The 72,089-nt window shown below is 35.4% G+C and overlaps 2 protein-coding genes across 5 annotated transcripts; both read right to left on the reverse strand.

Annotated features, from left to right (window-relative positions):
• Nucleotides 1–24,260: 24,260 nt before the first annotated feature.
• Nucleotides 24,261–42,482, reverse strand: LOC135154479 (uncharacterized). Of its 4 annotated transcripts, XM_064100662.1 has the most exons (5): nt 42,220–42,451; nt 34,392–34,492; nt 30,738–30,792; nt 27,814–27,884; nt 24,261–27,428 (listed from the first exon to the last, which is right to left on the reverse strand). In XM_064100662.1, exon 5 carries the CDS (start codon nt 27,403–27,405, stop codon nt 25,585–25,587), a length of 1,821 nt encoding a protein of 606 aa, XP_063956732.1. In that variant the 5' UTR covers nt 27,406–27,428; nt 27,814–27,884; nt 30,738–30,792; nt 34,392–34,492; nt 42,220–42,451; the 3' UTR covers nt 24,261–25,584. The 4 variants fall into 4 exon arrangements, with proteins under 4 accessions (XP_063956732.1, XP_063956731.1, XP_063956729.1 ...); XM_064100661.1 differs by lacking the exon at nt 30,738–30,792 and having other exon boundaries at nt 42,220–42,482; XM_064100659.1 differs by lacking the exons at nt 27,814–27,884; nt 30,738–30,792 and having other exon boundaries at nt 42,220–42,346.
• Nucleotides 42,483–63,672: 21,190 nt separating this feature from the next.
• LOC135154480 (uncharacterized) lies at nt 63,673–69,866 on the reverse strand. The gene has a single exon (XM_064100664.1). It carries the CDS (start codon nt 69,846–69,848, stop codon nt 68,037–68,039), a length of 1,812 nt encoding a protein of 603 aa, XP_063956734.1. The 5' UTR covers nt 69,849–69,866; the 3' UTR covers nt 63,673–68,036.
• Nucleotides 69,867–72,089: the final 2,223 nt, after the last annotated feature.

The following is a 72,089-nucleotide window of genomic DNA, read 5'->3' on the forward strand; positions in this document are numbered from 1 at the left end:
CTATTAATTCGGTCTTGGTTTTTCTTTACTCAATGAGCAATCCCCGCCTGTCAAAATAATGTTTTGTCCTTCAGGTCTTGAGAACATATTCTAGATTGGTTCTAGGTGAAGGTAATATACTGAACGATATGCATGTTATCACATACAACATTGATTTCATTGGCCATTGTAGTTTATTTATTGATTGCATGTCTATGTGATAGTATTATGAATCTTAGGCATTAGCGTACCTAAGGGGGGGGGGTAACCCCCTCCTTTGTACTTTTTTGTGCTTGTCAATTTTGTTCCTGGTGCGAAATGTCCTTGTGGTTGAAGATCTTTTTATTATTTTCTGTATTTTTTTGGTCTAATATTAGGGCGGACGAATTTGCCCCCCCCCCCCCTTTGGAAAATCCTAGGTACGCCACTGATCTGTATTACGATACATGGATAATTGAATATTAGTAATTTATCTATTGAGAACTGTATGTGGAATATCAAGGAAACAATTTTATTTAACTTAGTTACAATTTCAGCTGTTTAAACAAGATCAAAGTACTTAGTTCTTATTTATACTTCAATGTAAAAAATGAAACTTCCATGATGATAAATGCCTGTTTGCCGTTTTTTTTACGTTTTATGTATGATTGGCAAACTGAAGCGTTATCCTTATTGGTCTGATTAATTTCTTTTTGTCATTCAGAAATGGTAATAAAAAACAATTCAAGTTTGATTCTATGGTTGAGATCTGTCTGATTGTTCAACGGGCTATCATAGGTGAGATTTTAATTTTCATAAAAATGCCCCGTGGTTTATGCTGAATACCCTTATTTTAATTGTATTATTGTCATTATTCTTGTTATCGTTAAATTTTGCCCGAAGTGCCATACCTCTCATCAGTTTTTTTTTCTCATAACGCCATTGACTGTATTCATTATTATGAACATGATTATTAGGAATACTTTGCTAATTCGTATTAGCAATATTCATTTTTAAGACCTTGTATTTTTGTCCCATCATGGTCTAGTAATTTCATACCATCCTAAAATGCCCCCTGAGATTTGGTGTGCCCCCCCCCCCCCTGAAAAAAATTGGCAGAGCAAAAAAAAAAAAAAAAAGGGAGTAAGAAGAAAAGAAAGAAGGAATAGAAGAAAAAAGAAAAAAAGAGGAAAATAAGAAGAGGAAGACAAGTGAATGAAAAAGATGTGAGGGGAAGACTTGAAAAAAAAAACAAATCTTTCATCATGTGTTCACAGTACTATATAACATTTTTGCTTGCGCTTCGTGCCAGAATTGCCTGTTCGATGAGATTCATATCTTACTCAATAGGCTGATATGGAGCAAGTTTTGAAGTCAATATACAAAACATATATTAGCTCGGATATCGACCTTTCAATTTTTTTTTTCATTTACAAATTTAAGTGCTCTGTAAAATGTCCGTTTTATGGTGTACACATCAGCATTTTGAAGCTCACGCTGCGTGGTCAAAATGTTTGATTTTCCAAGTACCTATTGTTTACGTGTATTCCATAATAATGTTCCATGAAACAAATGTATTCAGAATGCCCAGATTCTAGGTCTAAATCTAAAACATGCGCACTAGCCTGCATGTTCTTTATTCAAAATGTACATTATACTTTTAAAATACTTTTATTATACTAAATTATCCAGTTTCACATCTGTCACGTGGGAAGTGACTTTTTTATAATTATTTACTTACTGCTGCTTGACACCAAATAAAGAATACGAAGAACTGATGAATACAGTTATTAAAAAGATTTAATCATATCTCTTCAATCTTTCTGATGTTCTCTTTTGATGGTTTTACAATAATTTGTACATGAAAATATACACAGATATAACAAAATACAACTTAACTTTAACGGTAATCGTTGACTCTAGCCCCCATCATCTCATCTGGCCTGACATGACCCACTCGGCCCTGGTGGTCGGTCCAGTTCCTGGCCTCCGCAGCTAGCGATGTCTCTTCCACTCGGCCTCGGCCTCCGCAGACTGTGTTGCCCCTCGATGAGTAGCCCTCAGATCAAAGATGTGGCTTCAACGAATTAGTGGACGAGATCGAGCCCCCAATGATGACATGATTTGTGTCGAATCATGTCGGTGGAGAACCGGTGGCAGCTGGGGTCGTTATCTCGTCACCGACGTAGTCCCTCAGTTTTAACTTAGACTGCCTATACGAACATCTGTAGTCTATTCTAGCTTAGGTGGTTCTCCCTGAATTACTGAAACTAACCTCCTAATATACCCTACCGTTACTAGGAATAACTGTAAAATTTCTATCACGTAATTCAAAGAATTTCAATAGCACATGAGTGCATAAAGCAACACATTCTTAATAACAAAAGACTTCCTGTGCATCTGTACATCTACATTCTTCAATGCTAAAGCACAGTATTAACTATTTATGACACCTGTATGAAGATGCTTAGCTAGTACGAAATATTTTTAACACTTGAACAAAATATGGCATCCACCTGATACTCTAGGGGGGGTATCAAACGTTTCCAACGCTTGCTTTTGAAACATTCAAAACATATGTACATATGTGATCGATCATACCGAAATGAGAGACAAGTCGCAAATCAAAATTCCTTGGAATTCGACACACAAATAAAAAAGTCAAAATTGTGAAAAAAATTTTTTTTCATTTTCTGATTCTTCCATGTTTCATAATTACTCTGTGAAAAAGATGAGTGAAATTGATGACGGGAATATGATAAAAAAGCAGTTTTTCTGCGAGTGTTTTTTTCGGTCAATTCGAAAATTTCTGATACTTGGCACGTTCGACTTGATCGAATTTCGCTTCATAATAAGCTCCGCCCCTAGCAACGTATGCCATTGTTGATTGGCTATTCATTTAAACTCGTGTACAGCTGGCGGCGGCCGCTCGCTCGATCGATCGATCGGTTCAATGATTCAGCTTCAAAAGAAAGATCAAAAGCATCGATTTCAATACGTATTCTGAAATTCAAAAGGGGGGCTTCTTGACAATAGTTAACAAACGGGATACAACTTCTAAAGGGTTATTTTTTGGTGATAATAGTACCAGGCGGGGGTATTAGCGATATATTGATACCGGATTTAGAGTATTAGCCTGGCTATAATCGCGAAATAAGAGACGCAAAGTATTCAGAACACGGTTTGTTTGCGAGGATTAATTTCATTAAACATAACATGGACATGTTGAAGATTCTCTCCATCATTTGCAAGTGATCGGGATGTTTTCAAGAGAGAACATTTTCAAAAGAAAGGGTTTACAATACTTAAAAGTATTGTTTGTTCGTGAATGTGAGTTAATTGATCTGCAGTATCTTTAACAAAAGAAACAAAATTTATGTAGAAAGCTTGGTGGGCTTAATTATTTCCAATTATTTATAATCAAGACATTGTTGCCCTCAATTTTTATCATGTTTGAATGAACGATAGATAAAGCGAAAGACATAACTGTACAAACAGAAAGTCTGAGACAGCTAACGTCGACCAATGAAAAATGGCCGAAACGACCATGCAGAAGGTTTAGTGCATTTTTTTGGATAAAGACATTGATTGAAAATATCAGTCATTTAAAATACACATATTGAAATAAACATTCCATAAAAGTCATTGTCATGTTGTTCCATTCGACTGTGTCCAGATCTATTCTCTCTTTCCCTCTTTCTTATTCTCTTACCTACTTCTTTCGTCTTTCTTGTGTTTTATTTCTTCCTTTCTTCCCCTCTCCCCCTTTTCGTTCGCTCTTCTTATTCAGGTCATTCGGTCTCCTCTCTCCAACCCCCTCCCCTATTCTATCTCATCCCCTTTCTCTTTTTTAATTCTTTCGTCCCTCTTAATCTGTTTTTCTTTCTTCCCTTTCGATCTTTTTTTTTCTCTGCCGATTTTCCCCCTCCTTTCCTTCTTCTCTCTTGCCTTTTTTTCACCCTCCACTTTTTTTTTCAATTTTTCCCCTTTTCTTCTTGTTTTCGTTTCTATTTACATAATTCTGTTTTTCGTTCTTCTCACCCTTCGATCTTCTCTCTTTTTGCCGGTTTTCTTTCTTTTTTCCTTCTTTGTTTTCTCCCTCCCTCACCCACCGCCTTATTCCTCTTTTTTTCTTTCGTTCCTTTTTATATATTTATGTTTTCCTTCTTCCTCTCCCCTGCCCATTCCCACCATCTTATTCCTCTCCCCCCTCCATTTCTTTTTATTCTCCCCCGTCGATCTGCTCTCAATATTTTTTAACCTCATTTTCCCCCTTTTTTCCTTCTTATTCCTCTCTCTTGCTCACCCCACCGTCTTATTCCTCATCCTTTTTCCTCTTATTTCTTTTGTTGTTCTGTATTATTCGTTCTTCTCCCCATTCGATCTTCTATTTTTTTTTTCACAGCCGTTCTTTCTTCTTCCTCTTTCCTGCCCACGCCCACCGTATTTTTCCTCCATTCTTCGTCTTATTTTTTAAAATCCTCTTTATATTTTTGAGAGTGAACACATGCGAAAAAATATCGAACAGCTTTTATTGTTCTTTCTTTAATCATTCAATCTTACAAAGACATCATTGTTGCACAAGGCATTTGCAACAATCTTTTGATTCTTTATCTGTATTACTGCGTTAGAATATATATATTTTTTTTAAACAAGTGCACACCAAGCTACCAATAATGCCTATAGAATTTCCATTTATTTGAAAGCTGGATAAAATAGCATTGCACATCAAATGCCTTGCTCACAGGCATAGGTGCCGCGGCCGGGGATCGAACCCCGGACTTTTTATGTATAGCCAGGCGCCTTAGACCACTCGGCCACGGCACAACCAAAATATTGTTTGTGCTTGATATCGATCCGAAAATCAGCATTCGTGGAGGTTTCGTGGCCGAGTGGTCCAAGGTGCCTGACTATACATAGGAAGCCCGGGGTTTATCCTGCATTCAAATAAGTGGAATGTTGTATGCATTCTTGGTAACTACTGTAGGTGTGCACTTGTTAGTTTAAAAAAAATCTTAACTCCCCTAACCTATCCTTTGTTGGAAATAATTGTGGCGGGATTTTACTCAGGGTACCTCCTCGCTCTTTTTGTTGTAGAGTTAAGACGTTTATGCCAGGTTTTTTTTTCCCGGAATCAGTTTTAGAATCACTATAACTTTTTTTTCATTAATATATCTTTTTTTTTTTTCACACTAATTTTGAATCATTCCAATGCTGTAAATAATTATACCCCCCCCCCAAAAAAAAAAGATCGATAATAGACGATATTGAGCAAATTATTCACGTTTTTTGTTCTCACTGCCTCAATCTAACATAAGCATTCATAAAACATGATCACACAAGCCTTTCGTATAAAGATAAGGTTCAAATTGAAATATTTTGAAGGCTTATCTTACCTTTTTACAACGGATAGTTCTTTTTATTAGAACATGCGGTTAAAGTTTAGGTCATAATGACTCGCTTGATAGATTACATGTGAGAGTAAACGCGATCGACATTCAAACAACCGCATAGAGGCAATTTGCGGTATATGAAATTGTTATTATTATTTAATAAACAAGACGATGATACAATGAAAATCATTGGTATACTCCCTCCTCACTGGTTTTAGGTCCGACCTTTTCTCCCTGCCTTTTATTTCATTAAAAAGGGAGATCATGACAATTATTTCTTTCACGAATATAATTATAAAACCCCAGTATAACTATGGAGCTATTACACTGATCTGTATAGAAGATCAGTGGATTGACATATCGAACCAGAACATTAACTTAGTTTCGTCTTGCAGTCGCGCGTGACCTGCAAGTTCACTATTGTTCCAAATGCAGCCTCATCATTGGTCAATCGTTTCGCCTTCTTTGGCAAGTGGTTGCTAGGACATTTCGGTTAGCTCGGCGGTGGCAAAATAGATTTTTTCATGGAGCGGATTCAAAACGGAAGTTAAACTTCGAAGGCGTTTTTCTCTTGATTTTTATTTTCAAAAGCCCAATTCTTCTTGCATTCTAAGGCTAATATCTCCACTATTATTTACTCTTAAGGGTCGAGTGATATATCAAATTAAAGGTAAAGAAACGGAGAACAATAATCACTACAAAACTTGGATTTGAAAAATTCCGAGTTGTCTCTCATTTCGGTATGACGAGTCACATATACAATTGTCTATAGGCCTACCATAACCTGGACCAAGTAAATATTTTAAACACATGTTTGAGCTCTAACTGAAACACATTTATAATTAAATTTCTTTCCTGACAATATCCCCCACCTTAAGATAAAATTAAGGGAACCTGAATTATATCCATTAAAGAAATTTATAACAGAGTCTCCTTTAACAAGATATTACTCAAATCTCTATCATTGTTTCATGAAAACGTTAATTATCCATATCATAAAACGAATAATCCATTAAGTATATACAGTGGTATATGTATAGATGTAGCATGCAAAGACATATACAAGAGCTTATTTCCAATAAGCCATCTTTGTTTAAACAATATTGTTGAAACAAGATACTATTATTTTTAAGATAATGTAACCTTTACTGTCCAAATATCAATGTGTTTTGCAAAAATATTTTGAACTAATTTCTACAATCTATGAAAATCTACTCGTTTTGTTTAAGATCAATAAAGAGAATTATCAAATTAAGCAAACTTCTTAAATACGATTTGTTTTTTAAGTACAGTGAATCAAAACTGCATTGCTTTTAAACAATAACAAAAAACTGTCTTAAAAATTGTATTTTCTTAACAAAGTAGAATGATTCTTACCATTGGTACTATGGCTTAAAAATCATACATCCTATTCTCAATAAAGATATTAACTTTAAACACTGCTACCTTAATTGAAAATCAATTAACTTTTTAGAAGTGAGTAATATTTTTTTTAAGATTGAAATTACATTTCATATATATATAAAAACAAGATGTCTCATAATAAACAGACAATATCCACGATACTATGATATAGGAATATGTATGGGTTTATCTTTCAATTAAATCCTGACTGGTTACAGTTACAATTTTTTTTTCTAAATGTAATGTTAAAATGCAGTGTATAATTTAGAACACTTCTGAATCTGCAAGAAAGCAATGTATAATTTCGCAAACTGTCAAAATTTTAACTATACATCCAACATCATTTTAAAATTGACAATGAATAAGCTGTTCTTCTAAATAGATTTTATTTTTTTTAAGTGACTTACATACAGTCAAACAATTTAATATAGTGTCATTAAAATGACAAGAGTTTTTTCTTTAAGAGCAATTAAAAAAATGGCTCATTATTTCAATTTTACAAAATAAACAATATTCTTTTTTTCTTAAAACTACAATTACAATTTTAAATCAATTTAACTAAAACCTATCGGTCCTAAACTAACATATACTATGTATAACTAAGCCCTACCAAACACAGTTTCCTAAACCTAAAATTACAGAACAGCGAAGAGCCCGTTGAAATGTGAACGCTGTTTGCTGGTTCCAGGGTTCCTGAAAGAAATGAGAAAACCTTCATGAAGTAGCTGTCATATGTACAGAATAAGTGAAATGATCATGTTTATATCATTAAAATGTAATTCGAAATGTTTTTGAATCTTTGCTACGTGTTTAATTCATTAAATCCTATGATGATGTTTTCTAAGCGCCTTGAGCATGTGACCAAAAATGTAAAAGACGCTGTAAAAATCCTAAATATTATTATTATTATTATAGTAGTTTGTGTTAAATTCGAACTATTGGATATGTACCAATATAAATGGGTCGTGTGGTCCAGTGGTTAGAGCATTGGACTCATAATCGCAAGGTTGTGAGTTCGAATCCCAACTCTGCCATTGTCTCCACTTTGATAAAAAGGCCCGAGAGTGATATCTGTCGTCTATAACGTCAGCTACTATGACTGATTAACCTAGACGTAAAGTGTTTCCTAGGTAATTGGTTATATACCAGCTTGGCGTTTACCAGCAAAAATGCTGTCCTGCCGAGTTCCTACGGGAGTTACCATAAACAGAAACAGAAACAGAAACAGAAGAAATTCTTTATTACATATATATGTTTTTATTTGGAATTTGCGCTCTCTCGCATTTTGTCACCTGACATAGCCAGTGAGACAAACTAAGTAAATTCCATCTACTAAAGCCCATTTCTTCACCAAAAGTTGATAAACCTTTAACCTGCTTCAATGAACTATATACTGAGTAAACATTAAAATCTGACAAGATTTAAATATTCTCTTGGCTTTCAGTTTTCACATAAACCTGGCAACCAATACCTGAACCCCTAGTGTCTTCCAGTAAGCACACTAAAACGTACCTTCCAATGAGCGTACAAAATTCAACCATGCGAAACACCTATCCACCATACGCAATATCTAAAGCCTATCAAATGCAATATCGCCTCTCAAAAAAGAAAATTTCCTCTTTATCTGTTATTTTAAACTTCTGATTGCAATAAACATTGGCAAAATCCTTTCCACATGTCCTCCAACGCCCATGATCATATACCCTAGACCATGTGGACGGTTTCTCGCGCTAAGCTGAGAGCCATATCCAAACATGCGGAACACCACCAATTTAATGCAATATAATTTAGTATCCATAAACCGCTTAATTATAAGCCTCCACATAAAACCTGACATCCTATGTCAAACCTAGAGCCTCCCATTGAGCACTCTAACGTGTATCTCTTAGCGAGCATACACAAACCATGTGAACAACTTCTCCAATCAAAGCACATGCGATACAAATATTTGATCAGAAATCCAAAGTTCCAAATATGAGAACAATAATCTGTATTATCTTTCATCCAAGCAAATTTAAGTCTAAAAAGCAATAGGCTACCAAAGACATTAAACCAAGGGGTTTTATTATATATTTTCAGCGGGGCGAAACAATTAACCATCAAAATGCGTTCATCGATCTCCATTCTACTTGCCTCAAACAAGGCCCATTTCCCTACCTAACGTGGAAAATTTAACACCTGGCAACAAATGCCTTTTAGCAAGCACACTAGAATGTATCTCCCAATGAGCATACAATTTAACCATGCGGAACCACACCAATCCACTTCATACAAGAGGATTCAAAGCCTAGTCAAATTCAACACCGGAATCTATTCAAGCACGTAAACTTGCATCAACAATCACAATTGCCTAAATACCAGGCATTACCAAGGACGTAACCTTGGGGAGAAACCACTAAACTATTATATCAATATCAATAGACCATAGCAGTAATTAATTCCTTTCCAGAATAATTTCAAAAAATTCAAGCAGCAGTGTCTCGGTGGGACCTCCAAATTGTCACGTGGGAAGTGACTTTTTTTTAAATTATTTACTTACTGCTGCTTGACACCAAATAAAGAATACGTAGAACTGATGAATACAGTTAATCATATCTCTTCAATCTTTCTGATGTTCTCTTTTGATGGTTTTACAATAATTTGTACATGAAAATATACACAGATATAACAAAATACAACTTAACTTAACGGTAATCGTTGACTCTAGCCCCCATCATCTCATCTGGCCTGACATGCCCCACTCGGCCCTGGTGGTCGGTCCAGTTCCTGGCCTCCGCAGCTAGCGATGTCTCTTTCACTCGGCCTCGGCCTCCGCAGACTGTGTTGCCCCTCGATGAGTAGCCCTCAGATCAAAGATGTGGCTTCAACGAATTAGTGGACGAGATCGAGCCCCCAATGATGACATGAATTGTGTCGAATCATGTCGGTGGAGAACCGGTGGCAGCTGGGGTCGTTATCTCGTCACCGAGGTAGTCCCTCAGTTTTAACTTAGACTGCCTATACGAACATCTGTAGTCTATTCTAGCTTAGGTGGTTCTCCCTGAATTACTGAAACTAACCTCCTAATATACCCTACCGTTACTAGGAATAACTGTAAAATTTCTATAACGTAATTCAAAGAATTTCAATAGCAGATGAGTGCATAAAGCAACACATTCTTAATAACAGAAGACTTCCTGTGCATCTGTACATCTACATTCTTCAATGCTAAAGCACAGTATTAACTATTTATGACACCTGTATGAAGATGCTTAGCTAGTACGAAATATTTTTAACACTTGAACAAAATATGGCATCCACCTGATACTCTAGGGGGGGGGGGGTATCAAACGTTTCCAACGCTTGCTTTTGAAACATTCAAAACATATGTACATATACAATTGTCTATAGGCCTACCATAACCTGGACCAAGTAAATATTTTAAACACATGTTTGAGCTCTAACTGAAACACATTTATAATTAAATTTCTTTCCTGACAACATCATAATATCAATAATTTTCTGCTCACGCTTCACGATCGCATTATTAATGATGAATAGAGTGTCCCGCTTGTGGGTGTAAAATCTCAATTTTCTTCCTCTCGCACTTCGCGCTCGAATCATTTGTTTAGTTACATACCTATCCCATTTATTAATACAAAATGTGCTTAGAATGACCATTTCTTAGGTCGGAATGTCAAAAAATTTGCTCGCGCTTCGTGCTCGCATTATTGAAATATATACAGTCTTCGTAGGTAAGCAGTCCTTAACAGGTCCCTTTTCGATAATGCTAGAACAGTTAATAAAAATTTCTGCTCGCGCTTGGCGTTCGCAGTAACCACCTAGTTACTTACGAATCTTGTTCAGGATCACACATAACATTGCCTAGAATATAAAATTTTCAGGACAAAATACGTGAAAGTAAAAAAGAAAATAGAAAATAGCTTGCGCTTCGCGCTCGCACTTTTTATAAGGCTTATGAGATTATTTCATGTTTATGCTGTTTTATAAGAATAAAACTAAGAAGTGACTGATCGGGGAAAATATAGGTGAAGATGATTTCGGGCCTCGTCCCCTATTGGCGAAAGTCGGATCCGCTCTTATGACACATACACACACACCGGGAAAAAATGGAGCCCCCCCCCCTGAAAAAGCAAGGACCCCCCCAGTGCCCCCCAGGAAAAAAAACTTAGCCACGCCACTTTGCTAATGTGATTGTAATCTTGATTATGAATTATGATCATTAGGAATACTTTGCACATTCGTATTATCAATATACATTTTTTAAGAACTTGTATTTTTGTCCCATCATGGTCGAGTAATTTCATACCACCCTAAAATTGCTTAGGAGATCTCAGGAGAACATATTTGTTTCATTCTTTCATTTTCCAAGGAGGTAATAATACCCTTATCACATGGCCTTGGAAAGGATTTTTTGACTAGAGGTGCTGATGAGATTTGGAATTTTTGAAAATTTTCAATCCAAAATGAAGTTTATTTTGATCCAGAAAAAAATGACAAGCAAAATATAAAAAGAATAAATAAATAAATGACTGAATGGAAGAAAGAAAGATAGATAGATGGATAGATAGACAGACAGACAGATAGATAGATAGAAAGATAGATATATAAATATATAGATAGATAGATAGATAGATAGATAGATAGATAGATAGATAGATAGATAGAAAGAAGAGTTTCTTTTCAAATATAGTTAATTTTTGTTACATTTCTTCAATTTATCACAACACATTAAAGTCCTGGGAATGCTTTCTATGATGGAGATTAATACAAGCAGCACTCCTCCCCCGAGTAAAATACCTCCACCCCACGCTTCCCAGGACCATGCCTTATCATGTTTTTAGAACTAAAGCGGCTACCCTGGATACATTATTTATATTACCTTTCATTCTTATTCATTTATTTTTAGGTGATATCGAATCTGTATGCGGCCTGTGTAAACACACCCATACTATCACGTGTATTGAACCTGTACACACATATGAAATGGAAATGCGCAGCTTTCACAAGCTCGTCATGCGCAGACATCCCCAAACTGTAAAGATGATCAGAGCAATGGTGACTTTCAAGATACAAAATATATGGGAACGCATTAGGAATGAAAAGGTATGAAACTGAATGAAACTGATTACATTCATATAAAATGATCCAAATCCGTGATAGCTCATTTCAAGTGAAAATCAAGAAAAAAAAAATTATTATTGCTCTGCTTCTGATAAGAATTTGGTCAGTTTATCATTTATTTTTAGCACAGCGTTTGGATGGAATTCCAGGATATTTAATGACACAGACAATGGACCCATGTATAACCACGTTAAATCAAATTTGGCCATCAAAAGATGGTTCTATCGATATTAATAAAGGTATGGATTAACAATTGCTAAAATACACCGAGGTTTCGATTTAGGAAGTAATGACCACGTACTTGCATTGATTTGCTTTTCTTGTATTTTATTTAATAAAACTTGAACATTAAAAAAGAGGATGAAAACAATGTAAGAGCAATATTAGATGGTCTGCTAGTTTTTAAGACTATTCCATAGTCTCTTTATCTGTATATATTATTACAAACAGCCGTTAAAATCATGTAGGTTTGTAGTATTTACTTTCTATTATCCTTACTTTGAGAGCATGTAAGAACTTAACGTAAAAATAAGATTGCCAAAAAGCTCTTTGTGGAATTTTTGTTGGCTGAGCAAATTCTTTTCAATAAAAAAAAATAACCATTAGCCAATTCAAAGTGCAGTGGCAGTGAATCATCCTCAATAATTTTACACCATTTTGGATAGATTTCTGTTTATTCATAAACCAATTATATGTCTTTGCAGGTACCTATCTATCGGACAATACTTGAGAAGTTACTGCTCAACGATCTTCAGCAAAATGACGTCAAGGTCACTCCTGGAAGTAGAGCGCCACTTTCGGTAGCACAAAAAAGACTAGCGATCAACTCACAAGGACCCGGTTCTCTTTACCGTAAACTCAAAGAAAAACGAGAAAGACATCTTGTTTTGTCGCGTCGGCATTCACAGCTGCAACTTCCCGGGCTTGGGGATGCGCATAGAAGTGGAGCAGTCATGTCATCGAGATCCTCGACACGCAGGGGTGATCGGGGCCATTCCGCTAAATATACATCTCACAAACAACCGGACTCTGGTGCATTGCCAAGCCTCTCTGTAGAACATAATCATCATGGTGGACACACGATGGTAAACATCACTAGGCAAGGGAAAGAGAACTCTAAGACCGTCGAAGAAAATGACAGTAATAGTAAGATAAAGTGGATCTTACCAGATGATGGATCCATACATATCAAAGATAACATGGATAAAGAGGGTTCCTCAAGGTTAGGTTCTAGGTCCAATCTTACAATGACTGAAATGGAGCAAGGTGCAGATGGTATATTGATGTCAGGATCGAGTCGGATGTCACCTGAAAGAGAGGGTGTAAAGTTACCTGCACTGGAACATGGTAAAGAAGGAACAGAGAGTGACAGAAATGTGTTTGTTACAGAGCGGATCCACAATGCAAAAGAGATAGCAACTTCTTCTCAACAAAGTGTCGAACAAGAGTCAGAACTAGCTTGGGATAATGCTTCTTCTCGTATACCACAATCTGACAACGATAATAACGAAAAGGAACGCGATTATCATTCAGAACTGTCTGACAACGAGAACGCAAGGGATGTATTTGAGGAGAGTGGATTGGAAAGTACTGACAACGACCATATCGGTGACGTCACGGAGGAAGGCGCAGTTCAGTTGAGGAATGATGTCAGAACCTCTTCACCAAAGACCAAAAGGTGTTCGAGTACCCGGATGTCTTCAGATTTCTGCAGCGCTCTGGACCAAGAGGAGTTACTTCAAATTGCTTATGAAACCTATGTTTCAGTGAGCAGCGAAATCAAAAAGTTTCTTGTTAAGGTATGAAATTCATTAAGAAATTAATCATGATATGCCACAATGATAACCCACATACTTTCTGTAAATGTTCTTGATATATCAAATTTAAATGACCATATGAAGAACATTACGTTGGTAAGAAATGGTCAACTTTGGTCAATAGGTATTATTGGTATGTTTAGTAACATGATAGGGTTTGCATTCAAGATCGTCTAGTAGGCATGGTTTGATACTGTGGAAAATTGAATCTAAAAAGATTTACAATGTTTGCCTTTTATAGGGCGATTTTAATATTGTTTAGAATGATGATGGTGTACATTCGAAGCCATTTTTTTTTCAGATTTACTATTTGTTTCTAAACTGTTTCAAACTGTATTTTGTCAGGATGTAAACATTCCTTTTGCAATTGTTTCTAGGATAGTAAGACAACCTACAGACAACCTACAGATGATGTCATTTTTTATCAAATGAATTCTCTGTAGGCCTATATTATATAGTTATACGTTCTAGGCTTCTCCATACCGCTTCTCCATTTTCAGTAATTAAAAATGTATGGTGGCTGCAACACCCCAATCCCAAAGGAATCTCTGATATTTTTCTTCCCTCAAAGTACACATTATAAGTTTTTACATTAATATTTTTTGTTTTATTCAGGTCATTGCGGATGCCAAGAGATTTGAAAGTAGTCACCCAGCGGGTGTAGAATCTCGACTAAGGCCTATTAATTCAAAGCTGCCACGATTTTTAGATGAACAACGAGAACGTATCGGTCGAGATGACACGTCAGTATCACCAGCTAAAGGCCGTAGAGACATTCAATCCTCTTCAAGTCAACGGAAGAGTTCAAAGGAACGACATAAGCGACATCATGAAGCAACAACAAAGACTATCAGAGGACAAGGGAGACAACGATCAAAGAGTGAAGGTGATACTGAGCTGAGGTATAAATACAGTTAATAGATTCATTTGTCTTTAAGTATGAAACAAATGTTTGCGGCGGGAACGATATCCAGCATTTCATGGAAGTGAATCAGCTGTCTGATTAACATATTATTTTATCTTATATAAAGGACTGATTACCGGAGCAGTCAAGATGTATAAAGATGGACCTTCTTGTCTTTCGCCTCTTGAATTGTCAGGTTTCACACTTCATAACCTCGTTTAGTGTTGTTTCTTCTTTGCCGTTATCTCATATTCTTAATTTATTGTAATGTATTTTTGTCCTCTCTTGCGGCATCTCCGATTGCGTATTTTGGTGGATCTACCTTTCCTTGATATATTTTTCAATGACAATAGTGCTCTTACTATTTCAGTGTTATTTTTGACGAGTCGGTTAAGTCGGTTTGCATAAAGAAAATAATTCAATTACTTTCATATTATACATGCCGAGTCTGGTACTGATTTTAATGCTTCGTATTTTTTGCAGATCCTCGGAACTCACTAAGCTTCCTTCTATCAAACAAAAAAGTTCAACAAAACCCAAGACGTTCTATGAGATAGCTAAAGAGGAGCAAAATGTCAGAAAAACAGCGCCCTCTGCGTTGGATCTTATATATCGTCAGTTTGGTGCAGTCAAAAAGGTAAGGTTGATAACCTCTTTCTCAAATTAGGTCGTATTTTCCCCCTCCCTCATACCAAGGTGACAACCCTGATCAACGGATAATTCATCGAAACAGATAAAAATGCTGGTTTAGAAATGTTTACGTCTTTCGACCTCGGACTGCGAGAGATTTCTGTTTACCTATTTCAGGAACTGAAAAAAACAACAACAAATAATGCGCTAGTCACACACAAACTTTCTGAATCTACGTGAAAATAGCCGTTAACACCGTAATTAATATAAACATAAATGGAATTTTTGACAATGTTCATAAATTTGTAAAAGTATAACATTTGAAATTTTATATAGTGTATTTTAATTTTCATTCTGAACAACTTATTAAAGTTGGTGATGATATCTAATGTAATCGTAAACTTGTTAATGTTTTTTTTTTCACAGATGAAGGCCGGACGGCAATATAGTGAAGACGATTATAAGAAACTCAAAGACATGCTTAGAGCTCAACAAAAACGATACATCAGATATCAGATAAACCTTTAGATAGAGTTTTATAGACCATGGCCCTGGGAAGCAAACTGAAAAAGAAAATAATTGGTTAGTCATACATATACATTCTGAATCTACATGAGAATGGCCTTTTGAATGTCGTTTTAAAGGGATGTAACAGGCTGAAAGTATTTATATCTTAAATAAATGGAGTAAAATTAAAAGAGCATAATGATGAAAATTTTATCAAATCGGATAACAAATATCAAAGTTATTGAATTTCAAAGATTTGCATTATTCCGGCGAAACAGTTCTAGGCATGTCTTTATGAATATTCATTAGGTGGGCTGTTGATGTCATATCCACACTTTCTTTCTTTTCTTATGTTATTACATTATATCATAATTATTTCATTTTTTTTCACAAATGTATAAATGATGCGTCTCCATTTTAATGAAATAAGTTGCAGCAATAGATAATTAATGGACTTAATGACTCGTCAATCAGATTATTTTATTTTTTGGTAGAACAATTTTGAAAAAACCTAATTTCATACAGTGAAATACAAAAGAACATGTGGTAATATATGTAATCAACAGCCCATCTAATGAATAGTCATGAAGACATGCCTAGAACTGTTTCAGAAAATCTTTAAAATTCAATAACTTCGTTATTTGCTATCCGATATTGATCATATTTTCAGCATTTTGCTCTGTGAATTTTATAATCAGACTATAATGAGATATAAATATCTTTAGCCCGAAACATTTCTTTAAACACTGAAAATGCTGATTATCCATTTGTTTAAATTCGTCAGGAAATATAATGAATATCGACATAAACGGACTTTTTGAAAATGTTTATAATTTTTTTTAAGTCTGGAGTATATTTTTCATTTTGAAAAGCTTAGATATGTTGGTGATGATATATACATTATATTATCATTAACGTTTTTATGTGTTTATTCTCAGATGAAGGCCGAACGTCAGTATAGTGATAACGATTATAAAGAACTACCTTTAAATTGATTTCTAAAGCCCCCATTACATTGTGTGATTTGCCGTGACCCTATTTTATTTGTATAGATATAAATCACACGAATCTTACATGTACTGATGTAAGTATTATTTTCACTTACACGCGATTCAGATTGCTCCTGTGACAATTTCTCTTGGCTTTATTTTGTATTATAGGGTTAGTGTTGCAATAGGTTTTATGTTAGGTTTAGACGAAGGTTTATGATAGGGTACAGTGTTAAATCCAGGGTTGAAGTTGGCAATTCCATAAGTGTGTATCATTCACAGCGGAGAAATTGTCGCCGGAGTAAATGTCATGGAGCCGGTCAAAATAACCCGTTGATGAACATGTATCCAACTGATTAAATCGATCAGTATCAAGCAACTGACTACTGTTTCTTCAAAAAGATATTTCCATTCCAAATAACCATTCAATCTGCAAGACAAAATATTAACACAACAAAAACTCAGAATAGCATATCCAGTCACGACACTACATGATTGTTTGTCAAATCATATCGTACTTCAAGTCTTATGAAGTCAAAATATGAAGAGTTTACTTGCAAAAATGAACTAAACCCACTTTTGCTAATTTTTCACAAATCAAATAAATTGCAAACATCCTTTCCAACGGCAAGTGAACTTCAAATTCCAGATTTCAAGAAGCTAGCGAGGCTTATTTGGTCTGTGTATTTAAAGACAACGATTTTATTAACAAAGAAATTGTTTCCACTTACGAGGTTCTAGAGTTATGACTCTAGGTACCAGAAATCACAATAAAAATTTCCTCTTGATATATTCAATTTTATACGAGCTTTTGATATTCATTAATATCATTTTCATTTAATCCCTTTTGTAAGAAAATTGATTTAAAGTTGTTGCTCTATCAGGCAAATTTTTCTAAATATAACTACGTAAGGGAAGAGAGAAGTACCATCATGTTTACGTTATACCTGGTATTTATTTGTTACCAATCGGGACTTTTCATGTAAAACATCGGACTGAATTCAATATACTTATAAAAACCTATAAAATATATTGCATTTTCAGGATCTTTTTTACTGTAATTTTTGTTACCTAAGATTCTTAAACATCGTAGAAGAACTTCCAATCTTTGGAAACATAGATTTGTGAAGGTATGAAGAATAAGCAAAAGACGATTTAGTCCCTTTCGCGTGAAAACGTAAATTTCATTTCCATTTTTAATGGAATTCTTGAAATAGTTTGGTACTTGGACTTCGATGTATCTTATGCTTATCGTAAAAGTCTATTAAAAAAAAAACGCACATGAGACCTTTACTTTAAGTTGTCAATAAAAATGTCATAAGCACAAACGAACCTGTATTGTGTCGTCTTGTCTTTTTGTCTTTTTTACAACATTCTTGTCTGATAGCAATTAACGCTTCAAAATAGGCGACATGTAGTTCAAATCGTACAAGCTTTATGGTATTATTTGTCACAACAACTTGCATGTTCACACTGGTAGTATTGATAATTCTCGTAGACACACCATTACATGAAGAAATATGAAAATGTGCTTACACCATAAATCATATACAGCAATCTTTACAGTTGTAACATGATTAAATACAATACAATGTCGGGAATTTTTTCAATTTGTTTTTCTTAATTTAACGCTGAAAACTATCTTCTTCGATCACCATTACGATTTCAAGGCAAACTAAAGATGCTGCCCTCTTTGAAAACAATCTAAACATTCTCTTAATTAGTTTTTGCCTATGACGTCAGGCACATCACTATAATAACCAAACTTCATTTCTAACACATACATAGGCATTTACTTCGATTAAAACAGTTAACTAGATAAATTGAAGTTATTAATCTGGCATCCAGAGCAAGCGTAAGTAAGAACCCTAAATCATAACAGAGGTTATGGCAAAATATTGGTCGCCATACTGTGGTGTACAGGCGGGATGGTTACCATACTATCACATTCTAAGCTGTAAGTAATAAGTTTTCCTAAATACAATGTGACTTGCCACCTCCAAACCAACAATAAATAACAAAAGGTTTGATTATTAAAGCTTGCTAAAGCACATCATGAACTTTGGAAATGATATGTAACTTGTCGAAATTCATCAACAAGAAGTACTTGTTTAAAATGTAGAAGAAATTCAACGGGAGGTTTAAAGAATAAGTATTTTAGAGTAGAAATAAGGTTTAAAGTTCGGGAGTCACTCTCTCTCTCTCTCTCTCTCTTTCTCCCCCTCAAATCAATCGTCTTTCTCTTCTTCATTTTCTCTCTCTCTTTCCCTCTGTATAAAATGTAATATAAATGATCATTAAACAGTGCACTCCCTCGCTCCTCTCACACCCTCTCATTAATAACCAATAGTAGTGTCTTGTAACATAATGAAATAAAATAAATCTTACGATCAGTCATATCACATTGCAGTAAATGTGGCTCGCAAAATTTATTGCTTTCATGTACATACCATATATCACATATACCTCAGTCACAATGTTAATATGAAACCGAGCAGTGTAGTTTTATTTTTCACAAGCGTTCACAAGTCTTCATATATTATTGAACAAATCAAACGATATTTAATGTATGTCTGCATTCAGCAATAAAGAAGTGATTTAACAATAGAGTCAAATGTACAACATCTACGATCATTGCCCCGTAACACACAAATTTACGATCAATTGCTCATTATAAATAATGATTCTGATTAGTTCATTGTGATTATTCTGAACAATTATGTGCATTCAACCATGATCTTGATTTGCCATTGCCACTTACGATTGATCGCATATTTAATTTGTGAAATGGTGACCAAATTTTGTTTCCAAATACAATTCTCGTGCTCAAAGTGTGTGAACAATTGCTCCCAATAAGCCAGTTCTTAGTTCCTTTCTGCGCATGATCAAAAGATTCTGCGCATGATCAGAGGAAGGTCATTTGTACTAAAATGACATGGTGGTTTAAAATCTAATGAGATAAGCACCAACTTTGATGTCTTGATTATTCATATATTCTTTTGAATTGTGTTTTTCATTTACATCCAAAAACAAGAACAATGCGTCCACGAACGACTGGTATTTCACAGTTTGCCAAGTACATTGTGCAACATGCTATGATATGCATTCAAAGTAGGAATGCAACAAATACCCTCATAAAGTGTTCATTGGTGTGCTATTCTAGTCACCTGGTCTATTCAATTTCTTCATCCTGCTATGTAAGGCATGCTTACGTAATATCTTGCTTTGAAATCTGCCTATCACAATGAAAGAAATGAAAGGTCAAATGACCAAAATTGTCCCTGAAGTAACTACGAGCTGGTCTATCATTGTTCGAAATCAGCTTGCTCAAAATACACATTGAAAAAAAGGCAAAAGACTGTGATTTAAAGCCAACCATTCCCAAAGGCAATAGATTACGCGTTAACGAATCAAAGTGAGAAAGAAAATAAAAGAAGTTCTTGAAGTTAAAATTCTTTTGAAGCCATGTAGGTTCTCCGAAAGGCTAGAAATAAACGAGAAATATATCATGTTAGGCGGAAATACATTGAATAAAAAAATTTTCATAGTTTGTAGCTTAAATGGCCAGCTACTAAAAAACCTGCCTCATAAATAAACTGAAATGAATTTTCTAATTTACGATACATGTCGATTGAATATTCAGTGGTGCTTAAAAGTGAGTATACCACACCAGAAAGTGCACTGGTGCATATGGATTATTAACCAAACTATATTACGTTATATTTTGTCACCTGACTGCACAATAAAATATCTAAAAGATGGTAGAATTTGACAACTTTCAAATATTTGTTCATTTTCTGGTGGGTTCACTAACTTTATAGCTCCACTGTACTTCCTTTTATCAGATAATATATCACATTAAGGAATAGTAATATTTACACCATGCGCTTATCATAGAAATGATACATTATAGGCTTTACATAAAACGTTGGACATAACATTAACACATTATATAATCATTTGATATATCACATCAAAATTACATTGATAATTCTTTCTCTTACATACGGTATGATGGTTTTAAAGCAGTTTTCTATATGGGCAGCATTACTGTCGTTTGTATGCCTATTTCATCAAATATATAACGTAACAAAATTAATTCCAACCTACTGCAGATACAGTTGCTGAATATCTTGTCACTTGACGATATTTTTGAAGCACTAACAGAGGTACCAATATAAACAAAAACATTAATGTCATTATTTTAAAAGCTAAAGTTAATATCCTGGAGAGCAACACATAAAACCGATATTTAAGAAATCAATTTTGGCTAAAAACCATATATATTTTTATCATTTTTTCAGTACTTTTCTGCACGACGCTTTACTGACCAATTTGGTAACGGTTCGACGTAATTTTTACCACGTGATCTCAGCACTATGGTGAAGATGAAAGAGCTTCAAATTTGCGAAAGATAAGAACGTTATCCTTATTATTGAATTCATTTTCAATTAAACTCACAATAAAAAAACAAGCATTGTGATTTGTAACAAATTGATAGATTATGAGGTCATGTAACATGATTTTCATATCATATCATTAAATACGTACAAACTAAAACCACTTGCGAATAATGATAATCTCACTGACCAATATTATTAACAGAATCGAGAATGAATTAATTCAACATTTCTACGCGCATATTGTTTGTTACCGTTCACCCAAAGTTAATAAAATGCAATCGATAACAGCATTCTTTGTACAATTATATGTTATCTTTTAATAACATATTATGAATTTTATAATAGTCATTGTATTCTGGGCCATCATCTACACCATTATCATAAATATCATCACCATCGTCATCATAATCATCATCATAATCATCATCATCATCATAATTGTCACCATCATGAGCAGTATGGCATCATGAATATAAATAATAAGGTAAATATATATGCCTTATGTTAAAAAGAAACATTCACTTAAATAAGTTCCATGTATCAGAGAAATACACATAATTTCCCAAAATATATGTTTATATTGTGCATTAAAGATTGAACCAATTTGCAGTTTGATTTTGCTATGGAACCATCAATCAAAGACGAATTCTTATTACATAATGATAGTTTCATTACTATTTAGCACCCAGGTGCTGAATGGGGCCAACAAACATTATTTTTACATGATTATATACATGCACAAACACTGAAATTTCAAAAGCATATTCAAAAGCAAACTGTTATTTCAAAATTCACCATTTTCAGTAATATTCTATAGTGGGTATGCCTTTCATAAAGGTTATTTAAAAATGGCTAAATATATTTTGTGTAAATAATATGATTTTCTCATAACTTTATCAAGTGTCAGTGCACTGGTTTCTCAGTATATAAATATGTCAAAATATAGAATACATCCTATTGAAATAACATTGTACATTCTTTTAATCCTCTTTGTAACTGGTTTTACAAACTACAGTGCGTATCAATAAAAACGGGACAGTTTTGAAAAGTCTATCAAAATTTTGTTTGAAACTATGATGTCTATCTTTTTATGTTAATAGATGCTCTTAAGTCTTATCTTTCAAATGCCTTTAGAAGAACAAGTTTCGTTCATGCTTGAGCGAACACGAAACGTTTTTGTCAGGGGTTCAAAAAAAGGCTTGCGCCAAAATGGCAGATGAGAATATATTGATGATCAGACTTCTAGCTAATCAGCAGCCTCTTCTTAACATTTGCATTATCTTTGCCATGATTTTTTAATTATTCTGTCAAAATTCATTTACAAAGCAACATGTTGATTTACTTGAATCAGGGAAGCAATACATTTTTATTCTAAGGGGCTACTTTTGCCACATTGGAGCGATGGCTGAGTTTTGGGAGTATTTCTTTAATTACTTTTTTCCCAATGAGTAATAATGCTCGGAAAGCATATCTCATTATTCTGATATAATGTAGAATATTGATTTTCTTGAATTTTGATAGGGCAGATATTGCAGCAACTTTAGAAAGGATGGTCGCCCTAAAGCATTCAATTTTGCACATTTAAGGGCTATTTCAGCTGTCATGAGGGCGAAATCCCACGTCGCCCTCATGTTTTCCCTACACTGAATTGAATTGTTCAAATTTGTGTTTTCATTTAAATAGGTCATCTTTTAGCATTGAATATTCCTTCAGAAGTAAGAAAAAAAAACCTTTTGTCATCCAAAGCTGGGAGATATGAATTGTTAATGGGGAGATCTTGTAAATTATTTAAAAAAATCATTTTATTATGTGCAACAAAGATAATGATGCTTTTGAAAGACATGAATTATATTGTCAAGGGGATATTGATTCCTTGAACAAGTTAAATTGTGTGCTTGACAGGACAATATTTATTAACTGGAAAGGATTCATGTTTTTCAAAGGCACCATAACCTTTTTAGCACAAAATGAAACGATTTTAAGAAATTCCAAGCTCTCTCATTAACAAAGCAAATCCTCTTATCTGGGTTAACAATTTTATGAAGGAATATTCAGTGCTAAAAGACATCCCAACAAATAATTCAAATACATCAATAGTTTTGTCAAGGATATTTGACAGAATAATTAAAAAATCATGGCAAAGATAATGCAAATGTTAAGAAGAGGCTGCTGATTAGCTAGAAGTCTGATCATCACATCAATATATTCTCATCTGCCATTTTGGCGCAAGCCATTTTTGAACCCCTGACAAAAACGTTTCGTGTTTGCTCAAGCATGAACAAAACTTGTTTTTCTAAGGGCATTTGAAAGATAAGACTTAAGAGCATCTATTATACATAAAAATATAGACATTATAATTTCAAACAAAATTTTGATAGACTTTTCAAAACTGTCCCGTTTTTATTGATACACACTGTATATTTACCTACTGCACATCAACATGGCTATAGGGTATAAGGGATTAAAGGAGAATGAAACCCTTGAAACCAGCTGAATCCATATCAAAGAGAAAAATCAAAGAAACATATTGTTGAAAGTTTGAGGAAGATTGAATGAATAATAAGAAAGTTATGAGCATTTGAATATTGAGATCACTAGTGCCATGTAGATCCTCCCATCGGCAATGCGACCAAGATCTGTGATATCACACACGTACAACTCCCTCATTACTTTAGTACTTATTTCACGTATATTCTCACTTTTATAGAGTCTATCACAAGGTGAGGTGTTCTCTTTATGAGATGACATAAAGTACAGAGGTTTCACAACATTATATCATTGATGAATCGTTTGTCATATGATTAGAATGAGCAAAAAGATATGTTTTGGGGTATATTTTCAGTGTCCAAATGGGAGAGTTGTACGTGTGTGACATCACAGATCTTGGTCGCATTGCCGATGGGAGGATCTCCATAGCATTAGTGATCTCGACATTCAAATGCTCATAACTCTTTTATTGCTAGTCCTATTTTACTCAAAATTTTGTTGATCTTATTCTTTGATTTTTCTGCTTTCACAAAAGCTAACTTGCTCCAAGAGTTTCATTCTCCTTTAATGTCTATTGTTGAAACAGATTCTCCTTATCAACCCTGGGCAACGATCTTATCCGTTTTCTTCCTTTCTCTCGCTCCTTCCTTTCTGTCCAATCTTCTTCCCTTTACCTTCCTACCCCCCCCCCCCCCCGCTCTCTCTCTCTCTCTCTCTCTCTCTCTCTCCATGCCAGTCAACCATGCAACATAAGCATGTGTAATATCCATATGTCACCCTTTAATATGTATCGCGTATATTCATGTTCCATATCTGTATTTGCAATTAGCAGTCGACTTGGCACGCCAAGTTTCCTTCATCTTACTACGTTATTATATTTACTTTATATACACCGTTGAATTCATTAAATCCTGTAGTACATTTTTTCCTTTCATTGAATATAGAATGATACCAACGGAAAATATTTTAAGGAAAACGCACTCGGCCGGTATCTAGGCTAAAAATGAAATACTTCATGCGACGGCCTCCCTTATGTTTGCTCTTAAAAGATCAAAATTAATAAATCCACATTGAATCGTATTCCAATAAATCTTGTCAGTGTTTTGCTCTTAGTTTGTTCGCTGATAGAAACCTAATTGCTATTAGGATGGTAAGCGAAACAAATGAGATTGAAACAGAAATGTGACACAATGTTTAAATTAGAATTCTGGCAGGATAATGGCATATTGTTAAGGAAGTAAGTTAAACATTGTCCATGAAAAGAATGCATATTTCATTCGCTCCGTGAGGATTGCCAGAACAATTGAGGGAAAATGATTCCAATCTGTTTTGATATATATCTCTTTGTTCAATTTTACGATAAATCTCTGGATTATTGTAAATTCTCGAATTAATTTATTCAGCCACTGCACTCAGTAGAATCTGATCAATGTCTGCACCTTCAAATCGTGAGTGTGTTTGATTATCTTTCTTTCAAATACCGGGAAATATGGAAATATAAAGTATGACATTATTGGTTTTGTGTTCTTTTTTTTTCTCTCTTCACATCGGTATCAGAATGAAAAATATACGAAGATATTATATAACAAAACTGTAGTATTAGTTGTAATATAAGCAGTGTAAATGAATGTTAACAAGATGTATTATACATTTTACAAAACAATAATTTTTAAAGGAAATCCATCGTGGGCCTCGTCATATTATATGCAATATGACCTCGCCAATAATATTTTCAACCAGTGATATAGAAACCTAATTCCACGTGCATGATACATGTTCTTGGATGCGGGAGTTTTTTTAATATCTATATATAAATGCCTATTGTTAACCGTGATGTTTAAAATGGGTCAGAGTTATTAGGTCTTATTGGGCCTCACTGCTACAGATATTTCAATAATCCAAAGATGGTATTGTTCTGATCAGTGTGTCTCATATTCATCATAGTGAATGATCCCGACATATCATCGTTTAGAATGTGAGTCGCTTTTCGAAGACGAGAATACTATCTCCATCACAAGCAATTATCTTGCCTGATGATGAGATCATTACACGGGAAAATAAAAGGTGAAATCGCCTGAGCTCCACAGTCCATTGATCAGTCATTCTAGTTGATAGAGGGAATGACGTCACTCTTCTCTTCTTCACTTCATTGCCACTCATCACCTGATCAATCATACACGTCTTGCGCTCATCATCTGATGTCACAACGTAGAGGTCGTCTGTTATAGGATCAACACAGACATTCAAGATGACATCACTGTGGGGGATTTCCCTTTGACCACCCTGTCTGTCTATTATTAGTACTCTCTTATCACCAGGGCAAGGTCGAGCGATGATGTTACTTGATGATAGCACACCTCGCATTATTACTTTCTGTTTACATGTGATGGTATTCACGATCTTACTATCAGCTGGGTTGATGACGTATATCTTAGACTGACCCCACTCAGCAGCGATGATCATCCCATCACGGTCAACAGCTACATCCACCCATGAGGTATCGCGCGTTGTGTTTCTTGGTATTGTGACGTCATTGATGCGCATACATTGTCTGTCATTCACACTAATGCATCCAGTCAAACTGTCCCCTGTACAACCTTTATAGAGTCTACCGCACACTATCTTGTCATCATTCAGTAATGCACAGGAGAAAACCCATGATGTATCAGTACCTGTTATCACTCTCTGGATGTGTTTAGTGTTCATATCTAACATGTATGTATGCCTGCTACCTGAGACTATGTCAGTGATGATCACATTACATTCATCTATGCAACCAACAATCCGTGGGTATGTGATTTTATCTTTGACACTGATTGTATCACTAAGCATCCACTCGCCATCATACCCACCAATCCTACCATCATACTTCTCTCTCCCAACACCCTTCATAAACCTTACACCTAATATTCTATCAGTTATTTGTTTCACATCATTCTTATAAAGTGGTTTCTTTAGTTTATCACTCACTGACATGTTCACACTATGACCGTCTTTAACAATGTTTTTATCGTCTTCTAGTACTGTATCTATGGTCTGTATTGCATTCTCAATTGTTTTTGTGTCATCCTGCAATGATTTCCTCAACTCTCTGATCTTCCTCTCCTTCTCTTTAACAATGTTATCAATGTCTCTATGAAGACCAGTCTTCTTATTATCCATGTGTCCTTGTCTAATCTGTGCATTTGTATGGATTAATTCAAGTTGTTTTTCTCTCTCTTCATTGTTCTTTCGAATCTTCTCATTAATCTTCAGAATCTCTTCTTGAAGTATTTGATTCTGATCATCAAATTCTTGGTTGATTTTGTCAGCCTCCATCTTCTCCTTTGCTTTATCTATGTTGATCCCCTCCTTTATTGTCGAATTAACTTCATCTTTCAAAGCTTGTAGATGGGTGTCTGTGTCTTTCGTGCATTGGTCAATTTTATCTGAACACACACGACTTTTTTTAGATTTGCCCGTAGCCTTTTCTCTTAGAACAGTTAGCCTGGCCCTACTTTCGTTTATTGTACTATTTATATCTTGTCTCTCGCAAGGCTGTTGATGTTTGATCATAGCGCATAAATAACACAATGGTACACCATGAGTTTTACAATATAATTTTACCTTTTCACCATGTTCTTCACAATCAATATTTGTTTCACCTCTTTTAACTCTTTTGATGCATCTTTCCTCAGAGGCACATTCATCACAGAGTCTCTTCTTCTCCTCCACGTAGTACGTCACATCTGTGATTGATTGACAATCCTTTCCTTCACATTGTTGGTCTGTGGAGAAATTAGCTGCCATGGTGATTGAAGTAGTGATCTGATCTGAAAAAAAAAATCAAAGGAAAGGGACGAAAGATAGATAGTTATATATATAGCGGTCAAAGAAAGAACAAAAATAAGGAAGCAGAAGAATCAATGACAATGAGAGTAAGAATAAAAAGAGATTAGAGAGAAAGATAGCGAAAAAATAGACAGAGATGGAGCAACATTATATCTACCGACTTAAAAAAAAATAAGTCAGAGAAACGAATTCTCTCCTTACGTTGGAATATATCCTACTATCCAATTGTGTTTCTTAATCTTAATTTTTTTTTCAAATTGACGATGACATGAATCACAAAGTAATCTGATTGTTGTGATAAAATGAGTCAACCTTTGCTTTTCACAATTTGACATATTATCTGTTGTTGTAAGCTCTCCAAGATACCTTATTCATCAAATATTTGCCGAAGATGGCGTGGTTGCTGATGCAGCAGAAAGTTGATGGTGTACTCCAGGCTGGAAATAATATGAATTGAAGAATAGAAAGAATAATGTCAGACAATTATTGAAATGAAAATAGGGAATTATAAAGTTAGGATTTTTTTTTTGCTATTTCTATGGAACCCATCTATGCATGGCTTCTGAATTATGAATCTCCTCATCGTCTGGCTGTTATTAATTTACCAAATGAATCGTAAGTTATTTACCCAAGTTTTTTTCCCCCACAAAGATGAGAAAATAGGATTGGCTTTAGATTTAATATGTAAGATCATCTTTGCTTATTTTGCTACTGGGAGAAATGTTGCACACGCATCAACTGCATTTATATATAGGCCTACCAGTTTTCACAAAATATTGTCAAATTATAAAATTCAAAAACTTAGTTACTTTTTAGATCTATGTATGTTGATATAGTTTTTTTATACTGTGCTCTTTGAAGTTTTCTTGGTTTATATACAATCATATTCTTTACCCATTCGAGTAGGCATTACAACATTAAAATTTGGCGTTACGTCAGCCTCGATGTGGAATGTTTCATACCCCCTCCAAGAACATTGTTCTCACGAACTGAAGTTTGGTAGCTCCGTTTTTTAACGGATACTATATTCTCTCGCTTATACAGTGTGTATCAACAAAAAGTTTACACTTTGATTAAGTCCTGGAAATTAAGAAATAAACAACTTCGGGATAATCTGTTACATATTTTCTTGGGTTTGAGTGTCATCTTTCGAATTATAGGAACAATTTTGACAGAATGCTTCGCTTGAGTGAGCACTGTCCATTTTGGTAAAGCTCATAGAAATAGTTTTTAAGCAGAAATGCTCATTTTCTCTATGTCAATGAAAAACGGCGAAAACACTCTGACGTGTTTGTTTTCTCTTTTTTTTTTTTGCATGTTCAGTCAATTGAATAAAAAGATACTTCTGAACATTTTGGAACAATTATGCCACCCAAATTAATATTTAACCCGAGGTAAGCATAGCCATTACCCTTTTTGTGCCAACTTGATCTGAGGACATAGCTAAATCTAAACAAAAGTTTATTTAAGAAATTTCAAGCATTTTTTACGAAGCTATCATTTTTAGTGTATGAGTTTATATTCATATTTTATTTTAATACTTGTTTCTCCACACTTTTCCCAAGCATTGTATAGAGGAAGGGAAGAGATGAGCAAGAAGAAGTTAAAACTGTATAAATGTGGAAATGCTTCGGGATATTATTACAAATATATTATTTTTTAAAGGATTTTCCTAAGTGTAAACTTTTTTACGCACTGAACAGGAAGGGAACAGATGATCTAAAAAAAGAAGTCAAAACCTTAGTCATATCCCTTTCAACTAAGAAAAATGCATCGGCAGACATTACTTACAAATCAAATGGTTTGGAATTATACCACTCCTCGTAACTACCTAATGAGTTAAAAGCCGTATTCTTCCGAGAGATCACCAAGATCGATAAAGGAAACAAAATACTCGAGCGTTTCCCTCTATTCCATGGAAAAATCTTTACTTTTACTCTGTTAATGTTTCAAGCAAACTATTAATAGGAACTCCGGCCAATATCGTTCTCTCAGAAGAGCATTTCATAAAGTATTATTCTCTCATGATCATTGTCATACCGCCATTAACGTTGCAATCCGGAGAAGCCACTACTTGGAGGAGATAGTAGTCATCCTCAGTTTGGTCAGAAATCATTTAATTAATTATAAAAGCAAATGTTTGTTTTTTATGATTTTACCAATCAGTTCGATAATACTCAGGATGTTCAATCAAATATTATTGTGGGTGCAAGACGAAAACACTGTATTAACATTTTATAGAGAATAGAGTGTCTTATTACATGAATTTGGGGACTGATTAATTTGACACACACACATTCATTCTTGATTTCATTTCAATTCAAACATAATATGAAGTAATATGTATCAGATGCAAACATAGATATTTATATAAAAAACAGTACAAATTATAATACATGGAATGGACCTAGCCCTCATGCAAATTTTAAGCTAGCCGCATGCTAGTCGCTCGCTAGTCGCTAGCTTGCAGCTTGTTACACTGTAAAAAATGAAGTGCTCACTTAGCACTTACAGTGCTTGTATATTGACTGCACTACTAGTGCTGATTTTATAGTTTAAATTTAAACTAGAAAATTAGCACTCATAGTGCAGTCACCATACAAGCACCGTAAGTGCTAAATTAGCACTTCATTTTTTACAGTGTAGCGGATAGCTTGATAAGCTTGTGATATGCATGCTGACAAAAATCGAGTTTTTATCGAGCATGTATCGTTTGCTTGCTTAACATCGGTATTTAAGCAAGCCACCAGCTAGTCGCTTAATAGCTAGTTATTAGCATGCAGTACGTTTGAATTTCTGTAGGGGAGAAACAAAAATCCACGATAAACTGATCGCTTTCAACTCTTAGAAAAAATACTGTTTATTTCCTCGATATCATCTGACAGAATGACGTTGTAGGGCAGTGGCGTACCTAGGATTTTCCACAGGGGGGGCAAAATTGGCCGCCAAAAAAATTGACAACCAAAAAAAAAAGAATGGTCTAAAAAAAATAAAAATAAGCTTTTCGTACCAGGAAAAAAATTGACAAGCAAAAAAAAAAAAAAAAAAAAAGGTCTTCAAAAAAAAAAAAAAAAGGTTTTCGTACCAGAAAAAAAATTGACAAGCAGAAAAAAAAAAAGGTCTTCAAGCTCGTCAGGGGGGGGCAAAAAAGGTCTTTTAAGCTCGTCAGGGGGGGGGGGGCAGGTATATGTCTTTTGTATGGGTTGTGACTCGTCAGGGGGGGCAGAGTGCCCCCCTGTCCCCCCGTAGGTACGCTAGTGTTGTTGGGTCTATCGACCTTTATAACTCACCTTGTTTTTATTGATCCTCTCTGATGTATTATGACGTCACCGTCTATGATGATCTCTTGAAAAGAATTTATCGTTTTGATGTTACTTTAAAACTTTGTATAAACTTCAGAGACCGATGTGTTGAATAATAATTATCTATGCTGCGAGACAAGATGGCGTATGTACATGCTCAATGTCGTTACACGTCTATGGAATACGCAGTGGTAATTCCCTTATTTTCGGGGGTAATTTTCACACATGGCTAGGCTGCACTACTGTGAGTCGGATGAATATTAAATATGAAATAAGAGGAATGTCACAACTCAGTTTTCAGTAGTCAAATGTTTACATAGAACATGATAATAATAGCTTTCTGGTGGGAGCGTTGACAAGTGATGAACTTCATTGATTCTTCTGAATAGATTAATATGAATATGAATTAAAGCAAAGCGATGAGGTAAGAGACAAAGAGACAGTAGCAGTGAAACAGAGAAGAAGAGAGAAGGAAAGATAGGGAAAGAGGACCAATTTCGCAAACAAAGTAGGAACGGTAAGTATATTTCTAGTGTATGACGAGGTCCTTTTTACACCCTATATAATCGGCAAGGAACTTACGTCACGATTTAACTCTTTTTAGAGGTCACATGACTGGAGCATCCCTGAGTGGTGCAGATGTTAGCCACGATGGGAACATCGATGATCGAAGGACGTGCTTCGGTGCTTCTTGTTAATATATCAATATCAAAAATTATTTCTATTTCATGTAATTATTTGTTTGAAAAACAGGGAAGCACATTCAACAATTTGATGGTCTCCCATGGGCCCCTGTGACAGTGTATATAGTATAACATAACAATTATAACTACATAACAGTATCATAAAAAGAGAGGCATAGATAATATGGTAAGTACTTGAATCAAAGCATAGGAATGTTTATAAAAAGAGAGATAGGAGACAGAAGGAACTTGCAGAAAACAGACATTTGACAAAAACAGGAGCAGAGGGGGGAGAAAAGAAAGAGAGACAGAGAGTGAGAGAATAAACTCATGAAATATTTGGAATTTTATAAACAAAGTAGAAACTGAAAATGGTTGTAAAATCGGTACATGGCAATATCTTGTAGTGATTTAAGATTTCTTTTTTTATCTAAGTAGCTGTTTGTAATGTACGTGTATAAAATTTTGTATCCAAAGGAACTGTTGCTGCGCTAGCGCCATGAGCGTCTCTGGATGGTGTGTGCGCTCAATAAGATATCACTATTATTATTATTTACTATCACTATTTTCATCTTATTTGGACGATAATAAGGGGCATTTGACTCTGGAAAACTGGGGCGCTGGTGGTTCTGTAGTACCCCCTTCCAGTGGCGTACCTAGGATTTTCCAGGATTATAAAATTACCTACACGCTCATGTAAAAATATATCAAAAACTCGCATTGGTTCGGAAATTATTGATGTTTGTTCAAGGGGGGACTTACTTTTTTTGTTGTGTATAGTTTAACTTATTATATTTCCTTATGCCTACGCATGCAAATGACTCCCCAATTTTTTATTGTTTGATATGTTAAGTTAGGGGAACCACGCTCTACAAGCAATGCTTTTTAGTGTATTCCTTCATTTCCATACAAGATTTTGCAAAATGTTTTTGAATTTGTAGTTGATTTGTAATTATTGTAACCATATTTAATTTGTATTTGTTTATTATATATAATGATGTATGTCTGATTTGTATTTATTTCTAATGTTATTGGTGGAAATGAAAATAAAAACTTGAACTTGAAACCAGGGCCCTGTGAAGGATTTATCACAGGGGTATTGATTTTGATTTGGCAAGTAATACAAAAGGGAGTTTCATTACAAAATGAAGGTCATATTGGTCGCGGTAAATTTCTCAAGGAAGCCATGAAAAGGATTTACCGAAAAAAAAAGAAGATAATTTTGGTCACGAGAAAATTCGTAGGCAAAAATAAAAAGGGTTTCACTACCAAGTGGAGATCATTTTAATTATACTTCTCCATTTTCGCACAACTTTCAGATTTCAAGGGGGTGCTGCCAATGGAGAATAACCGTGTAACGCAAATATTGAGTACCCCCAGCACCCCCGTTCCCAAGGGCCATGCATAACACCTTTTGATCTAATGAGATAAGATTCGTATTCTTCCCAGAGACGATCACCAAGATGAATAAACATGATAAAGGAATAAAAAATACTCATCCGAAAACCAAACACTACAGGGGCGCCCCCTTATGCAATGGGGATGGGGAATTATTGCTTTCCTAGTGATGGGGGAGGGTTAAGGCCGTTTTTGGTTCCCCTGTCCCTGCAAATAGGAACCAGCGTTATTAACATTTACCTTCCATTAACAGACTAAAAGTTTCGAACATACTATCTCTGGATAAATTATCATTCTCTTAGAAGAGCTTTCAAAACGTATAATTCTCTCATTATCAGTGGCATAACGCCATAAACGACGCAAAATCTGGAGAAGCCACCACTTGGAAGAGGAACCATATGTCTATTCAGTTAGATACGAAATAATTTTCACTAACCAAATGATGCGAGCGCGAAGCGCGAGCTGAAAAAAAATTGATATTCAGATCACAAAAAGGGACATTTTAATGACTGATTTTAGGAATTCATGAAGAACAGACATATCTCACTAATCCACTCATGCGAACGTAAGCACGGACAGGAAATGTTTATATCATGTATATTGAGACCTTAAAATGGGACAATCATGCAAAAAGAAGCATATGTCACTACATAAAACAATAATAACTCGAAGTGCGAGAATTGACTTGAAAACGGGAGGTTTTCGTAAAATTCGATTATATATCTCTTCAAACAGACAATCCGAGCACCAGGAACAATAAAAACATAGGCCCTGAGCAGTGGCGGACCGTGACCCGGAGGAGACAAAGCATTGGGGGGGGGGGCACAGCATTGTTCACAGACAATGCAGTGCCCCCCCCCCCCAATGCTTTGTCTCCTCTGGGTCACGCTACTGGCCCTGAGCAAATTATGCTTCCTAAAATTGTGAAAAAAATTCTTATTGAATATAGCATAACATAATCATAATATAATATACCATTATAATGAACAATAATTCTTCTTTCCCACTAAAGTTTCTCTTCATTTCTCCCTCTTTTTCTCCTTTTCCCCGTTTCTTTTTTTGGAGGGGGGGGGGGGGCAGCCGATTAGGGGGGCATGTGCCCCCCATTCCCCCCACCGTAGTTACGCCACTGAATAATACCATATTCATAATCAGTATATTTATCCCTTAACAAAAGAAAAGAGAGAAGGAAAGGAAGAATAAAATGAAACGTAATGACAGAATAACGAGGAGTAAGAAGTTAAAAGAAAGGAGAAGAAGAACAACAACTCAAATGGGAAGGGAAAAGGGGAGTAGTAGTAGAAGAAGAAGAAGAAGAAGAAGAGAGAGAGAGAGAGAAAGGGATAGTAAAATGAGTACGAAAGTAAGATAAATGGGAGGGAGGGGAGAGAGGGCAATAAACGATCACAGTTTATCGATTTACGTTAGCAAATGCCCTTATTATGAGACTTATTTCTTAATGTTGAAATATCAAATCGTTTTAAATAAATGAAATGGCATGATTTATCAAAAAGATTTATCTTATTGTAGGATGACATGAGAGAAACAAATGAAAATTTACCTGATTTGGTAAGCTCTCTCTTTAGGCTGTTACGTTCATCAGACATTCGCCGTAGATTGGCGTAGTTCCCGATTCAGCACAACTTGAAGGTGTAATCCAGACTGAAAATGATATAATTTAAACAGAAAAAGAATAAAATCAGACAAACATTACAATAAAAATGGAGAACAAATTGAAATTTTTTTTTTCTATGGAACCCTTCTATGCATGTAGAATGGCTACAGGGGCGCCCCCTTATGCAATTGGGAATTATTGCTTTCCTTGGGAGGGGGGGGGGAAGGCCCATTTTGGTTCCCCTGTCCCTGAAACTTGGAACCAGCGGTAATAACAATTCAATTCAATTCAAATAAACATTTATTTTCTTCCATTTCAAAACAATTTTCATAAACATTAAATCATACAAAAATCCAAATGTTATAAGGAATATAAATATGTACATGTTTGGTTTAAAGAAGAAGGCGTATACCCTAAAAGCCGAGGCTTGTGGCGGGATACGCCTATTATAGACATAAATATAATACAAAAAACAATACAAAGGAAAGGGCAGAGGAAAGAAGAGAAGGAAAGGGAACGAGAGAGGGAGACGTGAGCGGAGAGGCGGGCATGAATTACTGTATAAAATAAAATGCTCAACAAATGTATCAGTGGGGGCAAAATATAAATGCCGCAACAACAATTGTCCATGGTTCATGTTAACTTAAAGTCAAAAGGAAACGTAAGGTGGAAAATATTCATATATAAAATGTCAGGAGTAGTTTTTTCATTTTATACTTAAAGCTAGTTGACGACAGAGATTGTTTTATGTAATCCGGAATTTCGTTCCATATTTTTGGGCCAGTATAACAAATGTTGTGTTGGAAAATTATTTTTTTTATGTTTGGGAATGAATATTTGATTATTTGAGCGGGTATCAAAATAATGATTAAATGATGATTTAAACACCTGTAGAGAAAATGACATTGAAGTTTATTGATGTCGTCTAATTTCAACAATTTTAGGGATTGAAACAAATTTTTAGTATTTGCTAGTGGTATATTGTCGTCTGGAGAAATAATACGCACAATTTTATTTTGAAGGGAACATAATTTCTTAAAATGGGTTTGGTATGTGTTCGCCCATACCAAATTACAGTAATACAAATATGGAAAGATTAAAAAGCAATATAATGTACGCAATACAGTTTTATGCAAGTAAAAACTTAGGCGATATATTATTCCGATATTTTTGGCAACTTTGTTCTCAATTTCATTTATGTGATGTATCCATGTTAAGTTACTATCAATGATAACGCCAAGAAACCTAGTATTTTCAACTCTGGGAATTATTTGGTTGTTAAGCTTCTCCACTACATGATTAAGATCAATATGCCTTGTGGAGTTACGGAATATAATGTAATTGCATTTCTTATAGTTAATGGTAAGCTTGTTTGCACAAAACCTTACATTAACAGACTAATAGTTTCGAACATACTAGCTCTGGATAAAGTATCATTCTCTTAGAAGAGCTTTCAAAACGTATCATTCTCTTATGATCAGTGCCATACCACAATCAACGTCGCAATGTGGAGAAGCCATAACTTGGAGGAAGAACTATATGCCTACTCAGTTAGCTACGAAATAATTTCGTCATTCATGAAAAACTAGTATTTTTATGAAATTAACAATTAGCTCGATAATACTCAAAATGTTCAATCAAATCTTATTGCAGTTATCCAAGCGAACAAAATGTATGAAAGATTTATAAACAATAGTTGAGATTGTAAGTGTGTCTCTTCTTATCACATGAATTTGAGTTTTGTTCCATTTTCCACAAAATGACGATATTCAATTCAATTCTTTATTTCATTTCAGTTCAAACATGATATAAAGTTCTATATGAATCTGCTACAAGTTAACGGAATATGTTCAATAAAGCAGTATCAAATAGAGCATATACAGCACGCCCCCCAAACTATCCCTCTGATATAGGGTCTCAATCAAATGTACGGGAGTAGAAAGATTATTGCATAATCTAACTTCTATCAAAAATTTCATTGGTCTTGCTTCAGCGGTTTTGAATACACACCCTTTTACGCAACAGTGATGCATGTCAGGCCATTCCAAATTTGAAACACTGCTGTATTTCTGCATTGTCTTTAACATGTCACCCCTTTAAGCAGAAGGGTAAAAACCAAAACCAAAAGAAATAAAATATAATTTTTTCATGATTGTTAGGGGATCCATGCACCAACCTGAAAGAAAATATGAATGATGGATAAGAACAATCAGCTGAACAATGAAATACAAACCAAAAGTGTATCACACTTTGCGAAAACGAACATAACTTGTGAAAATTGAACCTTTTTCATACAAAAGGGTAAATGAATTAACCTGAGCCTACTTACTTGGAAATAAAATCGGAATGAAATCAAGAATGTAATATTGTTGAAAATAAGGCATGCATGGAAGAGACATGACCTGTTGTCTCCATCATTGTGCATCTCCCATTATCAACAGGGGCGGATCCAGCTTTTTATAAAGGGGGGGGGTTGGGGTGGTATGCGAGGGAGCGTAGCGACCGAGTCCAAGCGAGCGGAGCGAGCGAGGGGGGAGGGTGTGGGAGGGGGGTGTCCCCCCTCCCACAGTAGGGAAAATTTTTAAAAATCTGTGTGTGAAAATGGCGTTTTCTTGCATCTAAAACACCACTCTTTTTGGTATAGAGGTCGTTGCCAAATTAACTCTGTGACATTTGTTCGCCCAACCCCCCCCCCCTCCCCCCAAAAGAAATAATAATAATAAATGAAATAAATACATAGAAATAGAATAAAATAAAATTACAAGTTAAAAAAAAAAGATAAGATTTAAAAAAATGGTCCCCGGATTTTTTTTTGGGGGGGTTGCAACCCCCCCAACCCCCCCTCTAGATCCGCTTCTGATCAAACTTGAAATGAATTGTCAGGTACTGTTGTTGCCCTTCTGAACACGCGCAAGGTTGTGATTTGATGAGCCTGGTTAGATCATGGAGATTACCTGGTCAGCTCAGGGAATTCCCCGATCAGATTCTGAATGATCAAAGGGGTATGATATGCTAGGCAGTGCAGAACCAGCAGTGGTAGCAGTGCTGCATGTATGCAAACTTGGAATGGGCTGAAAAGCACCATTGTTACAAAATAGACTGTGTATTCAAAACCGTTGAAGCGAGACCAATGAATTTTTTACGGAAGTTATGAGATGAGCTTCCTATTACCATGCATTTAATTGTGAACAATTTTCAATTTTGGAATTAATTCAGCCGTATATCAGAGGGGCATTTTTTTTTTTGGGGGGGGGGGACGCGCTGTACATGGGCGAACAATATAGTAAATACTGACTGCATTTTAAGATTGCAAAAAAGAGGCATATGGCTTTGTACTGGATCTGGATATTTTGAACTTACTGATCCATTATTCTTTAAACTTTAAACATTGAACATATTGATATTCACATAATCCGAATTGCACTTTTTATGTATCGCTTAAATAAAAAGATTACCTTTATTATTTTGGGATGGTTTTTACAGAAATTCAGGAGTCATTAATTCATTGAAGAGTATATTCCCCCCCCAAAAAAAAAAAAATTATGCATGTTGTACTCAACTCTCATTTTGCCTTACTTGAATTATTGCATCCTTGCCTGGGGTAACGCTGCTAAAGTTCATTAAGATGGGTTATTAAAAGTCCAGAAAAGGGTAATTAGACTAGTATGTGGAGTTAGTTCACGATCTCACACTAATATTTTGTTTTATGAAAATAAGTTCCTTAATTTACATGACATATATATCAACCTCGGTTGCATTATGTATCAATTAAATAAAAGAGAACTTCCACTTGCCCTTTATTCATTATGTGTTAGAAATGACCAAATCCATTCTTACTATACAAGACAAGTTTCTTTTCTCCACTTGCCATTGGTCAAAACTATTTTTCGGCTTAATACATTTGTTTATACAGGGCCAAAATTGTGGAACTCCCTTCCTTCTTCATTGAAGCAATCAGTTAGCCTTAGTGTTTTTAGAAACAAGTTAAAGACCGAATTACTGAAGAAATACTTAGATCAGTAAACGAATACCTGCTTGTTATATCTCGTCTAACTTTATAAATTGTATTCTTCCCACAATTATCTATGCAAAAATAGAGCTCTCCCTATTTTCTTTATTTTTTCCTCTTTTCTTTCTTCTTTTCGAATTTCAGATTCTTATAGTTTAGGTCTTATAGAATTTGGTGACCTATGGCCCACAAGCTAAGCTTCTTAGTAGGTCACCACGTTTGATTCCCACCTATTCTCATGGGTGTTACTAATGTTTCAGCATGTATTATGTATATTATCCTGTATATTATCCTGTAATTATTTACTTTTGTTCTTTGCTATTTGCTTGTATCGCACTGATTTACTGTTGTTGTTTGATATCGGAATTGAAACGAAATAAAGATTCATTCATTCATTCAATAGAGACATTCATATATATATATATATATATATATATATGGCATGTAGGACCTAATATTTGAAATTCACTACTTTCGTATATACGAATTTATAACAACAATTTATCATTCAAGAAGAATATGAAGAATTTATTGCTCTCAAATATTTTAAATGATATTTTTTTTGTACTTTTCCGTATTGATGTAATTGATTATTTTTGTATTCATTCAAGATGCAAGTGATACCCAAATCTTAACATGCTAGGGGCATTAGTTTAGATGTTGTTCTAATTTGTATTTTATATTCATGATTGCTTATTTAGAGACATGTTTAACGAATTACTTACCTACAGTTATTCTTTCAAACATATTTTGTTTATGCATTGTTCCTACTTGATTATCAATGTTACACTACCGTGTGAGTAAAACAAAATTGACACCTCACAAATCCCCATTGTAAGAAAATAATATGTCACAAACGCATAATCATTATATATGACTGGAAAGCGTAGCCTCTCCCAAATAATTTTATACCATAAGTACGGGGTATTCGTTAACGCTTCGATGATCAGGAGGAATTCTTTGCAGTGATGTAAATTTTGATTTGCGCCAAAGTAAGGCATGAATGCAATGAACAGATGAACTAACCCAAGATTTCAATGATTTCATAATCCTACATGGGTTAGTAAACTTATTGACAAATATCAATGAAACTAACATGAGAATTGATAGTAAAAGTGTATATTAAAGAATTATAACATGTATATTGTAATTTACTGAAAAGGTGTTTTAAAATGGATTTTAATACAATCCTTGTAGGATTGTGACATCGTTGACATCTGAATTTATTCATTGCAGTCATGTCTTCCTTTGGCGCAAGTCAAAATTTACATCACTGCAAAGAATACCTCTCGATCATCCAAGCGTTAACACATACCACATAACTATGGTATCAAATTATTTGGGAGAATATATTCTTTCTAGTAATACATAGTGAGCATACGATCATGACATATTTTCTTTCATGAAATGGGGATTTGTGAGGTGTCCTTTTGTTACCCTCACGGTATATTTTGTCAATTACTTTTTTTATGCATGAAGAAAAATAAAATAAACAAATAGATATAGAGATGGACATGGAAATATTAACAATATCATCATCATCATTATCATCATGATCATCATCATCATCATCGTCACCACCACCATCATCATCATCACCATTATCATCATCCCCATCATCATCATCACAATCATCACCACCATCATCATCACCATCATTATCACCATCATCATCATTATCATCAACATCATCACCATCATCATCATTGTCATCATTATCATCATCATCCCCATCATTATCATCATCATCATCACCATCATCACCATTGTCATCATCATCATCACGAACACCATCATCATCATCACCATCACCATCATCATCATCATCACCATCACCATCACCATATTAATCCACGATAGTCTGATTGCTCTCAATACCTGGATAATATTGCTATGTAATATGTATTTAACTTCTTGTTATAAATTCAATTATTCATCTTTACTTGTTTATCAACCAGTGAAGAATATAAAATACGAAAATTCTTTATTACAATTTAACTCCTAAACACTAACCATGAAATATCAACACTTAAAAATGTCAGCTAACTTCGATATACTCTCAACTCCGGTTAGTCGCAGAGTCGCACTGACCATTACCACTCTCCTTATACCAGAGAAAGTTTGATAGACAGTTACCTGTAGACCAATCAGAGGGAGTTTAGATTACTCATACCTTAAATTGTTACACCCCGAAACTAATCATATAAATGAGACTTGTTGATTATAAAAAAATAGATCCAATACAGATAGACTGAATTACATGAAGACTTTATGAATAGACAATATAAGTTGAACTACATGTAACTACAGAACTAGAGTTTTATACTTCAGAATTATCATATTCATCGCCCCCTGTTTTATCTGAATCCAGTGGCGTACCGTGGGTCACGGTATTGGGGGGGGGGCACCAGCAACAATTTAAGGCACTTAGTGAGCGCGCAAAGCGCGCTCATATGCCAGATATACTGACCTAATAGAGACAATTTAAGGACAGTAACATTAATGGATATGTATACGGATATGTATTTCACTGATCGCATCTGATTTTCTTTTATATTCAGACCTAAGAAGGGACATTATAAGAAATTTTTTGTAATCATGATACGTACCTATCTCGCTAAACAAACAATGTGAGCGCGAAGCGCGAGCTGAAATTTGTATATATATTGACCCCAAACAGGGATATTTTGAGGTCTATGTTTTCGGAATTCATTGAGAGTATACATATCTCACCATATTCATCTAATGCGAGTGCCAAGATGTTGATTTTAATAGAATTACATCTAAACACATGAAGCACTTTTTGTAGTCATTGTAATCATGATTATCATACGCATCTCACTGATCAAATACTGCGAGCGCAAAGTGCGAGCTGAAAATTTAGGAAATTCAGACCTGAAGAGGGGCATTTTAGGGCTTATCTGTAGGAATTCACGAAAACCATGCGTATTTCACTAACCAAATGATGCGAGCGCGAAGCGCAAGCTGAAAATTTTTGATATTCAGATCAGAAAAGGGACATTTTAAGAACGGATTTTAGGAATTCATGAAGAGCACACATATATTACCAATCCACTAATGCGAATATAAGCACGGGCAGGAATTTTTTTATATCAAAACCTTAAAATGGGGCAATCACTTTAAGTAGTCATGAAAAAGAAGCATATGCCATTACATAAAACAATAATAATTCGAAGTGCGAAGAAATCTAATCGGTGTATATTGACTTGAAAACGGGAGGTTTGACATATATCTCGTTAAACAGACAATGCGAGCAGCAGGAACAATGAAGACATAGGCCCTGAGCAAATAATGTTTCATTTAGTTATTTGTTTTTATGTAATATAACATAACATATATAATATAACATTATAATGAACAATAATTTCTTTTTTTCCACTACGTTTCTCTCCCTTTCTCTCTCTTCTTCTCCTTTCCCCCGTTTTTTTTTTGCCAGCCGATGGGGGGGGGGGGGGGGGGGGGGGGGGGCACGTGCACCCCATGTCCCCCGTAGTTACGCCACTGTCTGAATCCCCAATTATATCTTCATGAATTTCAACTCAATTTATAATTGTTGCTGATTATTAACTTGGAATAATTGATGCTTCATTTACAAATAAACGCTTCACTCTATAACTTATTTAAAAGTTTCTTTATTCCGACAATTATTGTATGCTCCGAACGGAAATAAAGATCCGAAACACGACAATATCAGGTATTTCCGTGATATCAACTTATGGATGTAACATTGTATGGTCGACTTACCTTATCTTCAATGACATATTATGGCATCACCTTACATGACCATCGTTTGAAAAGGAAAATGATCGTCTTAAAGCAACATAAAAAAACTATGTCCAAGCTTCGGAGATCGATAATTATGTTGAACTATAATTATCTATGCTGTGAGACAAGATGGCGTATGTACATGATCAATGCCATTACACGTCTATGGATTACGCAGTGGGGTACTTTCCACGCATGGCTAGGCTGTACTTCTGTGAGTTGGATGAATATCAAATATGAATTGAGAGGAATGTCCCAATCCAATTTTCAGTAGTCAAATGTTTGCATGGAACATGAGAATAATAGATTTATGGTGGGAGCGTGGACAATTGATGAACTTCAATGATTCTTCTGAATAGATTGATATGAATATAAAATGAAATCAAAGCGATGGGGAAACTAGATACAGAGATAGTAGTACAGAATGAGAGAAGAGAGAAGGAAAGAGAGAGAGGGATAACCTAATTACGAAATATTTGATATTTCACAGACAAAGTATTAAAGAAAGGATCGATTGGTAAATTTTCGGCGTATGACGAGGTCCTTTTTACACTACATGTACAGTATATAAACGACAACGAAATTTAATAAGAAAACGTCACGATTTCACTATTTTCAGAGATTACATGGTTATAGTGGCCCTGATTAGCCACGATGGGAGCATTGATGAGGGACATGCTTGAGTGTTTCTTGTGAATATATCAATATCAATTAAAGCAAAGGAATGTTTATAAAAATGGAGAGAAAATAGAGACACAAGGAACTTGCTAAACATTGAACACTTCACGAAGAAATAAGCAGAGAAAGGAATAAGAGAAAAGAAGGAGAGAGAGAGAGAGACAGATAGTGGGATAACAACTCATGAAATATTTGAAATTTCACAATCAAAATGGGAAATGAACGTGGATCGTATAATCGGTACATGGCAAAGCCTAATGTGCATGGTATAGAGACAATAGGGAAGCAGGGGCACTGGTGGTAATGAATCACCCCACCCTAGGGATTTGTCTAGGGTGTGTTGTGTATTACCTATAGGCAGCAAGCATCTCATTGGAATCGGGCGGGTGTGCCGAAATTTAGAAAAATTAACCCAAATCATTTGATATTTTGTATCAGTTTTGCTCGTCAAATGTAAAAAAAAAAAAAAATCTTTAACAATCGTTTCAAGGCCTCTTGCAAAACGTCACAATCACACCCTTTTCACTGGTCATATGATTGGAGCTGGTATGAGCTTCACAATAGGAGTATCGATGAGGATGTGCTTCAGTGCTTCTTGTGGATATATATCAATATGAATATGATTTAAAGCAAAGGAATGTTTATAAAAAGGCAGAGAAAATAGAGACACAAGGAACTTGCTAAACTTTCGACACTTCACAAAGAAATACGCAGAGAAGGGGAGAAGATAAAAGAATGAGAGAGAGAGAGAGAGCAACAGAGAGTGAGATAACACACACAGACGCGCGCATGCGTGAATACATCCACTCAAACTTTTATTTTCTCTCCATTGTACTAACTCTCTCCCATTCTCTCCCCCTCATCTCTGTCCTCCATCTATATCTCTCCTTCTTTTGTAATCCATCCATCCTTCATTCACACACACACACACACACACCATCACACACCCCCGCACACACTCTCTCTCCATTCTAATACACCTCCATTCCCCTTCGCCATCTCTGTTCTTCATCTTTACATTTCCTCTTTTGTACTCCCTTCTCCCCACACACGCCCACACACGCACACTTTCTCTCAAATCAATCATCTTTATCTCACAAACTATCTCTTTCTCTCTGTTTAATACGAAGCCCCAAACCGGACATTTTTGACAACGAAAAAAAAAATTATTACGTACGTACGTGATATTATTACGTACGTACGTAGTATTATTGCGTACGTACGTAGCATTTATTACGTACGTACGTAATAAGCACCTCGCCGAACCTGTCGGGGAACCTGTATAAAGAGTTTGGATTAATATGGATGTCAAATTTGTTCATTCATTTATTTCGATTTCCCCGCCTTTTGAGGGCTTTTGTGACTCCGGGGTGTGACTATATTACAGGACATTGAATGATCGCTATGTGAGTTTGCTGGATGGGGAGAGCGGGGGCGGGGGTCACGTACCTCTAGCTCCCACGTGTGATCGATCGAGCTTTGTAGTCAGTTTGTGGAGTGGCAAGAATCAAAATTAACTATATTGTACGGTCAAAGAAACATCGTCATAAAAATCCACTGGGGCCAGCATAGGCAGATCCAGGTGGTAAACGGGCCGCCCCTCCCCCATTGGCGACGCGAAAAAAGGGGGAAAGAAAGAAAAAAAGGAAAGGAGGGAAGGGAAGGGAAAGGAAAGGATTTTAAAAAAGAGGCAAATAAGAATAGGGAACTAGACGAGTGAATGAAAATAAAGTGAGGGAAAAACTTTGAAAATAAAAAAATCTTGATCATGCAGCTACAGCGGTGTATAAAATGTTTGCTCTTGCTCCGCGCTCTCGTTGCCTGTTTTGAGATAGGCCTACCCAAATATCTTGCTCAACTACAGGCTGAAATGGAGATAAACAAAACATATTCAGCTCGGACATCGAGCTTTTATTTATTTTGTGTAATTTACAAATTGATTTTTAAGTGCTCTGTATTTTTTAATGCATGGTCTGCATATCTCAAAATATCTCACCTCGAGCTTCGCCCTCGCGCATTATTCATGTGGGAAAATCACCATCCTTTTCATGAAAATATGACTAGAGTATATAGGCCTATTTGGGATTTAAATTTCAAACTTTGCGCTTGCATCAATCTGCCTATATCATGTTCATAATTATAAAAAAGGTGCTTCATTAGAATGTCCAGATTTTTTAGGTCCGAATATCAATTTTTTGCATTTTGTTTCGGGCACTTTAACTTTAAAAGGGCACCGACAAAAGTTTAAGATTTAGATAGCAGTATAACTAAACAATTTATTGATGCGAGCGGAAAAAGTTTGAGATCGAGATCTAAAAACTGAATATTATATTTTTAATTATGAAAAGGATGGTTATCTTCCTTTATGAATAATGCGAGCGCGAAGGAATAAAATAATGCAACTAAACAATAATTGATGCGGCGAGCGCAAAGCACGAGCGGAAAAGTGTGAAATTGATGAAAACGGGATACTCTATTTTGTTACTATATATTTTTTAACCTATAGAAACGGGATATTCTAAGCACATTTTGTCATCATATGAAAAGGATACTATTATTAGTTCCTCTACCTAAGGGCGAGCTGAAAATATTGTTGATATTCCGATCTGAAAAAAGAGACAATAAGGATTGCGAAATTTTGGAATTCATACAGAAGTATTCTCACTAACCAAAATGCGAGCGCATAGTGCTAGCTGATGTATTTTTACAATCAGACCTGAACAAAAGGGATTTATTTGTATTTAATTATTACGTACGTACGTAGTATTATCACGTACGTACGTAGTATTATTACGTACGTACGTAATATTTATCACGTACGTACGTGGTATTTATCACGTACGTACGTAGTATTATCACGTACGTACGTAGTATTATTACGTACGTACGTAATATTTATCACGTACGTACGTAGTATTTATTACGTACGTACGTAGTATTTATCACGTACGTACGTAGTATTTATTACGTACGTACGTGGTATTTGCACCTCGACCGTCGAACCTATATTCTTAACAGAATGACAGAGTTTGACTACTTTTGATGGATGTCAATCTTTCGATTTCCACAGCTTTTGTGACTATATAGATCTGCTGGACACTTAAAGGGCCGGGGTCCCCCCTCCCATAATAGTGTTGGCATTATAATATTTATACATAATGTGATCGAGCTAAGTCAGTTGGTGGAGTAGCAAGAACATAAAAATTAGCATAACGTACGTTCATAGAAACATTGCTATTATCAACCACATCCTAAAAGTGCAAGTTAAGTTTTTTGAAGGGTCATCAGCAAAGGCGGATCCAAGAGAAAAGGACAGCGCCCCCCCCCCCTTCCCCCTATTGGCGGCGCAATAAGAAAACTTCGGGACTCAACAGGAAAAAAAAGGAAAGGAGAGGGTAAAAAGAAAATATGAAGACGGGTCACGATTGAATAAAATGAGGGGGGGGGTCGAAGACTTTGAAAAAGTAATCTTTCATGTCAATTTATAAAGGTTGATATGGAGCTTAAAATATTTAAATTTTAAGTCAGTACACAAACATATTCCATTTCAGACATAGAGCTTTCATTTTTTTGTCTGATGCGCACTCGCATTATTTGAAACGTGAACTAGGTCTTTCTTCGTGTATACCATAAAGTTCTCAAGATGGTCTTTTGTTCAGGTCTGATTGTAAAAAAATATCAACTATAGCACTGCGAGCTCGTGTTTACGTTAGTGAGAAGTATGAATTCCAAAATCTCGCGTTCTCATGCATTCGGCCTGTCATTAAATGAAAAAAATTCCTTTTTATGAATTCTAATCCTTGTCCCTTTTTTCAGATCGGAATATCAACAATCTTTCCAGCTCGCCCTTATAGGTAGAGGATCTAATAATAGTTATCCCTTTCATATGATGACAAAATGTGCTTAGAATGTCCCGTTTCTAGAATAAAAAATATATAGTAACAAAATAGAGTATCCCGTTTTCTTAAAGGAGAATGAAACTCTTGGAGCAAGTTAGCTTTTGTGAAAGCAGAAAAATCAAAGAATAAGATCAACAAAAGTTTGAGTAAAATAGGACTAGCAATAAAAGAGTTATGAGCATTTGAATGTCGAGATCACTAATGATATGGAGATCCTCCCATTGGCAATGCGACCAAGATCTGTGATGTCACACACGTACAACTCTCCCATTTGGACACTGAAAATATACCCCAAAACATCTTTTTTTGCTCATTCTAATCATATGGCAAACGATTCATCAATGATATAATGTTGTGAAACCTCTGTACTTGTCATCGCATAAAGAGAACACCTCACCTTGTGATAGACTCTATAAAAGTGAGAATATAAGTGAAATAAGTACTAAAGTAATGAGGGAGTTGTACGTGTGTGACATCACAGATCTTGGTCGCATTGCCGATAGGAGGATCTACATGGCACTAGTGATCTCAATATTCAAATGCTCATAACTTTCTTATTATTCATTCAATCTTTCTCAAACTTTCAACAATATGTTTCTTTAATTTTTCTCTTTGATATGGATTCAGCTGGTTTCAAGGGTTTCATTCTCCTTTAAATCTCACACTTTTTCCGCTTGTGCTTTGCGCTCGCCGCATCAATTATTGTTTAGTTGCATTATTTGTATTCCTTCGCGCTCGCATTATTCATAAAGGAAGATAACCATCCTTTTCATAATTAAAAATATAATATTCAGTTTTTAGATCTCGATCTCAAACTTTTTCCGCTCGCATCAATAAATTGTTTAGTTATACCGCTATATAAATCTTAAACTTTTGTCGGTGCCCTTTTAAAGATTAAAGTGCCCGAAAAAAAATCAAAAAATGATATTCGGACCTAAAAACTGGACATTCTAATGAAGCACCTTTTTTATAATTATGAACATGATATAGGCAGATTGATGCGAGCGCAAAGTTTGAAATTTAAATCCCAAATAGGCCTATATATTCTAGTCATGTTTTCATGAAAAGGATGGTTATTTTCCCACATGAATATAATGCGCGAGGGCGAAGCTCGAGCTGACCCAGGTAACAAGCCAACGTTGGCTCAACGTTGGAAACTTGAAAGTCGTTGGACGTTGGAAAAACGTGATGGATTTACGTTGAATCGACGTTGGAAACTAGTTTGATGGAAAGATGATGGACAATCAACAATGACACGACGTTGGAAACGTTGGAAACTTGTTAGTTGGAGAGTTGTTGGACAGTCGACAATGTCACAACGTTGGAAACACGTTTGATTGGATAGTTGTTGAACAGCCAACAAAGGCACAACGTTGGCAACGTTGGAAATTAGTTCGATGGAAAGTTGTTGAACAACCGACAATGGCACAACGTTGACAAAGTTGAAAACTTGTTTGTTGGAGATTTGTTGGACGGTCGACAATGGCACAACGTTGGAAACTAGTAAGTTGGAGATTAGTTGGATCGTCGACAATGACACAACGTTGGCAAGGTTGGAAACTAGTTCGATGGAAAGTTGTTGATCAACCGACAATGGCACAACGTTGACAAAGTTGGAAACTGGTTTGATGGAGATTTGTTGGATAGTCGACGATGGCACAACGTTGGAAACTAGTGTGTTGGAGATTTGTTGGACGGTCGACAATGGCACAATGTTGGAAAATGGTAGGTTGGAGATTAGTTGGATAGTCGACAATGACACAACGTTGACAAAGCTGGAAATATGACACTGGCACAACGTTGGAAACTGGCAGGTTGGAGATCAGTTGGATAGTCGACGATGACACAACGTTGGAAACTAGTGTGTTGGAGATTTGTTGGACAATTGACACTGGCACAACGTTGGAAACTGGTAGGTCGGAGATCAGTTGGATAGTCGACGATGACACAACGTTGGCAAGGTTGGAAACTGGTTTGATGGAGATTTGTTGGATAGTCGACGACGGCACAACATTGGAAAATGGTAGGTTGGAGATTAGTTGGATAGTCGACAATGACACAACGTTGACAAAGCTGGAAACTAGTTAGATGGAGAGTTGTTGAACAACGGACAATGACACAACGTGGACAACGTTGGAAACTAGTTTATTGGAAATTTGTTGGACAGTCGATAATGGCACAACGTTGGAAACATGTTTGATTAGATAGTTATGAACAGCCGACAATGGCACAATGTTGAAAACATTGGAAACTAGTTTATTGGAGAGTTGTTGACAGTTAACATTGACACAATGTTGGAAACTATAGTTTGGTGGATATTTGTTTGACAGTCAACATAATATCCCGGCATAATATACAGTGTTGAGAACAGAACTGGTTCATTGGAGAATTGATATACAGACGACAACTACTCGCATAAAATCCAATGGGGCCGGGGGGGGGGGTGATCAAGTAAGTTTGCTTGTCTATCCATGTCACCCTTGTATCCTCCCAGCAATAAGGGGAAAGGAAATCGAGAGAGAAGGAAACTAATGGGAAGGGAAAGAGGAATTTAAAGGGGAAAACAAAAATAAAGACGGGATAGAATAGATCAGGCTACCGGGGGCTGCAAATGTGTCGATTAATATATAGAAAATAAAGGAGAAAAACAAAAAAAAACAAATGCAGTTCAAGACCAGAATTTCCAGAAACGCCTTCGTCCTTTGCAGCTGGCTAGGCCTCTCACAGTAAGTACGAGATATTGACCTACCGTCACATAGCTAGAAGAAATTGAAGAAGGAAATACAAGCATCAAATGGGCCTATTTAAAAATACCATACTATTCTGATGCGCAGAATTAGTCGCGACGCGTCGACGTCAGACTTCTTCTTCTGTGTAGTCTGCTTCCTTCAATTTTGAACTTGAAGAATCTGGCAGAATTTGAACTGGGTATAGACAATTAAATTCCCGAATATCTACTGATCTGGCACAGTACTTATAAGCTGCATATTTAGGACCTACAAACTACAGTGAAATTTCCTTTGCACTTGCAGATAGTCGGTAACTGCAACTGTTGATCCCCCCCCCCCCTCCGAAAGATCCCGGAGTCAGCTTCTGTGTGCATACAGTCCGACGCTAGTATTTTCGTGTAAGTACTTAACAGCAGTCTCTGCATTTTACGGGGATGGTTCGTCGTGTTCGCCCCCTGTCCGTGAGCTACAGAAGGCGAACACGACGAACCATCCCCGTAAAATTATCTTTTACAGTTAAGATGAGAGCAAATCATATAGAGTTTTAATACATTTTAATGAAAACAATATTACGCTCGGTGTTGGAGCTCAGTTCAGCAGCCCTTTCACGCTCTCAACATCGAACACAGACCGTACTTGAAATCACCCAATGACTTGCTTCCTGGCATTCCAGCCTTATTTATTATATTATACGCTACCTTGAATTGACCTGGTCGGTAGTGCCTGGCCTAGCCTGGACAGAGTGTTTTCCAACTGCAGTCAAACCTGTAGGTGCTACGTGAGGCATGCTTACACTTAACGCTGAAATATCATTTAAGAGTTATGGCATGAACGAGACTAGGCCATGGCCATGCATATTGAGATCTCAGTTGACTTCTATCTTAATAAAAAAGAGGCGCTCTTACGTTACAGTAGACATTAGCTACGTTACTCTGAGTGAGGCCAAGTTACACGACCTCCTTTTTAGATTTTGTCAATACTGAGAGACTGCAATTACACAAATGAGTTTTTGTGATGATAGCTGACGTTGCAATTGGCATTGCATACCGAGTCACCAAACAATTGTAGACAGAAACAGAGATTTCAATTCGCAAGAAAATGTAATACATCTTAATTCTTATTACATATGCCTATGTTTGGTATTAGTCTTGTTTGAGAAAAAGAGGATGTCAAAAATGTTTAAATGCTACAAAGACAATAAATATCACACGTAATTCTTTTGATTCCTCTTAAAGTATGTGAATAGACTTGTAACAGAAAGAATGCAAAGAAATGAATAGTTGTAATGTTTTTTGACAGAATCATGAACAGGTGACAGATGATGATGGCAGAGTGTTGAAAACTGTTTGATGGAAATGGCGTATCGTTGGATTTGTTTAAAATTAGACCTACAAAGAAGCAACATTACACCAACGTTGAACCGATATTAGACAAACATTGAATCAACGTTTACGCCAACGTTGGACTAACATTGGACTAACGTTGAATCAACTTTCCATCAACATTGGACCAACATTAGACCAACGTTGGACCAACATTGGAACAACGCTGCCATACCTGCCTCATCTGGACATAATGATTATGCACTCATGAATATTCATTACATCAGTAAATGACCAAAATTTTAGGTAATATTGCTATAATAATTAAAGTATTCATGTTTATTCTAAATTTCCACCATGAAAAGTTTCAAAAAAGTATGTGGCTCCATTACCATATCATTTATAGTCGAAACATATTATTATAAGTGAAATTTTCAAGGTTAAATGTGGAAAATGATATTAACTGTATTCTGCCAAGTGTATCAAAGTTGCTCTTTATATATGAGTCAATGACAGGACTCAGTGGATAGGTGTAGGATGATAGGAATAGGATGTAGGATTAGGATGTAGGATTTTAGGATAGGATAAGATATGATGATATTTAGGATTAGAGTGTAGAGTTGCAACGGTGGACTTCACCTTGAATCCCATTAATGTTTTGTTAATTATTGCCATATGTTGGAATAACGTTGGAGCATTGTTGGAGCAACGTTGTGACAACGTTGTAACAATGTTGGAGCAATGTTGCCAGAAAACGTTGGAGCATCGTTGCTGGACAGCGTTGAACCAACGTTGTAAACATAGTTGGACTGACGATGTATGCGCGTGCACTTCCATCGCTGCTAAAACGTTGCCCATCAACGTTGCAGCAACGCTGTTATTGATGACTCAGCCGACATGAGACCAACGTTGGAGAATTGATGGTGGACAACGTTGAACTGACGTTGGAAATGTTGTTGGTCTGACGATGTATGGACGTGCACTTCTAAACGATGATGCAACGTTGCTTTCCAACGTTGTAGCAACGTTGTATTTGACTATTTAGCCAACATTGGATCAACGTTGCCAGACAACGTTGGAACATTGTTGCTGGACAACGTTGAACTGACGTTGGAAATGTTGTTGGTCTGACGATGTATGCGCGTGCACTTCTATCGATGATGCAACGTTTGCCTGCCAACGTGGAGGCAACGTTGGGAAAAAAATTCCCAACGTTGATCGAACGTTGGTCCAACGCTGTATTGTTACCTGGGGAGATATTTTGAGATATGCAGACCATGCATTAAAAAATACAGAGCACTTAAAAATCAATATGTAAATTACACAAAATAAATAAAAGCTCGATGTCCGAGCTGAATATGTTTTATTTATCTCCATTTCAGCTTGTAGTTGAGCAAGATATGTAGGACTATCTCACTGATAACAGGCAACGAGAGCGCGGAGCAAGAGCAAACATTTTATACACTGTAGCTGCATGATCACGATTTTTTTATTTTGAAAGTTTTCCCCTCACTTTATTTTCATTCACTTGTCTAACTCCCTATTCTTATTTTCCCTTTTTTTAAAATTCCTTTCCCTTCCCTCCTTTCCTTTTTTTCTTTCTTTCCCCCTTTTTTCGCGTCGCCAATGGGGGAGGGGCGGCCCGTTTACCACCTGGATCTGCCTATGCTGGCCCCAGTGGATTTTTATGACGATGTTTCTTTGACCGTACAATATAGTTAATTTTGATTCTTGCCACTCCACAAACTGACTACAAAGCTCGATCACACGTGGGAGCTAGAGGTGACCCCCGCCCCCGCTCTCCCCATCCAGCAAACTCACATATAGCGATCATTCAATGTCCTGTAATAGTCACACCCCGGAGTCACAAAAGCCCTCAAAAGGCGGGGAAATCGAAATAAATGAATGAACAAATTTGACATCCATATTAATCCAAACTCTATATACAGGTTCCCCGACAGGTTCGGCGAAGTGCTTATTACGTACGTACGTAATAAATACTACGTACGTACGTAATAATTACTACGTACGTACGTAATAATTACTACGTACGTACGTAATAATACTACGTACGTACGTAATAATATCACGTACGTATGTAATAATTTTTTTTTTTTCGTTGTCAAAAATGTCCGGTTTGGGGCTTCGTAGTTTAATCAATGCACTAGCTCATTTTCACTCGCTCTGCTTATCCCATTTTAGTAACTGTATGTTGTGCGTGAAATTGATTGCTTTCACATAATACATATAACATACACCTCAGTCACAATGTTAATATGAGTGTAGTTTTTTTTTCACAAGCGTTCACAAGTCTTCATATATTATTGAACAAATCAAACGAGATTTAATGTGTGTCTGCATTCAATCAATAAAGAAGTGATTTAACAACAGAGTCCAATGTACAACATCTACGATCAGGGCCTCGTAACACACATATTTACGATCAATTTCTCATTGTAAGTTTTGATTCTGGTTGGTTCATTGTGATTATTATGAACAATTATGAGCATTCAACCATGATCTTGTTCTGCCATGGCAATTTTACGATATGGTTAGTTTCGGTCATGTTCGCTCATTTGGTTTACGTAGCAGACGATGCTAGCCTGTTAGTATATAGTATACTTACGCAGACCTTATTGCAAATCAAAATCAATTCCGGATTCGATATTTGCTTCCTCAAACTGTAGCTATATTATAAATATCAGTAGGCAAAGCTTTATAGTATACAATGTAAGAACGTTGTTACTTTCAACATCAAATGTGTTAATTAAGTTTGTTTGGGCTGTATTAATTCTTTCAAATAAAAAGGGTCTAGGAACGGAAACTATCATACATTAGTCACGTGACGTTGTACACAGAAATATGCCATGTTCTGCCTGCTCGATCTCAAAGTTTGGGATAAAAATGAGATGTAACCATTATACCAGTCATAAAGTATTATACATCAAACTGTAGGTAATCTATTTAGCATTGAGATGACAACTAATCTCGACCTTTCTGACCCTTAGGGATACTCCATTGGGAAAACAAAGGTGCCGGTGTCTCGAAAATATGGGTGAATTTAGACCGTTTGCCATAGCAAGAGTTGTGAACATGGACACTTTCAAATGAACAGCGAGACGTATATAGTGAATTAATTGTAATAATATTTACATCAAATTGATGGAATTGGATATAATTTTCACACTATTATCAATCTGGTGTGAGATTATTAATAGTTAGAAAGATATATCCAGATTTCTGCAATATTACGTTCATGAAAACCACTCTTCCCTGTGTTGAAGCTGTGTGTGTGGACTTTCGGACACTCAAATGCACGCGACTAACCATTATACTTTTGTGAAACGGTGACTAAATTGGGTATTCCCAATACGTTTCTCGTGCTCAACAAGAACAACCGTTTGCTTCCAATTATTGTTCGAAATCAGCTTGCTGAAAATATAAACTGACAAAAGAGAAGAGACTGTGTTTTATGCAAAACATTCCCATCAGCAATATATTTCACGCGAAAGAGTCAAAGTGCAATAGAAAATGAAAACAAAAAAATCGAAGGGAAAGGTCCCACTGACGTCATGTTGCTTCTACACAAGACCAAAATTAACATGAAACATATAAAGTTAATAGGCGGAGATACATCAAGTATAAAAGAACTACTCATATGTTGTGGCTTCCATTACCAGCTACTCAAAAACACAACTTTATAAGCTTGAGTAAATTTCCTTATTTAGGATTCATGATGAATATATACAACTCATTTTAATTAAAACTTATATCATATTAAGAGTTAAGAGTAATATTCAGATCATGCACATATCCTCATAAACGTATATTATTATTTTTCTTGAAACATTGGGCATGGCAGTCATGTCGAACATATCATGAACTCATCATTATTATTTGGATATGAATTGAATTGAATTGAATTGAATTTATTGCAAACTTCACTGGCAATTGCCAATATTTTGTTCGAAACAAGAGGTACAAAATAATACAATACAAATATACAATGCAAGGAATATAATCAAATATACAAAAACAAAATAGTATTCCATAAAAAAAGGATATGTTATATCGTAAAAAAATCGTTAAAAAAAGGATATGTTATAGTCAAAATTATATTGATAAGTCTCTTCAATTAAAGATAAATATAAAAAAGTAGTTAGTCTATATACCGATTTTACTAGAAATTAGCCCCCCTACAAAGATAATCAGTACATGTATTTTCAAAGATATACCATACGACAACGCACTGAAATTTTAGAAATCAGTATTTTTCCAAAACCAAAGGTATTCTTGTCATTTTCCACTGTTAATCTGCCCAACTCTTAGAATAACCAATGAGGTCTCTACATTATATTCTAAAGATGAAATAATTTCAAAATTACAAAGGAATCTAACTTGTTTTTTTCTCCAATTATCATCATTATAAACACAATTATTCTGAATTCTCACAAATTGATAGATCACGAGGTTATTCATAATTTCATATCACTGAATGTATACGTACAAACTAACACCATTTTCGAACAATAATAAGCTTATTACACCATTTCGAAAACAAGTGCAATTTGATGATAAGTGCCTACTTGTCCTACACTATATAAAATGCAATCGATATCAATGTCCTTTATACAATTATCTTTTGTCTAAACTCGGTATCATAAAGTTATGTGCACTTTAATTTATTGACCCTTCTTACGAATAACAAATTAGTATACTAGTCACTGTATTCTGGACCGTCGTCTAAATCACTATCATTAAGTTATTATTTGGGACCTTTCGCAATCCTCACGGACGCTAATATTAGGGTCCCCTAACACAAAAGTTAACGCTTAATCATAGACTTGATTTTTAAAGATTGATTGTACATCATCAGGGGCGGATCCTGCTTTTTATAAAGGGGGGGGGGTTGGGGTGGTATGCGAGGGAGCGTAGCGAACCGAGTCCAAGCGAGTGGAGCGAGCGAGGGGGGAGGGTGTGGGAGGGGCGACACCCCCTCCCACAGTAGGGAAAATTTTTGAAAATCTGTGTGTGAAAATTGCGTTTTTTGCATCTAAAACACCACTCTTTTTGGAATAGAGGTCGTTGCCAAATTAACCCCCATGAAAATTTGTAAAATTAAGTTGCATTTTCCTGCAATGTAAAGGCCAGTTAACAACACAGATACAAAGAATTGGGGACCTTTGAATAAGCACTGTTAGCCTAATAATTTTATTATGAACAGCTTGTCACTGATACTCACTGGCAAATCTCAGTCAAATATGATGGACTGGCAGAAGAGACGCCTTGGATGGGCAAGGGACTCTGTGACATTTGTTCGCGCACCCCCCCCCCCTCCCCCCAAAAGAAATAATAATAATAATAATAATAATAATAATAAATGAAATAAATACATAGAAATAGAATAAAATAAAATTACAAGTTAAAAAAAAAGATAAGATTTAAAAGAATGGTCCCCGGATTTTTTTTTTTTTTTTTTTTTGGGGGGGGTTTGCAACCCCCCAACCCCCCCTCTAGATCCGCTTCTGATCATAGTCAAGATGTATCAAAATGGACCTTCTTGTCTTTCGCCTCATGAATTGCCACGATTCACACTTCATAACCTCTTTAGTTTGTTTATTCTTTGCCGTTATATTATATTCTTAATTTATTGTAATCTCTTTTCCCTCTTTTGCGGCATCTTCAATTGCGTATTTTGGTGGATCTACCTTTCCTTGATCCTTTTTCTATTCAGTGCTCTTACTATTTCAGTGTTAAATTGGTTTGTATAATAAAAAAAATAATTCAATTGCTTTCATATAGTACACTCCGAGTCTGGTACTGATTTTTAATGCTACTAATTTCTTGCAGATCATCGGAACTCACTAAGCTTCCTTCTATCACAAAAAAAAAATTACATCACCCAAGACGTACTATGAGATAGCTAAAGAGCAGCAAAAGGTCAGAGAAATAGCGCCCTCTGCGTTAGATCTTATATATCGTCAGTTTGGTGCAGTCAAAAAGGTAAGAACGATAATTCACCTCTTTCACACACATTTCGCAAACAGCACATACTACAATTTGTTTTCGCATAGAATTTCGTCGGTTTAATTGTTTTCACATTGTCAACATAATTTTGTGAGTTTAGATAATGATATAACTGTGAGCATGGGCAGCAATTGATGGAGGGCGGGGGGGGGGTGTTTCTCCTATTTGAAATGAGAAATTTACATATTATCCAATAAAGAGGGTCCCCTATCTCCAGGACCAAAATCGCTGCGCATGACTGTCGGTGACAGCTCAATACTTTTATGATTTTAAAATAGATAAGAAATAAAGACGATGTCAATATTTCCTTCGCACGCGGGTATTTTTTCAAGTAGTAAAAGAGGACAAAAAATAGAAGAACTAAGGAGAATTTGAAAAAGAGATATCTAGATCTCTTTTAATTGATTTGACACAATGACGTCAAAATTAGGTCGAATTCCCCCCCTCCCCATACCAAGGTGGCACACCCCCGAACTTACATAACCCTGATAAACGGATAATTCATCGAAAAATAGTAAAACACTGATCTAGAAATGTTTACATGTTTCGCATACGCCAGATTGTTATAATTATACTTATTTGAGGAACTGAAAAAGGCAAAAAATGAATGGTCTAGTCACACATAGTTTCTGAATCTACGTGGAATGGCCGTAATACCGTAATTAAAATAGACATAAATGGAATTTTTGACAATGTTCCTAAATTTGTAAAAGTATACACTGTAAAAACTGTGGTGTTAAAACTGACACCAATTGATGTTAATAGAGGACCACACCCTGAGGTGTTAAAATAACACCATAGAGATTGAACATGACACCAAAGAGTGTCAATGTAACAACCATGAGGTGTAAAACTAACACCACCAATTTAACACCGGTGTAAAATAACTGGTGTGGTCCTCTATGTATACCGGTTAACACCACAGTTTTTGCTGTGTAAAATTTGAAATTTTATATAGTGTATTTTAATTTTCATTCTGAACAACTTAGAAAAGTTGGTGATGATACCTAATATAATCGTAAACTTGTTTATGTTTTTTTTCACAGATGAAGGCCGGACGTCAGTATAGTGAAGACGATTATAAGAAACTCAAAGACATGCTTAGATCTCAACAAAAACGATACATCAGATATCAGATAAACCTTTAAATAGAGTTTTATAGACCATGGCCCTGGGAAGCAAACTGAAAAAGCAAAAAAAAAAATGAGTTAGTCATACATACACATTCTGAATTTACATGACAATGGCCTTTTGAATGTCATTTTAAAGGGATGCTCCGGGCTGAAAGTATTTATATCTAAATAAATGGAGTAAAAAAAAAAAATGATGACAATTTTATCAAATCGGATAACAAATATCAATGTTATTTAATTTTAAAGATTTGCGTTATTCCGGTGAAACAGTTCTTGGCATGTCTTTATGAATATGCATTAGGTGGGCAGTTGATGTCATATCCCCACTTTCATTTTTTCATGTTATTACATGAAATGATATTTTTTTAAAATTATTTCACAAATGTATAAATGATGTGTCTCCTTTATGATGAAATAGGTTGCAGCAATAAATAACTAGTGCAGTTAATCACTTGTCAATGTTATATTTTTTGGTAGAAAAATTTTACATTGAAATACAAAAGAACATGTGGGGATATGACATCATCAGCCTACCTAATGACTATTCATCAATCAAATTTTCAGCATTTTCCTCTGTGAATTTTATACTAAGACTATATTGAGATATAAATATCTTCAGCCCTGAACATCTCTTTAATCACTGAACATGCTGATTATCCATTTGTTTAAATTCGTCTGAAATTTAATGAATATCGACATAAATGGACGTTTTTGACAATGGTCATAATTTCTAAAACGTCGGTGATGATATATACATAATATAATCATAAACGTGTTTTATGTGTTAACCCTAAAAAGACGGGGGGGGGTGCTGATTCAGCCCCTCGACATTTTTCGCGATAAATCCGCCGCTTGAAATTTTTTGACCACGTTGCTCTCTGACTTTTTACTTTCAAGTCTCGCGCAACTTTTGAGACCAAAATTGTGACCCCCGTACGCGGTTCCGAAATTACGCAACATTTCGCAAGTGCATGCAGACCCAAAATTACTCAATAACGTGAATTTGTGTACAAATCCAATGCAAATAGTGTTTTTAGCCAAAATTCATACATGTATCATTATTTTTCCTTTTACTGCTTACAATCAATTAGTTTTATCTTTTTTATGGTCAAAATAAAGTCCCCGACAATTTCCATTGAAAAAACAATAAAAAACAAAAAGTGGAAAAACAAAGAAATACATAAGAAATTAAGAAAATAGAATACATAAGAAAATAAATGTGATGTTGAATTTTTTTTAAATAAATTTGATCAGATGCCTATTTAGAGTATTTGAAACAAAAATTAGCATTTTAGGGGCATTATTTTATAAATTAGAGCAAACTTATGATTTTACGCATAATTTGATTAGCATAATTAATGAGCAATGAGATTTTTTGAAGAATTTGATATTATAGTTTTGTAGATAATGCCATGGGTAACGCGTGTGTCAATTTTCGTCGCGATCGAGCGGTCGACGTCCGAGATCATAAGGGGGGGGGGGGGGCTGAATTAGCCCCCCCCCCCTCAGTCTTCTTAGGCGTCAAAATAGCCCAGTCTATTTAGGGTTAATTCTCAGTTGAAGGCCGGGTGTCAGTACAGTGAAGACTATTATAAGAAACTCAAGAGTATTCTTAGAGCTCAGTAAAAGCGATATATTAGATATTAGATAAACATTTTAGATTTTCAAAGACCGCATTACATTGTGCGATTTGCTGTGATCCTATTTTATTTTTATAGATATAAATCACACGAATCTTACATGTACTGATGTAAGTATTATTTTGACTTATCAATTACACCTGATTCAGATTGCTCCTGTGACAATTTCTCTTGGCTTTATTTTGTCTTAGGGTTAGTGTTACAATGGGTTTTATGTTAGGTTTAGACTAAGGTTTATGATAGGGTACAGTGTTATATCCACGGTTTAAGTTGGCAATTCCATTAGTGTGTATCATTCACAGCGGAGTAATTGCCGCTTGAGTAAATGTCATGGAGCCGGTCAAAATAACCAGTTGGTGAACATGTATCTGACCGATTAAATCGATCAGTATCGAGCAACTGACTACTGTTTCTTCAAAAAGATATTTCAATTCCAAATAACCAATCAATCTGCAAGACAAAATATTAACGCAACGAAAACTCAGAAGAGCATATCCAGTCACGACACTACATGTTTGTTTGTCAAATCATATCGTACTTCAAGTGTTATGAAGTCAAAATATGAAGAGTTTACATGCAAAAATGGACTAAACCCACTTTGGGTCATTTTGCACACATCAAATCAATTGCAAACTTCCTTTCCAGCGGCCAATGAGGGAGATATATCCCAGAACTTCAAATTAGAACACCGCATCTAGATTTCCACTGTAGGTAATGTTCCTTCAAGAAGCTTTCTGGTACTTGGAAATCGATGTATCTTTGATGTATCTGATGCACATATCGTAAATGTTTATTTATAAATTCAATCCGCTGCACATGACACCTTGAGTTTCTTTTAAGTTGTCAATAAAATTGTCATAATTACAATCGAACATGTATTGTGTCGTCTTGATATTGTCTTTTTTACCCCCTTCTTGTCTGATAGTAATTACCGTTTCACAATAGGCGACATATAACTCAACCCGTACAAGCTTTATGATTTATTTGTCACAACAACTTGCATATTCACACTGGTAGTATTGATAATTTTCGTAGGCACACCATTACATAAAGAAATATGAAAGTATGCACTTACGTACACTATACCAAATTCCTTCCACCATAAATCATATACAGCAATTATTACAGTTATAAAATGGTTAAATAACATAGAAATTCGGGCATGATTCTTCAAAAAAATTCTTGATTTAACGGTTAAAACTATCGTCTTCAATCACCACTGTTATTACAAGGCAAACGATGCTGCCCTCTTTGAAAATAATCTAAACATTCTCTTAATTAGTTCTCACCCATGACGTTAGACACGTCACTATAATAACCAAACTTATTTTCAACCTATATATAGGCAATTAGTTTGATCAAATCAGTCAACTTAGATAAATTGAAGTTATTAATCTGGCATCCATTACAGGCGTGATTAGGAAGAACCCTCAATCATAAAAGAAGTTATATGCCAAATGATTATCGCCACACTGTGATGTACAGGCAGAATTGGTACAATACTATCACATCTTAAGCTCTAATACCTCGGTCACATTTGCTCTACGGCGGCCGTACGGCGAGTCGAAAACAGCCGTTTTAACATTTGTTTTTGTACCAGCTACATCATGTAGGTGGCTTGAATTAAGTTAAATTAAACGACTGTTTTCAACTCGCCGTACGACCGCCGCCGCGGCCGCCGTAAATCAAATGTGACCGAGCTATGAGTAATAAGTTTTCCTTAATACAATGCGCTTTATCAGTTTATGAACCTTCCAAGCAGTCCGGGGGAACGATATGAAAATCCGGTATCTCGTCTTTGTTATCTAACTTTAACTTCATATTCTCTTTAAGATTAGCTAGTGTCAATTTGTTTTTGTCTCACCTGCATAGCAGAGTGAGACTATAGGCGCCGCTTTTCCGACGGCGGCGGCGACGGCGGCGGCGTCAACACCAAATCTTAACCTGAGGTTAAGTTTTTGAAATGACAGCATAACTTAATATGTATATGGACCTAGTTCATGAAACTTAGCCATAAGGGGGCCGTTGCATAAAACTTTTTGCCTGAGAAAACTCAGGTCGTTTTTACCAGAGTTTTTGCCCTGTGTTAAAATCAATGGCAGAAATCAGACTAACCTTAGTTTTCAGTTTTTACCAGAGTTTTCTCAGGTAAAAAGTTTTATGCAACAGGCCCAAGGTTAATCAAGTATTACTGAACATCCTGCATGAGTTTTACGTCACATGACCAAGGTCAATTTATGGTCAATGAACTTAGACCATGTTGGGGGAATCAACATCAAAATCTTAACCTAAGGTTAAGTTTTTGAAATGTCATCATAACTTAGAAAATATATGGACCTAGTTCATGAAACTTATACATAAGGTTAATCAAGTATCACTGAACATCCTGCATGAGTTTCACGTCACATGACCAAGGTCATGGGTCAATGAACATTGGCCGAATTGGGGGTATCTGTAGATTTACTATCATAACTTTAAAAGTTTATGAATCTGATTCATGAAACTTGGACATAATAGTAATCAAGTATTACTGAACATCCTGTGCAAGTTTCAGGTCACATGATCAAGGTCAAAGGTCATTTAGGGTCAATGAACTTTGGTCAAATTGGGGTATTTGTTGAATTACCGCCATAACTTTGAAAGTGTGTTGGTCTAGTTCATAAAACTTGGACATAAGAGTAATCAAGTATCACTTAACATCCTTTGCGCATTTTAGGTCACATGACCAAGGTCAAAGGTCAATGAACTTTGGCCATAATGGGGGTATCTGTTGAATTACCATCATAACTTGAAAAGTTGATGGATCTTTCTCTTGAAACTTGGACATAAGAGTATTCAAGTATCACTGAACATCCTGTGCGAGTTTCAGGTCACATGATCAAGGTCAAAGGTCATGTAAGGTCAATGAACTTTGGCCACGTTGGGGGTATTTGTTGAATTACCATATAAGTGTATGGGTCTAGTTCATAAAACGTAGAAATAAGAGTAACCAAGTATCACTGAACATCTTGTGCGAGTTATAGTAGTTTTCAAAATCAGCACTGCTGCTATATTGAATCGCGTGATGCAGGTGAGACGGCCAGAGGCATTCCACTTGTTCATTTTTAAAACCAAATTATTTTTTTAGTTATTGCTTCTCTCGATTCGAATCCCGCCCGATTTGCAGGTGATTTTTTTGTTTTCACAGTCAGACTTCACACATTAGTTGATGAGTTACACTTGTGGAATTGTTACAGAAAAAATTGATTTGAATATCTAATCATTGATTTTTATGTTTATTGTTATTGAGTGAGACCATTTTTCAGGTCTTAATTCGAGTCTGTTATTTACCCGAACAATGAACGTCGATCGACACTCATGGTCCTGATAGAAATATCCCCCCACACACACTTTCCCTCTCTCCATTGCACTAATCTCCCCCATTCTATATACCTCATCTCTGTTCTCCATCTATATATATTTATCTTGTGGACTCTCTCCTCATCACACACTCACACACATACACCCACTCACACACACCTCTGTCTCCACTCTAGTAACATTATCCCCTTCCCTCTTCCTCTCATCTCTGGCATTCATCTATATCTGTTCATCCTGTGGACTTCCTCCTCAACATATACGCACAAACCCACACCAACACACACACCCTCACACACCACACACACACACCCTCACACACACCCTCACACACACACACGCACATACACACACACACACATACACACACACTCTCTCTCAAATCAATCATCTTTCTCTTCTTCATTCCCTCTCTCTCTTTTGCCCTCTGTATAAAATGTGATATGAATGATCATAAAACAGTTCACTATCCCTGCTCGCTCTGCTCTATTACACCCCTTCAGTAGTGTATTGCAAAATAATGAATTAAAATCAATCTTACGACCAGTCATATCACATTGCAGTAAATGTTGCTCGCAAAATTGACTTATTTCATGTACATATACCATGTAAGTAACATATACCTCAGTCACAATGTTAATGTAAATGTTAAGCCGATCAGTGCAGTTTTATTTTTCACAAACGTTCTCAAGTTTTCAGATATCATGGAATAAAGCAAACGAGATTTAATGTGTATAAAGCACAGCCATAAAGAAATGATTAAACAACAGAGTCCAATGTACAACATCTACGTTCAGTGGACCGGTAACACACAAATTTACGATCAATTGTTCATTGTAAATATTGATTTGGATCAGTTCATTCTAATTATTCTAAACAATTATGTACATTCAACCATGATCCTTATTTGCCATTGCCACTTACGATTGATCGCATATTTTTTTGTGAAATGGTGACCAAATTGGGTTTCCAATTACAATTCTCGTGCTCAAAGTGTGTCGACAATTGCTACCAATTATTGTTCGAAATCAGCTTGCTAAAAATACACATTGACAAAAAAGGCAAAAGACTGTGATTTTAAAGCCAACCATTCACAAAGGATTACACGCAAACGAATCAAAGTGAGATAGAAAATAAAAGAAGTTATTAAAGTTAAAATTCTTTTGACGCCATGTAGGTTCTCCGAAAGGCTAGAAATAAATGAGAAATATATCATTAAATGTTTGGCGGAAATGCAATTTTTAATAGTTTGTGGCTTAAATGGCCAGCTACTCAAAAACCTTCCTCATAAATATGTTCAATAAACTGAAATGAATTTTCTAATTTACGATTCATAACAGTGGTGCTTAAAAGATGGTGAACTTCATCAAAAAAATGCACTGTTACGGTCTTAAACTGTAAACTCTTGCTATAGTGTAACTCGCTTCCTAGCTTATTGAAAATGTGTCCAGTGTGTGCGCGCACTGCCTCTGTGTTGTTTGGTACCATTTGTTTGTACACCAACGCACCGGATGCACGCATAGGATCCACTGCATGCACACGTACATGATCGCCTATCGTCATGTTGAATGTTATATTTTGTCACCTAACTGCACAATAAAATATCTAAAAGATGGCAGAATTTGAAAACTTTCAAATATGTGTTCATTTTCTGATGGGTTCACTAAGTTTTTAACACCACTGTACTTCCTTTTATTAGATACTATATCGCATTAAGGAATAGTAATTATTTACATCATGCGCTTATCATAAAAAATTATACATTAAGGGTTTTACATAAAACGTTAGACATACCATTAACACATTTTATAATCATTTGATATATTTTAACCAAAATTATATTGATAATTTTTTGACATAGTTGGTAAGAAGATACGGTATGGTGATTTTATGGGCAGCATTACTGTCGTTTATTTGCCCATTTCATCAAATATATTATAACGTAACAAAATTAATTCCAACCTATTGCAGATACAGTTGCTGAATATCTTATCACTTGGGGATATTGTATATGTCAAACATATGACTTTTATGCCAATGTAATTTCTTTTTATTTTTATCATGACAATAAATTTTGAATAAGTGATATATCTGAATTTGTTTAGAGCACAACCAGAGGTACCAACATAAGCAAAAACATTAATGTCAGTGTTTTAAAAACTAAAATCATTATTCTGAAGAGAAAATCAGTACTTTCAATCATGGCCAACACATAAAACTGATATTTTAGAAATCAATTTTGGTTAAAAACCATTAGCATTCTTATCATTTTTCCAGTACTTTTCTGCACGACGCTTACTGACCAATAAGGTTCGACGTAGTTTTTTACCAAGTGATCTCTGCACTATGCTGACGATGAAAGAGTTTTAAAGTTGCCAAGTATTAAAACGTGATAAATAATTTGCTTCGTTATTATTGAATGAGCTATTTCCAATTAAACTCACTGTAAAAAAAAACAAGCATTATGATTTCTGAGAAATTGAAAGAGTATGAGGTTATGTAACATGGTTTTCATAATATCATATCATTGGATACGTACAAACTAAAACCACTGGAGAAGAATAACAATCTCACCGACAAAAGATAGCTTCAAAATTATTAACATAATTAAGAATGAATTAATTCAAAATTCTACGCGCATATTGTTCGTTACCGTTCACCCAATTTTTTCTAACAAATGCACACCTAGTTACCAATAATGCCTAAATCATTTCATTTTATTTGAAAGCAGGATAAAAGAGCATTGCTCACGGACATAGGTGCCGCGGCCGAGGATCGAACCCCGGAAGTTTATGAAATGCAATCGATAACAACATCTTTGTACAGTTATCTTTTATCCGTAAATAACATCATCATCATTATTGTCACCATATTGAGCAGTATGGTATCATGAATATAAAGAATAAGGTATATATGCCGTATGTTCAAACAACAACAAGTCCCATGTATAAAGGAAATACACATAATTCCCAAAATGTATTTTTTATATTGTGCATAAAAGAATGAAGAAATTTGCAGTTTGATATAGTTATGAAACAAACCATCAATCATAAAACGAGATCTTATTACATAATAATAGTTTCATAACCATCTCAGACAACTGAACTATTTACAGTATTACATTTCAGAACAAAATATATATCAAGCAATGTTCACATTATATATGTAATAGGGCCAATAAACATTATTTTTACATGATTATATAATACACAGTCACTGAAATGTATCATAATTGGTAATGGTCTGATTGAAAACAAATATTCAAAAGCAAACTGTTATTTTAAAATTCACCATTTTCAGTTATACTGTACATAGTGGGTACGCCTTTCATAAAGGGTGTTTTAAAAATGGCTACAAGTATTTCGTGTAAATAATATGATTTTCTCATAACTTTATCAAGTGTCAGTGCACTGGTTTCTTAGTATATAAATATGTCAGAACATAGAATTTTCTTCTCGAATATACATCTTATTTAAATAATACTGTACAAGCTTTTAACCTCTTAGTAGCGGATTTTACAAACTCCATTGACTTTACTGCACATCAACATGGCTAAAGAGTATAATGGATTAATGTATATTATTGAAACAGATTCTCCTTATCATCCCCGGCCAACAATCTTATCTGTTTTCTTCCTTTCTCTCCCTCATTCCTTTCTGTCCAATCATCTTCCCTTTACCTTCATACTAGGTCCATGTAACACCCACAAATGTAACATCCCCCTCTCCATGCCAGTTATCCATGCAACATAACATAAACATGTATGTGTCCCCCTTAAATGTGTATAGCGTATATTTAAGTTCCATATCTGTGTTTGCAATTAGCAGTCGACTTCGCACGCCAAGTTCCCTTAATCTTACAACGTTATTTACTTCATATATTATACACCGTTGAATTGATTAAACCTTGCATATAATTCTTCCTTTGTTTTTAATAAAGAATGATGTCCACGGAAAACATATTTCAGGAAAATGCACTCGGCCAGTAAATATAGGCTAAAAAGGGATTATTTCGTGTGACGGCCTCCCTACAAATGTTTGCACTATAAAAGGTCAAAATTAAGAAATCTACATTGAATCGTATTCCAATCAATCTTGTCAGTGTTTTGCCCTTAGTTTGTTCGCTGATAGAAACCTAATTGAAACAGAGTTGTGACACCAATGTTTAAATTAAAAGTCTTTCAGGCTCATGGCATATTTTTAATGGAAGTAAGTTTTAACTTGTAAGTTTTAAACATTGTCCATGAAAAAAAAATGCATATTTCATTCGCTTCGTGAGGATTACCAGTACAATCGAGAATTAATGATTCTAATCTATTTGTTTTTATACATGTATCTCTTTGTTCAATTTTACGATAAATATATGGATTCCTGTAAATTATTCCCAGAATTTGTTCAGCCACTGCACTTAGTAGAATCTGATCAATGTCTGCACCTTCAAATCGGAAGTCTGTTTGGTTATCTATCTTTCAAATACCAGAAAATATGGAAATATAAAATATGGCATTATGCCATTATGACTTTATTTGTTTTGATTTCCTTTTATTTCTGCATTCACATCGGTATCAGAATGTCAAAATATACAAAGGTATTATATAACACAACTGTAGTATTAGTTGTAATATAAGTTGTGAAAATAAGTATTACAAGATGTATTATACATTTTGCAAAGCAATACTTTCTAAAGGAAATCCATCGTGGCGTGTAGGTTTGATGATGATGATGACGGCTCGTCATATTTTATGCAATATGACCTCGTCAATAATATTTTCAACCAATGATATAGAAACCTTTTTCCTCATGCCTGACACATGTTCCTGGATATGGGAGATTTGGGGTTTATTATTTTTTTAAAGAAATGCCTATTGTTAACCGTGATGTATAAAATGGGTCAGAGTTATAAGGTCTTATTAGGCCTCACTGCTACAGATATTTCAATTATCCAAAGATGGTATTATTCTGGTCAGTGTGTCTCATATTCATCATAGTGAATGATCCCGACATACCATCGTTTAGAATGTGAGTCGCTTTTCGAAGACGAGAATACTATCTCCATCACAAGTAATTATCTTGCCTGATGATGAGATCATTATACGAGAGTGAAAAAGGTGAATCAACCTAATAATCTTATCAGACATTCTAGTTGATAGAGGGAATGACGTCACTCTTCTCTTCTTCACTTCACTCCCAATCATCACCTGATCAATCACACACGTCTTGCACTCATCATCTGATGTCACAACGTAGAGATCGTCTGTTATAGGATCAACACAGACATTATAGATGTCATCACTGTGGGGGATTTCCCTTTGACCACGCTGTCTGTCTATGATTAGTACTCTCTTACCAAGAGGGTTAGGTTGAGCGATGATGTGACCTGATGATAGCACACCTCGCATCCGTACATCCTGTTTACATGTGATGATATTCACGATCTTACTATCAGCTGGGTTGATGACGTATATCTTAGACCGACCCCACTCAGCAGCGATGATCATCCCATCACGGTCAACAGCTACATCCACCCATGAGGTATCATCGTGCGTTGTGTTTATTGGTATTGTGACGTCATTAATGCGCATCCATTGTCTGTCATACACACTGATGCATCCAGTCAAACTGCCCCCTGTACAACCTTTACAGCGTCTACTACATACTATCTTGTCATCATTCAGTAATGCACAGGAGATTACCCATGATGTATCAGTGCCCGCTATCACTCTCTGGATGTGTTTATTGTTTATATCTAACATGTATGTGTGGCTATCTGACGCCAAGTCGGTGATGATCACATTACATTCATCTATGCAACCCACAATCCGTGGGTTTGTGAATTTATCTTCTACACTGATTGTATCACTAAGCATCCACTCGCCATCATACCCATCAATCCTACCATCATACTCTTCTCTCCCAACACCCTTCATAAACTTCACACCTGATATTCTATCAGTGATTTGTTTCACATCATTCTTATAAAGTGGTTTCTTTAGTTTATCACTCACTGATATGTTCACACTATGACCGTCTTTAACAATGTTTTTATCGTCTTCTAGTACTGTATCTATGGTTTGTATTGCATTCTCTATTGTTTTTGTGTCATCCTGCAGTGATTTCATCAACTCTCTGATCTTCCTATCCTTCTCTTTAACAATGTTATCAATGTCTCTATGAAGACAAATCTTCTTATTGTCCGTGTGTCCTTGACTAATCTGTGCATTTGTATGGATTAATTCAAGTTGTTTCTCTCTCTCTTCATTGTTCTTTCGAATCTTCTCATTGATCTTCATAATCTCTTCTTGAAGTACTTGATTCTGATCATCAAATTCTTGGTTGATTTTGTCAGCCTCCGTCTTCTCCTTGACTTTATCTGCGTTGATCGCCTCCTTGATTATGGAATTAACTTTATCTTTCAAAGCTTGTAGATGTGTGCCTGTGTCTTTCGTGCATTGGTCAATTTCGTCTTCATAAAGACGACCTTCTTTCACTTTGTCCCTCGCTCTTTCTTTTAGAACTGTTAGCCTCGCCCCACTTTCTTTTATTGCATCATTAATATCTTGTTGCACACAAGGCTGTTGATGTTTGATCATAGCGCATGAATAACACAATGGTACACCATGAGTTTTACAATATAATTTTACCTTTTCATCGTGTTCTTCACAATAAATATTTGGTACACCTCTTTTAACTCTTGCGATGCATTCTTCTTTAGAGGCGCAGTCATCACAGAGTCTCTTCTTCTCCTCCACGTAGTACGTCACATCTGTGATTGATTGACACTCCTTTCCTTCACATTGTTGGTCTTGGGTGAAGTTAGTTGCCATGGCGATCAGAGTATTGATCTGATGAAAATGGTAGACAAAATATATATATATATATAAAAGGGAAGGTGGATAGATAGATAAATAGATAGATAGATAGAGAAAGAGAGAGGGAGAGAGTAGATGGAGTGGTAAAGATTTATAAAGGGGGAGAGTTAGAGTGGAGGGGGAGAGAGAATGCAAACAGAGAAATGGGGGTGATTTGAATAAAGGGGGGGGGGGTAGAGGTGGAGGGAGGGAGACAGAGTAGCGGTTAAAAAAAAAAAATGAATCAATAAGAATGAGAGTAAGAATAGGGAAGAGAGAAAGGGAGAGTAGGATGAAAAAGTCAGAGAGAAAGAGAAAGAGGGAGAGAGAGACAGAGAGAAATAATAAGTCATAGAAACGACTTCTCTCCTTACGTTGGCAAATGCCTTTATTGTGATTTTTTTCTTTTTAATCTTGAAAGCTTTAAATTAGCAATGACATAAATTACAAGAACAAATATTTCTGATTGTTGTGATAAAATGAGAAAACATTTGCTTCTCACAATTTGACATATTACCTGTTGTGGTAAGCTCTCCAAGATACCTTATTCACCTAATATTTGCCGAAGATGGCGTGGTTACTTATGCAGCCGAAGGTTGAATGTTTACTCCAGGCTGAAAATGATATGAATTTAATAGAATAAAAATAATAATGCCTGACAAATATTACAATGAAAATAGGGAATAATACAACTATGAAACCCTTCTCGGCATGGCTTTGTAAATATAAATCTCCCGACCGTCTGGTTGTTATTCACTTACGAAATGAATCTTAGGTGATTTACTCAAGGTTTTTTTTCCACAAATGAGAAAATATGATTGACTTTTGATTAAATATGTAAGATAATCTTTTTCTTAATTTGTTACTGGGAGACATATTGCTCACGCATATACCATCAACTGCATTTATTAACCTACCCTTTTTCACAAAATATTGTCAAATTTTGATATTTCCGTTACTTTTTAACCTATAATGTTGATCGAGTTTTTTTTTGTCGCCCGTTGAAGCTTTCTTGGTTTATATATACATGTATATATACATTCATATTATTTACGCTTCGAGTAAGCATAAGCAGTTTGATAATATTATGTGACTGTGCGTAAGCCTCGATGTGGAATGTTTTATACCCCCGAACATTGTTCTCACGAATTGAAGTTTTGTAGCTCCGTTTTTAACGGATACTTCATTCTCTCACTTATACAGTACGTATCGATAACAAGTTTACACTTGGATATCAATGTCTTCACAAAGTGTTCGATAAAGTCCTTCAAAACAATGGTTAGAATGACTGAATTAAATGAGAAATACAACAATCATTGGAACTTCTTTTTTTTTCATGTAATCACATTCGAGCAACTGTCTGTATACAATGTCATAAAATAATTCATTAGAACCCCAGTTTGAAATGGTATAAGATCATTTAGTGCGAATCATATATTATTCCTGGTGATATATTGAATGCCAAGGTAATTTTTTTCATATTTAATGAAACAAATTATGTATGGAAGTTATGTCACATGGCGAATAGGGGGTGGCACACACATAATACTATCACTGCTTTTCCACGAATCTGTTAGTCCTTATTTTTTGCAACGGATATTGGTATTAACGTTGGTTACATTGTTATATTAATATTATTTCCACTATTAATTTGATCTCGTATCGAAATTAATGTAAGGATCACACACCTTCAATCAATATTTACAATAACTCGAAACAATTAAACTGGTATTATTAGAATATACTTCGTACCTTTCAATAAATGTGTTTCATTATATCCTCTAAGATATTGTGACGAAATCACAGAATTATCTGAATTTAAAACAGACTTTTAGGCAACCAATTTTGTCATCAAATTGGAGACTTAGATTCAGCGAATTGATACACATTGTAGTTTTAATACGGAGATCACATTGCTATATCTTTGATGTTGGCTACTTACTGTAATGTCAGTGTTTCCAGCAGGTATGTTATGACGTCACCATATAATGATATCTGAACAAGAATAGGTCGTCGAGATGTTTCTTTGATGTTTTTTAATCTTTTATCTCAAGGAAATGAAATGTATTAATAACGCATAGAAGAGTATTGTCCAAAGAGGAAACTTTTGACACGATCACATCTCGCTACAATGCACAGTGCGAACCAATTTTCTAAAACTGAAGGGGCGTTTCCTCAGTGGGTTGATTATAGACACTCCACTGAGAACACATAGAG

The sequence above is a fragment of the Lytechinus pictus genome, chromosome 6 (genome assembly GCF_037042905.1).
Source record: "Lytechinus pictus isolate F3 Inbred chromosome 6, Lp3.0, whole genome shotgun sequence".
Classification (NCBI taxonomy): Eukaryota; Metazoa; Echinodermata; class Echinoidea; order Temnopleuroida; family Toxopneustidae; genus Lytechinus; species Lytechinus pictus.

Bases quoted from the DNA above. Each gene is read 5' to 3' on its own strand.
- LOC135154479 (XM_064100659.1), bottom strand. From the start codon at position 34,437: ATGTCTGATGAACGTAACAGCCTAAAGAGAGAGCTTACCAAATCAG. The intron at 27,429-34,391 runs GTAAATTTTCAT...TTTTTTTTTCAG, and splicing joins GAGAGAGCTTACCAAATCAG to ATCAGATCACTACTTCAATC.
- LOC135154480 (XM_064100664.1), bottom strand. From the start codon at position 69,848: ATGGCAACTAACTTCACCCAAGACCAACAATGTGAAGGAAAGGAGTGT.